The sequence below is a fragment of the Macaca mulatta genome, chromosome 9 (assembly GCF_049350105.2).
Source record: "Macaca mulatta isolate MMU2019108-1 chromosome 9, T2T-MMU8v2.0, whole genome shotgun sequence".
Classification (NCBI taxonomy): domain Eukaryota; kingdom Metazoa; phylum Chordata; class Mammalia; order Primates; family Cercopithecidae; genus Macaca; species Macaca mulatta.
In genome coordinates, this window is record NC_133414.1 from 6398236 (window position 1) to 6470324 (window position 72089).

General features: G+C 42.4%; 1 protein-coding gene across 8 annotated transcripts; it reads left to right on the forward strand.

Annotated features, from left to right (window-relative positions):
• Window positions 1–32310: 32310 nt before the first annotated feature.
• Window positions 32311–52766, forward strand: AKR1E2 (aldo-keto reductase family 1 member E2). Of its 8 annotated transcripts, none has more exons than XM_015146359.3 (10): window positions 32340–32955; window positions 36747–36914; window positions 39354–39470; window positions 41640–41774; window positions 43416–43538; window positions 45978–46075; window positions 48037–48109; window positions 48673–48756; window positions 51846–51928; window positions 52190–52766. In XM_015146359.3, the coding sequence occupies exons 1-10, from the start codon at window positions 32845–32847 to the stop codon at window positions 52230–52232; spliced, it is 1035 nt and encodes a 344-aa protein (XP_015001845.1). In that variant the 5' UTR covers window positions 32340–32844; the 3' UTR covers window positions 52233–52766.
• Window positions 52767–72089: the final 19323 nt, after the last annotated feature.

Here is a 72089-nt window from a genome sequence, read left to right on the forward strand (position 1 = left end):
TCTTTTTAAAATATACTTTAAGTTCTCAGATATATGTGCAGAATATGCAGGTTTGCTACATAGGTGTACACGTACCATGGTGGTTTGCCACACCCATTAGCCCGTCATCTACATTAGATATTTCTCCTAATGCTATACCTCCTGTAGTCCCCCAACCCCCGACAGGCACCCGTGTGTGATGTTCCACTCCTTGTGTCCATGTGGTCTCATTGTTCAACTTCCATCCACTTATGAGTGAGAACAGGTAGTGTTTGGTTTTCTGTTCCTGTGTTAGTTTGCTGAGAATGATGGTTTACAGGTTCATCCATATCCATGCAAAGGACATGAACTCATACTTTTTAATGGCTGCATAGTATTCCATGGTGTATATGTGCCACATTTTCTTTATCCAGTCTATCACTGATAGGCATTTGGGTTGGTTCCAAATCTTTGCTATTGTGGATAGTGCTGCAACAAACATAAATGTGCATGTGTCTTTATAGCAGAATGATTTATAATCCTTTGGGTATATGCCCAGTAATGGGATTGCTGGGTCAAATGGTATTTCTGGTTCGAGATCCTTGAGGAATTGCCAAACTATCTTCCACAATGGTTGAAGTAATTTACACTCCCACCAACAGTGTAAAAGACCTCTTCTTTCTCCATATCCTCTCTAGCATCTGTTGTTTCCTGACTTTTTAATGATCACCATTCTAACTGGTGTAAGATGGAATCTCATTGGGTTTTGATTTGCATTTCTCTAATGATCAGTAATGATAAGCTTTTTTTCATGTTTGTTGGCTGCATAAATGTCTTCTTTTGAGAAGTGTCTGTTCATATCCTTCACCCACTTTTCGATGGGGTTATTTTTTTCTTATGAATTTATTTAAGTTCCTTGTAGATTCTGGATATTAGCCCTTTGTCAGATGGATAGATTGCAAAAATTGTCTCCCATTCTGTTCACCCTGATGATACTTTCTTTTGCTGTGCAGAAGCTCTTTAGTTTGATTAGATCTCATTTGTCAATTTTGGCTTTTATTGCCATTGCTTTTGGTGTTTTAGTCATGAAGTCGTTGCCCATGCCTATGTCCTGAATTGTATTGCCTACATTTTCTTCTAGGGTTTTATGGTTTTAGGACTTATGTTTCAGTCTTTAATCCATCTTGAGTTAATTTTTGTATAAGGTGCAAGGAGGGGGTCCAGTTTCAGTTTTCTGCATATGGCTAGCCAGTTTTCCCAATAACAAATATTAAGTAGGGAATCCTTTCCCCATTGCTTGTTTTTGCCAGGTTTATCAAAGATCAGATGCTTGTATGTGTGATTTCTGAGGCCTCTGTTCTCTTTCATTGGTCTATATATCTATTTTGGTACTAGTACCATGCTGCTTTGGTTACTGTAGTCTTGTAGTATAGTTTGAAGTCAGGTAGCATGATGTCTCCAGCTTTGTCCTTTTTGCTTAGGATTGTCTTGGCTATACGGGCTCTTTTTTTGGTCCCATATGAACTTTAAAGTAATATTTTCTAATTCTATGAAGAAAGTCAATGGTAGCTTGATGGGGATAGCACTGAATTTATAAATTACTTGGGGCAGTATGGCTATTTTCACAATATTAATTCTTCCTATCCATGAGCATAGAATGTTTTTCCATTTGTTTATGTCCTCTCTTATTTTCTTGAGCAGTGGTTTGTAGTTCTCCTCGAAGAGGTCCTTCACATCCCTTGTAAGTTGTATTCCTAGGTATTTTATTCTCTTTGAAGCAATTGTGAATGGGAGTTAACTCATGATTTGGCTCTCCGATTGTCTATTATTGGTGTATAGGAATGCTTGTGATTTTGGACATAGATTTTGTATCCTGAGATTTTGCTGAAGTTGCTTATAAGCCTAAGGAGATTTTGGGCTGAGGCGATGGGATTTTCTAAATACACAATCATGTCATCTGCAAACAGAGACAACTTGACTTCTTTTTCTATTTGAATGCCTTTCTTTCTCTTGCCTGATTGCCCTGGCCAGAACTTCCAATACTATGTTGAATAGGAGTGGTGAGAGAGGGCATCCTTGCCTTGTGCCGGTTTTCAAATGGAATGCTTCCAGCTTTTCCCATTCAGTATGATATTGGCTGTGGGTTTGTCATAAATAGCTCTTATTATTTTGAGATATGTTCCATCAATACCCAGTTTATTGAGAGTTTTTAGCATGAAGGGGTGTTTAATTTTATCAAAGGCCTTTTCTGCATCTATTGAGATAATCACGTGGTTCTTGTCATTGGTTCTGTTTATGTGATGGATAATATTTATTGATTTGCATATTTTGAACCAACCTTGCATCCTAGAGATGAAGCCGAATTGGTCAGGGTAGACAAGCTTTTTGATATGCTGCTGGATTTGGTTTGCCAGTATTTTATTGAAGATTTTCGCATCAATGTTCATTAGGTATATTGGCCTGAAATTTTCTTTTTTTGTTGTGTCTCTGTCAGGTTTTGGTTATCAGGACGATGCTAGCTTCATAAAATGAGTTAGGGAGGAGTCCCTCTTTTTCTATTGTTTGGAATAGTTTCAGAAGGAATGGTACAAGTTCCTCTTTGTTCCTCTGGTAGAATTCAGCTGTGAATCTGTCTGGTCCTGGGCTTTTTTTGGTTGGTAGGCTATTAATTACTTCTTCAATTTCAGAACCTGTTATTGGTCTATTCAGGGATTCGACTTCCTGTATTTCAAGTTTCAAAAGAAATTTCATGCATGCTGCAGTTCTGCTCCTCTGTTTTTCCTGGTTCTGCCTGTCTTCTGTGTCTGGGCTGCACACTCAGGTTGCCTTCCCTTCTGGGAGCAAATGGCTGGCTGCAGTTCCAAGCCTGTGGTCCAGTCTCTTCCCCAATCATGAAATGAAGTCCTGGACATCACTCTGATTGGAATAAATAGAAGAAACTTTCTGTCTCTAAAACAACCTATTTGAGCAGGGCTGGAGTCAGGACAGGGGTTGCATTTGGGAGCTGTGTATATGTGTCTCAAACTTGAATCTTCTTTCTCTTATAAGAACATCAGTTATTGGATTTAGGGCCAATCCCAACCCAAAATAGTTTCATCTTGAAATTCTTCCTTTAATTGTATCTTCAAAACTCTTTAATCCAAAAAAAGGTTACATTCTGAAGTTCCCAGTCGACATATCTTTTGGAGAGGCATGAATTCAGCCCTCTACCATCTGCCTACTGTCTACTTCCAATCCATGTCTGCTCCATGAGAAGATGACATCTACCTCATCTCAACATCCCTGACAATCTTAACCCATTGGACTAAAATCTATTCTTAGTCTAAAATCTCATTAAAAAGTATTATCAGGTCAAAGATACCAAATCTAATCATCTAAATCAGATATAGGTCAAACTTTGAGAAGGATCCATCCTAGGGTGAAATTTCTCTCCTTCTCTGGACTTGTGAATCTAGCAAACAAGTTATCTGCTCCCAAGATACATTGGTGTGTTTACATCTTCTCCATTTAAAACTAAGAAGACATTTGTTATTGCTTTTTCTTTTATTCCAAAAAGGAGAAAAATGGGAGGGATAAAGGGGCCACTGGAATTAAGCAAAACCTAGCACGGCAGACCCTATTAGGTTTTACGGCTTGAGAACAATCTTTTGCAGCATGATCCTACACACCCTGGGCCCACAGCAGCTCTGTGGGTGGCCCCTGCCCCTGGGCCTTTAGCAGTGGTGTGACTGGCTTCTGGGTGCAGGTGGCAGTAGCTCAGTCAGTCTCTAAAACCACAGTTCTGTCCTTGGAGTCATTCTTCCTTTTTCTGAAAGGGTAGAGCATGTTGGCTGTCAAGTAGCTCTATTGGCCTGTTTCCTGCTTGTAAAGTTTATAAGTCCCATGACTTTCTCTCATTTTGTCTTGTCTCTGTCCCTTTTGGTCAAAGTTGGCAGTGTTTCTACTGATTTAACATTCTCAAAATCCTCATGGGTTCCTGTGTATAACAAGGGAATCTATGTCATTAGACAGAAGAGTTCTCCAGAATTCTTCCTGGGTAACCCTATCTCTTTCTCTGGGTTCTGCTCAGATTGGATCCATGATACATGTCTAATCTTTTCAGTGAAAGGTTTTCTGGGCACTCCCTTGGTGTTCATTACAGGACATCTTTTCTCTGTCCACAGTGAAGTTCCTCATCACGGTATCCTTTGCTATCCAAAAAGGCTCAGAACTTCCTAAGTCATCAGGTCCTGGTCCCTTTTTTGCTCCAATATTCTTTCCTCAAATTATCTCTCTCCTCTCATATTTTACCAAAATGATTAAGAAGAAACCAAGCCTTACTTTCTTCATGTTCCTTGAAATACCCTCAGCTAAATAGCCAACTTCATTGCTTACAAATTATCCTTTGCACTCAACCTCAGAATACAACTCAGGCAAGTTTCTGCCACTTTATAACAAGGATTTCCTTTCCTAGCATTTCCAATAACACTTTCCTCATTTCCATCCCAGATCCCTGCTGAGGTCTCCACGTCAGCAGAATCACTGAAAGCATTCATATTTCCCCCAACAGGCTTGTCCAGGCAACCTAGACGTTTTCTGTCATTTGCCTCAAAGTTCTTCCAGCCTTCAACCCCCAATTCCAAAACCACTTCCACGTTTTTAGGTATTTGTTACAGAAGCACCCTGCTTCTTAGTAGCAAAATCCGTATGGGTTTGCTAGAGCTGCAATTACTAATGACCATAAACTTGTGGCTTAAAACACCAGAAACGTATTCTTCCAGAGTTCCGAAGATTAGAAATCCCAAAGGAAAGTGTCAGCCGGGCCGGTTCTTTTTGGAGACACTGAGGGAGGATCAGTTCCATGACTGCTAAACAGAGAGACACATAGAGGTTGTGCTAAAGGATATGGAATTTCATTCATCTTTCATGTAGCCGTTCCACAGTGAGTGGTCCAGGCTAGTGGAGCAGTTTGCTGTATGGAGCCATTTACTTAGGCTCTTCTCATGGTATTATTAAACCACAATCTAGGCAAGAGATCTTACCCTTATCATATGTAGTGCTCTCTTTTGGCAGCATGTTAAAGCCTATAGACTCCTCAAAAAGAAATAATAATATAGATAGCCAGGCATGGTGGCTCTCACCTATATGCCTATAATCCCAGCACTTTGAAGGCCAAGTTGAGAAGATGGCTTGAGCCCAGGAGTTCAAGACCAGCCTGGGTAACATAGGGAGATCCCATCTCTACAAGAAATTTAAAAAGTATCCAGGTGTGGTGGCATACACTTGTGGTCCCAGCTACTTGGAGGCTGAAGTGGGAGGATTGGTTGAGCCCAGGAGTTGGAGGTTGCTGTGAGCTATGATGGCACTACTGCACTCCAACCTGAGTAACATGGCAAGAGCAAAAACAAGCAAACAAACAAACAAAAAACATACGGCTACAAAGGAAACAAAGTGAATATAGTTTTCAAAATATAAAAACAAAATATTTGAAAATTGTGATATGGTAACATAAGCTGCTTTAATACGACATTAAATAACCTAATCTAAGGGAGGAACTTTGTGCCCAGCATCACTTTGAAGTGGTGATGAGCATAAACGGTACACTTATTTTGAAGTCTCGTTCATTCCTGTGATATGATATGAAATCATCTAACGTTTCAGTTGGTGAATCAGAGGTACTGCTAATGCTATTGTTTCTTTTTTCCTCATTCCTAGTTAAAGGCAATGATAATTTTTTTAGAAGTTCTTACAAATAAGGTAACAATTATTATTTTCATAACTAGTTCATGGAAACCTAGGCTAAGATTCTCTGCTCTGGGGGCTTTTTCTACTTTGCAGATTTGAAGCCAGGCCACTGCTATCTCCATGTTGTATAGCAGATGGGAAAGGAAAGTCCAGAGCAGAGAGTTCTGTGGCTGAGGTGCACATGCGCACGCATGCACACACACACACGCACGCATGCACACACACACACGCACACACGCACACACGCACACATGCATGCACACACGCACACATGCACACACGCACACACACAGACGCACACATGCACACATTCCCTTCACTCCATTCAACTTGCCTGAACTCTGTTGTGAAGATGGAAGGGAATGGAGGAATATGGTTGGTGTGTGTGGCCACATTCCTAGCTAAAACTTAGAAGGAAGGTTCAGTTACTTTGAAAATCAACAGCGACTGGATACTGGGATCATCGACATTTTCTATCACAACATCCCACCAACCTCATATCCAGGTCTGTAGGGTCCTTGGATCACTGTCTGCCAGTGATTCTTGGTCAGAGCCACAAGCTCAGCGCCTCCACGTTCTTCTTTACCTACCTTGGAAAGAAGAGATGAGTCTTAGTCATCTCCTTGTAAGTTCCCCTGACTTTTTTTTTTCTTTTTTTTTTTTCTTTGAGACGGAGTCTCTCTCTGTAGCCCAGGCTGGAGTGCAGTGGCCAGATCTCGGCTCACTGCAAGCTCCGCCTCCCGGGTTTACGCCATTCTCCTGCCTCAGCCTCCCGAGTAGCTGGGACTATAGGTGCCCGCCACCATGCCTGGCTAGTTTTGGGTTTTTTGTATTTTTAGTAGAGACGGGGTTTCACCGTGTTAGCCAGGATGGTGTCGATCTCCTGACCTCGTGATCCGCCCGTCTCGGCCTCCCAAAGTGCTGGGATTACAGGCTTGAGCCACCGCGCCTGGCCAGTTCCCCTGACTTCTTATTCACCTTGCCCAGCCTCTTCATTAGCCGAATACCCTAGGGAAATACAGCTTTTCCCAAGACAGTCACACACACACTCACCTAGAACCAGAAGATTGTAACATTGTCTTTGCTTGGGGCCTAGGTATCTGCTAGTCTAACATTTCAATAACCAAGAGAATCATTGGAGTGACTTAGAGGATCAAGGATAACTGTGCTCTCATGTGAACATATATCTCCGCCCACCCAGAAAGGCAACCAACAGCTTCTTGATTATAGGTGTCTTATTCCACTTATTACTCCATTAAACTAAGATACGGTCCCTGGGTCAGGAGAAAGGTGGGTGGGTGGGGAGATGTTAAGGTTGGTTTTATAGGTGTTGCATTTCAGGTCCCCATGCGACTGCTGAAGGGAGATTTTTAGGAGGCAGCTGAACATTCTCTATGGATCTCTAATGAGAGGTCTGCACTGAAGATATAAATGCTGGAAACATCAGCCTAGAGCTAATCACAGAAGGGCTGAGAGAGAAAAGGATGCTCCTAGGAGCACGCGGGATAAAAAGCGGAAACTGTAGGACTGAGATCTGAGGAGCATCAACACTAAAGAGATGCTATCAGAAGAGATGTCTGCATGGGAAACTGCATGAATGTAGCCAGAGAAATATAGGTCAAGTAAGATAAGTGCTGAACATTACCAATGTGTTTAAGGTGTACATTGGCAACTTTGAAGAGACAAACTTCAGTGGGAGAAAGTGCAGGGTTTGGGAACTGAAAGGAGGGGAAGCAATGGGATTTAATGCTTGTGAAGTTCTCTTTCAGAAAGTGTATTTCTAAAAACCACGGCCCTTCATGGGCACAGTAATCTGGAATGTGTGGGGATATGTGCAAGTGTCACAAATGGGCGAGGGTGTCACTGTTATTTAGTAGAGCATGTCAGGGGATCTGACTGTCCCACAGTGAGTGGGACTTTAGCTGCCGCCATGCAGAGCCATCCTCCTCCTGCACAGCCTGCCAGGGCCCTACTGCTTACTCACAGACACCCAGATACTAATCTAGTTCTCTGAGCCTCCACAAGCTTAAATAAAGCACACATTTTTGCATAATTTTAATATTCACTAAATTTTATACAAATTCAATTAATGTTTAAATTGAGAGAAGATGGTCGTTTCAGTTCAGAAATTTACCCTAAACTCTCCATAGTTCAGGAAAATCATCACAAAGAGCATTGTTCTTGTGGCATCTAAGCATCCAATACAACTCACCTATATCAAATCCCTACGTATTTGAATGTAACTGTCATCTTCACAGTGATTTGACACACAGTGGATGTGCATCTGGGTGTGTCAAAGTATTTAAATACTAAAATCATATCATTTTATCTTAAATGATCTTCCTTTTGTTTCTCCTTTACATTACAGTTAGGACAGTATGTTGACTTTCAAACATTGTTTGTGTGGTTATATAACCTTATCAGCAGATTTTCTACCAAGATCATGAAGCGGGGGTGTTGGGCACCCTTGCATTGAAATCTCTGTTCTGATTTCACAACTCCTGGATCCACTCTCCAAGTCCAAACCCTTTCCTGAGAAACATTCTAGGTATAACTGATGAACCTGAGATGTCAGGAGAGCAGGACAGGGCCAACAGCGTGCTCTCTTCCTGGAATGTGGATTGGGATTTCAAACTCTAACCAGTGTCTGTAAGCCGTTTAACTGGTGTCCTGCAGGCAGGGCTGAGAAGAGTTTGGGTAGTTTTGACTCATGCACACCCAAAATTAGAACATGTTGGTTTGCAAGGAGAGAAAAGAACAAAGCAGAAGAGAGACACAGAGATGAGATGTTTGTCACCTTGGGTCACAGTAAGCCTGTGGTATGGTTCCCTCGGAGGCCCTGCTGCCCCTCTGCCTTCCCTTAGATGCCTCAGATAAGTACAACAGCCCTTGGTGCTGCGTTCTGCCAGCTCAGAGGGGTTTTGTTAATTGCAACCAGAAAGACTTGCTTAAGTATTTTAATTTCCACTTCCTAGTGGGTTTTAATTAATAGTTATGAGATTAATGTAAAAACAAACGAATAATGACTTTATCTGAATTTTAAAATTTTTATTAAAAACATGACTATGATTTCTTAAACTAATTATCTACATCTGTGTTTTTTATGATTTCATTCCATTTCCACCTTTTCCCCCACCAAAAAAGAGACAGTTTGTCTTTCAGACACTCTTATCTCGTCCAAAATATTTGTTTTAAATGAAAACACTTGATTTGTGGTGGGGGGTGTGTGTGTGTGTGTATGTGTAAGAGAAAGAGAAGTGAAGAGAAAGTCCTTTTCTATGTAACTCTCTGAGCAAAAAAAAAAATGCAGTCCTTTAAAAAATTGTTATCCTCTAATGTTAAAATAGCTAATTCTTATTTAAAGATTTAGTTGTAAGTCTTAAAGAAAATGTTACAATCTTTTAAAGATACAAGAAGTGCTAAGGGCTTCTCCACTGTTATGGGACTGTTGGATTGGGTATTAAAATTGAGAAATATGCCTTATAAAGTTGTTTGTAATTGTAAACAAGTCCATGCATTGTTAAATTCAATTCATGAAATATTCTTGAAATATTTCAGTTTATTGAAATATCTTGAAATATTCAATTCTTGAAATAAATAGTACATAGCCAGTTAGGTATAGTTTCATGTTTTAAATTTTGTGTACATTTATGTCACATGTCTCTAATATTTAGATGTTTACATATCTTAGCCTATGTTATCCTTGTACAAGTTTGATGGGCAAGCAATCAACACATTGATCTTTTATTCTTATTCAATTTTTCTTTCATAGCTAGATTTCTGCACCAGTTTTATTTTACCTGAATTTGATCAGATGTTTTAAATCATCCAAATTCCTAGCGCTAGAAAAAATCCAGGCTTTTGTAGTTTATGTTGCTGTTGAACAAGAACAGACAAATGGACATACGTTCACTAATCATAGGGGTGATTTCCTTTCCAGTGTTCAGCAAGGGATGGGGTATAAGGCAATGCCACACTTCAACCTGCCCATCAGGTGAAAGAGTGAAGAATGTCTAACATAGAGTTGTTCTTGAAACTAGGCCAGATGATGTCACATTCTGGCTGAATTTCTTCTATTGGATGCTCAATTATTTGAGGATTCTGCAGGAAAAGTCCAGGTTCAGTTGGCTTGTTCAATACTAAAAGTTTTTTATCCTGCTAAAGCACACACACTCGCTCACAGCAGTGTATATGGAACTTATGGATGTTTATTTTTACCTCTTTTTTTCTTTTCTCTTTCTTTCTTACTCTCACTACCTAAGTTCAAGGTCTGTGGACTGTGTACTTGTGGAGGAGGAGCCCAGGAAGGGGAAAGGAGGAATTCCTGCTGGCAGGAACCATGGAGAGCACATCCCTACCTAACCCTGCAGGAAAGTAGCCACAGCGCAGGGAGGTCTCCCATGTAGATCTACAGAGTGCAAAATAGCGTCTTTCGTCACAGAGTGACTGAGTTTTAACAAAGCAATAAAGCTAAGCCTCTTTGGTCCATCTGCCAGAAGGAGGACATTGCGTTGTTAAGAAATCACTCACTTAAAATAATATTTGTTGTTGAAATCATACTTTACCTGTAATCAAGAGCGACATTTGACACCTTAGTGCAGCTTCTCAAATATTACTTATTATGACTTGGAAGGGTAACACTAAACAAAAAACAACACAACAAATAAATACAACAAGAAGCAAATCACACGTCCCTTTGGTTTCAGAATCTACAATGACTGCTTGAGCATTTGCCTAGTTTAAGAATACATCTTTGTCTCAGGATTTTAGGGGTGCAGAAAAGAATAAGAGTGTATGGAGCCCACCTTTTCTGAACTAGCTTTCCCAGTAGCCTGGAAACAGAACGATTTTCTTGCTTGGTGGAGAGTATTGAACCCTGCCCTTCTGTGTGTCCAGGCCAATGTCTGTTGAGAGCTTGACTCTCTGTGCTGGAACTAACCTTGTCCATCTTCCCATAGTTCAGTATTGTCTTCCTCGAAATAAAGGAAATTATCTCCAACTTCTTGAAACATGCATAATTTTGAATTGATTTTCTTTATAAAAATGATAATATCCGTGTATTTTCAAAACTGCTTGTTAGAGGTATAGAGCTGTGCAGCTTAGATTCTGCTGTTGTATCAGACCTCTATGCTCCAGTCCTTCCGTGGAGTGAACCTGTGACATCAGAACACACAGAGGTGGGGACTGGAATATCTCAGAGTTTCCCCAGGGGCTCCAAAGGGCTGGAAGTGTGGGTCCCGCCTCCTTGCATGAGGGGCAGAAGAAATGCGTTGAAAACCAGTGATGGACAGATGATGCATCAGGCTCTCAAGTTTCATTTCTAGATTCCATCATCCACATCAACTTTTCATCTATTATTTTTACTCACTGTAGGCTTTTAATGAGATGTAGAGAAAAATACAAGCTGAAAAGAATCAACAACATTTTACTTCAAAAGATTAAAGACATAATTACCAGTGGTCGGTAGTACGTCTATGAGGAGCAGCTGAAGGGCATCGCTTATCTCGGGCTTTTGAGACGCGTGCCATTATCAAGCCTAACCATGCAAACCGGAGATGCAGAGCTGACTTAAAAAGCTGCTGTTTTATCCTAAGAAAATCCCTTAATACAGTATCTGTTTTCCATAGTCGTTTGGCTAAGCTTCTGACATTACCACGACTTGCTTGCCCATGTTTCTAAACCATACTGACTCAAGGAAAAGGAGTCTTTGGAGAGAGATAACATGCGATTGAAAATCTGATGACATTTTGCATAGTCAGAAAGACTTTTCCTGCTTAGAAAATGTTTTCTGTATAACACAGATGTGTTTTTCAAAGCCTTGGAATTTCCTCTTTAGAAAATATGTTGAGTCAACCGAACTTTTGAAGAAAATAATTATATCCTGAGTTTAGCTCTGCTGAAAGAGCATGCAAGAGTTGCAATCATGTCCTTTGTAAATGTGTTTTAAAGTTTTCTCAGAGTTTATCATGTGAGGATAAAATGAAGGAGCTGGGGTCTCAGGGTTAATGTAGACTTTGATTTGCAAAAGAATGAGAAAGTGTATACAGGTAAAAATAAAATACATATGTGCCAACATGTACACTATTGCTAATCCTCAGAATTTAAAAACCTCTATTTTTTATATTCAAAATCTTTATTGGTTCTTATTTGGAATATGTTTATCATTAAAAGATTCCTAGTAAAATAAAGATTGGGAGTGGGTAAATGTGTGAATACGGTAGAAAGGTCTCTTTATGGTTCCAGTTTCCAGGGAGGATTACAAACAAAGCCACTTGAAACGTTTTTTTCCAAAGTGACTATAACATTGGCATTTCTACCAGCAATAGAGGAGAGCTCTGTTTGGTCAGCATCTTTACCAACACCTTATGTGGCCAGTGCTTTTTAATTTTGATTATTCTAATAGAGGTGTAGTAGTATCGTACTGTGGTTTAATTTGAATTCCTGTAATAATTAAGAATATTGAGCATCTTTTCACGTTTATTTTCTATTAATATATCTTACTTGGTGAAATGTCTTATCAAATATTTTGCCCAATTTTTATTGCTTTCTTTCTTCACTATTGAATTTTGAAAGTTTGTTATATATTTTGAATGCTACTTATTTATTAAATATATGTTTTGCTAGTGTTTTCTCATAGTTTGGCTTGTCTTTTTATTTTCTTAACAGGGTCTTTCAAAAGGCAAGGTTTCTTAATTTCGATTAATTATATTTGACCTTTTCTTTCAAGGACAGTGTTTTTATTCTTATATCTAAGAACTCTTTGCTGAACTTATGGTCATCAAGTTGACTTCTAGAAATTTTATATGTCAAAACCACAATGAGATACCATCTCACACCAATCAGAATGAAGTTTATTAAAAAGTCAAGAAACAATAGATGCTGGCAAGGCTGTGGAGGAACAGGAAGGCTTTTACACTATTGGTGGGAATGTAAATTAGTTCAACAGTTTTGGAAAACAGTGTGGTGATTCCTCAAGGATCTAGAACCAGAAATACCATTTGATGCAGCAATCCCATTCCTGGGTATATACCCAAAGGAATATAAATCATTCTACTGTAAAGACACATGCACATGTATATTTACTGCAGCACCATTCACAATAGCAAAGACTTGGAACCAACCAAAATGCCCATCAATGATAGACTGGATAAAGAAAATGTGTTGCATATACACCATGGAATATGGAATACTATTCAGCCACAAAAAGGAATGAGATTGTGTCCTTTGTAGGGACATGGACAAACCTGGAAGCCACTAACCTCAGCAAATTAACACAAGAACAGAAAACCAAACACTGCACATTCTCACTCATAAGAAGGAGTTGAACAGTGAGAACGAATGGACACAGGAAGGGGAACAACACACACCAGGGCCTGTTGGGGGATGGGAGGTGAGGAGAGGGAACATAGAGGACAAGTCAATAGGTGCAGCAAACCACCATGGCACACATGTACCTATGTAACAAACCTGCACATTCTGCACATGTATCCTGGAACTTAAAGCAAAGTAATTTAAAAAATAAACTTTGTATGTCTTAATATTTAAGCCTATAATCTATTTTAATTTTTGTATACAGTGCAAGATATGGGTCAAAGTACAATTTTTATGCATATGAATGTCCCAGCATCAATTACTAGAAAGACTTTTCTTTCTCAATTGAATTGCCTTTGCAAAGCTTTGGAGAAAACCAATTGATAATATTTAGCAGGTCTATTTCTGGACTCTCTTTTCAGTTCCATTCATTCAGGTGTCTATCCTGAAAATGCCACACTGACTTGACTATGGCAGTTCTACAGTGATCCTTGAGCCAGGTGGCATGAGCCCTCCAATTATGTTCTCCCTTTTTCAGTGTGGTTTGGGTTATTCCTTTGAATTTTTACTAAATTTTAGAAGTATTGTGTCAATTCTTATTTTAAAAATCACATGTGATATTGATTCAAATTGCATTAATTCTATAAATTAATTTGGGGAGAAAGACAATATCACTTGAGTCTTCCAGATCATGACTAGCGAACATCTTTATGTCTTTTTAGGTGGTCTTTAATCAATGTGTCTTTCACAAGTTTTTTTTTTTTTTTATTTTTTGACATACAGGTCATTCATAGAGTTTATAACATTTATACGTCATAATTATTTTAGGTTTTTGGTGCTATTAAAATGGCAATCTTGAAATTTCAGTTTCAAATTGTTCATTGCTAGCATATTAACATGCAACTGATATTTATTTATATATTTATTTATTTATTAGAGATGGGGGGTCTCACTCCATCACCCAGGCTGGAGTGTAGTGGCACAGTCATAGCTCACTGCAGCCTCAAACTTGGAGGCTCAAGCAATGCTCCCACCTCATAGCTGGTATCACAGGCACACACCAACATGCCCAGATAATTTTTTTTTTTTTTTTGTAGAGACAGGGTCTTGCTATGTTGGGCAAGCTCATCTGGAACTCCAGGCTTCAAGGGATCCTCCTCCCTCTGCCTCCCGAACTGCTGGGATTACACATACGAGCTACCGCACCTGGCCTGATTTTTAAACATTGTTTTGCTAATATCATGTTTCAGTTCTAGTAGCCTTCTATGGATTCATTTGTATTTTCTTACACAATTACACTATCTGTGAATAGAAACAGACTTTTTTTTATTTGCAATCTATGTGCTTTCTTTTTTCTTGCTCCTTATTAAGCTACCTACATTGACCAATAAAAATAGTAACAGGGGACATCCTTGTCTTGTTCCTGATTTTAGAAAGAAAGCATTCAATCTTTCACTAACAAATGACTTCAGTTGTAGGGATTTTGTGTGTGTGTTTTTTTTAGTTGAGGGCATCTTATTATATTGAATGAATAAATATTGAATTATTTCAGGGTTTTATTTGCATCTCTAAAGATGATCATATGCTTTTCCTTCTTTAGTCTGTTAATATGGTTTATTAACATGGATGATTTTTCAAATATTAAATCAGTCTTTCATTTTCAGAATAAACCCCACATGGTCATGACATGATGCCATTTTTACATGCTGCTGGGTTTGCTTTGCAAACATTTTTAGAATAATTCACATCCCTTCTCGTCCAGTGCCATTGTCTTCTGCCTGAAATATTTGCAATGCCACATTAGTCATTTCCTCCAATCTTATCCTCACTTGAATCCACTTGAGTCCCGGCACCATCCATCCAAAGTAGAATATCAATCATGGCTCTTTCTTAGCTTTCTAAAGACCCCTTTCATCTCTAAGTGTATAAATTCCTCAGCATATTAAAAATGGATCTCTAGCAAAAGCCTGCGGCTTCATCTCTTCTTTCCTTTTCCTGAAATACCGTGGTCCACAAAAGCCATATTTCTTGTATTTCTGTGACTCTACTGTGTTGCTCACACTATTTCTTTTCCTGGATATTTTTTGTACCATATTTATTATGAAGACATCTTTTCATCATTTTTTATGTCTCCACTCAGGCAACCTCTCAGTCTCCAAGAAAAGGCTATTTTCCTCTTTTATGTATAACATAATAGGCAGCTCAGATACCTATTATATACGTGTATATATTCATATGCAAATATGTGAAAGTGAAGTTATCTATCTAAGGGTTGTCTTCCTTATAAGACTAAGCTCCTGGAGAACAATTAGGGTGGTATTACATTTATTTATTTATTCATTTTTATTTATTATTATTTTTTGAGATGGAGTCTCACTCTGTTGTCCAGGTTGCAATGCAGTGGCGTGATCTTGGCTCACTGCAACCTCTGCTTCCCAGGTTTAAGTGATTTTACTGCCTCAGCCTCCTGAGTAGTTGGGATTACAGGCAAGTATCACCATGCCTGGCTAATTTTTGTATATTTAATAGAGATGGGGTTCGCCATGTTGGCCAGGCTGGTCTTGAACTCCTAACCTCAGGTGATCCATTTGCCTCTGCCTCCCAAAGTGATATTGTATTTATATCCCTTGCTTCTAGCCCAGTGCCTGGCTCCATCACAAGTACCTGATAATGTTTGTTGAACTATTCTGGGCTAAACAGCACTGACATGGGTGGATTCTTGAGAAAGGATGTGACCATGATTTGCGTCTCATTAGCCAGTGTCCCTACAACTTTGCTGGGCACTGGCTGGAGTGAAGAGTGGGCAGAAGTGAGATAATCCTCTTCTGCAGTTCCACGTTCACGTCTGTAATGCCCTTTGGACTCACAGACCACTTCAAACTTACAATGAATGCAGAGAGTTCTTGACTACAAATAAATCTATCTATGCACAGACACAGCAAGTTTTTAATTCCAAAAGGCTCATAAAACTGTTGGTTCCATCCCTTTCCCAATGCCTGTACAGGTTTTCCATTGTGAGTTGCACAGTGGAATTACAGCAGTGTCTGACAAGACCAGGTGATCCAGGAATGGAAGACAGGATGAGCAGACAGATGAAGGAAACTGAAAGACGGAGGCTTGGAATAGACCCAGGGCGTCTTCTTTCCACCTTTGCTGGAGATCCTTGGTTAGGAGACCTTAGGACAAAAACTGCTGGGCTGTTCTCTGTCAGCACAGGGGCTTGGGAGCAACATCACGGGATATTTACTGTTCCTCCACAGATACCATTCACAAATAGCCAGAGTCTTAATGGTGTTGTTTGGAGGAGAGAATTAATAGGGGCAAAGCTCTAATTCCCTTGAGGAAGCTACAGTTTTCTGCCGAGAAGTGTGTAAGGGTTGCCCATGACAACTCTGCAGCAGAAGCAGACAACCCAGTTGTTATTTCCTGAGGACAGAGGCCAGTCCTTCCACCTCTCCTTAAGGAGCCATTTCTCTCTGCTTCTCTACCCGCTGATGACATCCAGGCTCTTCTTTGTGCCAAGTTTTCCCTCTTTTAGTGAAGCCTTCCCCTCAGCAAATAAACACAGTCCAGTGCCCGTTAACAAACAGGCAACAAAGCAAAACTAAAATAACAAGGCCAAAAGAAATCCAAACCCAAAACCAAAGAAAGTATCGTCCCTCTGACCCTACCTGGCCTTCAATCTCTCCATTCACAGCCAAGTCCTGTAGAGAAGAGGGCACGGCCTGCACATCCTGCCTCCTCACTTTTCATTCCCTCTCGAATCTTACATGATGAATCTTGCCTTCACATGGGTCACACTGAAGCCGCTTGTGTGAATGTCACCACTGAACTTGTCACTGCCTCACCTTCCCCTCCTTTAAGCCATTTTTCAGGTGTCTGTGATGCCACCGTATAAAAATCGGAATATCTTTAGCTTTAAGTTTTAAAAAATGGGTAAAAATGAAAGACTGTATAAGGAAATTTTATTATCTCAGGTAAACTAACCACACCTGACAACAAGAGGTCCCAATATCTGGAGTCTCCAAGATTAATTCATCATCAGGGCCTGCATCGTCAAGGTGCTATTGCTGCCTTTTTCAATGTGGCCACGTTCATATGATGCTGATTTGGGGGCTTGATCCACTTGAGCTTTTGTGGTGTGTGCGTGTGTGTGTGTGTGTGCGCGCGTGTGTGTGTGTGTGCATGTGTGTGTGTTTGAGAAAAGGCATAGGAAGTTGGGAGGAAGAGAAAGAGGGAAGGAGGGAGAGTAATAAGAGAGAAATGGAGAGTGCTGTGTGCACGTATGTGACATGTGACTGTGTGAGAGTACCTGTGTTTGGCAAAAACAAAACCAGACACACCACTGTCCACCAAATGCAAGGCAATTGTTTCTTCCTGGGCTTTGAGAACCTGAAAAAATTTTCTAGGAATCCTTTGGGACAAGGGACCCCTTGTCCCAGCATGAATGATTCACAGCCTTGAGGGAAAAGACTCCCCTTAGCTTAGGAGTTCCTAAGTAGAGAAAGTCCTATTTGGGCTTAGGAGCCATTCCCCCCTCTAAATGATTCAGTCCCATAGGGAAGAGGACCACAGGACAGGTTTACACTCAACAGGACTGTCCTGATTCACGAGGAAAGGGCTGGGCAGGTTCTGCCAGTGTGGATGAAGGAGTAATGCTTGTTGGGTGAACGACCAGTAATGCCTGCCCAACTCCTTCCCCTGGGTTCTTTCCTAGTTCCGTGGCACAAGTTTCATGGTCTCAGCTTCTGCCCATCCGTCAATGTCCTGGTTAATGGAGGTGTTCAGGACCCTCTCCCATCACTTCTCCCTCCCCACTTTCCACTCACAACTTTGGGCCTGTCCACCACCTGAATGCACTTGACCTGGACATCCATTTATCTAGGAGAGCTATCTCACTTGTGTTCAAATTGATATTCTCTCTGATAGATAAGACAGAAAATCTGAACTAATCACACACACTTATACACACACAAATACACTCACACTTAGACACACACACGCATACACAGACACGCACAGAAATACACACAGACACACACATACACGCACACCAACACATGCATACACACACACACAGACACCCTCAGACACACAGAAACACACACACATACAAACTCATGGACACACACACACAATGACACAGATGCACAGACTCATTCCAAATCTTTCCTCTTGCCTTGCACTTTTAATTAGTGAATCAAATCATAGCCCACACCATTACCCAAGCCAGGAACCAGTGAATGTTCCTGGCTGTTACTCCTCTTGAGCCCCACAGTTGCTGCCAGGAGTTGTGTCCTGCTGATGGCTGCTCTTCCACATGTCTCACCAGCTTCTCCTCTTCTGCACACTCTGAGGTTGTTTAGTGCAGGCCTCTACGATTGCACACAGGTGCTGCCTGTCACCCCAACAGTAGGCTTGTTCTCTCCACCTGCACCCAGAGAGAGCCTCTGCAGCTGGGGGTGCAAATGTGGCAGGATTTCCATCCTTTCCAACATACTCACACTCATTTTATGACCCAGAATGTGGTCGCTTCTCTCTTGGTGAATGTCCCAAGTACCTGTGAACAGCATGTGTGTTTGCTTCGATTGGGTATGGTCAATAATGTCCTGGGCAGGATGGAGTTGTCCGGCTCTTCTATCTTTTCACAGATGGTCTGGGCACTGATTCTAACAGTTACTGTGTTGAAATCTCCAGCTAGAATTGCAGACTATTTCCTCTTTTCAGTTCTATCAGCTTTTGATTCCTGTATTTTGAAACTCCAACATGAAACCCACACTCATTTAGGATTAATATGGAAGTCACCCTTTAAATAAGAATTTTATCTTAAAATTAACATCACTTTGTCATCTTAAGAAGACATGAGGCCTGTGAGAGCAGGTACTGTGTATTTTATGTCTGTATTCTTTCTGTTTCACACTGCAGCCATAATTGATGATGAATAAATAATGTTCCCTCTTGAAGATCTGGTCCCTGTCTCCAGGGCAGTGCTATGGAAAAAAAAGAGCAAATTCCTGCCTTCCAAGCACTCCTCCACTCCAACAAACACACTGCGTTGGGAAAACAGCAGTGATGAAGGTACTGGGCCTGCGGCAGAAAGGTAACACACATTTCCCGTCCTCAGGAGCTTGCAGCACTGGCAGGCTGGCCGTTACACAGACAGCACAGTGTGCTTCTATGCCAGGGTGGACCCGGGAGTCGGTCCTCCCTGTTACTTACAAGACTGGAATCCTGGAAAAGTTACTGAACTTCTCTGTGCGTTGGTTTATCCATCATGAAAGTCGGGTTAAAAAGAATACCCCACCCCTAGGGTGGAAGTGGGACTTGCTTGAATTAATACTTAGAACAGTTGTTGTTGTTATTGTTGTTTTTAAGTATTTCGCATAGCTGTTATTAAACTAACATCGAAAGAGTTGCCTGGTTATTTTAATACGGTCTTCACATAGGCAGTACAGCTGGCCAGATGTAGCGTTTCATTTATCACTGAGTCTCTCTTCTGCCTCCGTGAGACTTCCCAGGAGTTGCTCTGATGCTGCAGGGAGTCACACATCTCCAGATGCATCACTGGTGACTCTGCGAACACCTGACCTGGTCCATTACACACGGGGCTTACGTGCTTAACTCCTATGGGATGATGATTCTTCTCTAGCTCTTGGGGGTCGTTCCATTGCTTCTACTCTACTGGTTGTGTAAAGTTAGCACCGTATGAGTTGCATACATTAGCGCCAGATGTCATTGACTTCTTCTTTTTTTTTTTTATTATTATTTTTGAGACAGAGTCTTACTCTGTTGCCCAGGCTGGAGTGCAGTGTGTCATCTTGGCTCATCGTAACCTCTGCCTCCCGGGTTCAAGCAATTCTTGTGCTTCAGTCTCCAGAGTAGCTGGGATTACAGGTGTGAGCCAACGTGCCCAGCTAATTTTTCTTTTTTTTGTATTTTTAGTAGAGACAAGGTTTTGCCATGTTGGCCAGGCTGGTCTCAAACTCCTGGTCTCAAGTGATCGACCTGCCTTGGCCTCTCAAAGTGCTGGGATTATAGGCATGACCCCTTGAGCCCAGCATAGATGTCACTGAAATTCAAGGGGGGAAATCATTTGGAATGATCACAGCGACTGGTCCAGAGATGACTAACAGCTTAAAATGACCCCACCTGAAACAGCAGCGATCAGTGGAATGTCCAAGTGTGTGTGTGTGTGTATATATATTATATTTATATATATATATAATATAATACACATATTATATATATATTTTTAATGAAGCTATTTTGGACCAGAAACCCTAAGAATGTTTAGTCTGGAGTTCCATAATTATAAAAAAAATTCTGAAGTTAATCGTTTTTATCTGAAACTATACTCTTTAATTCAGTAACTCTTTCTCAGGGTTTACCTTCTCTTGAGCCACAAGCATCCATTTGGCCCCTACCACAGGGACCAGACTTTCATGATGGATAAAAGGACGCTAGTGCCAGGTAGGTTCTGCTTCTAAATTTTGGTTTAAAAAATGAAAAATCTCCTTTTCGATATTCTAAAAACTCACCTCCCCTAAAGTCATGAAGCCTGGTTTATAAACTTTAGAGAAGAACCTAGGTCTTTGAGGCTAACACATATTAGTGTATTAAAAAATACGGTAAACCAGCCGGGCACAGTGGCTCACGCCTGGAATCCCAACACTTTGGGAGGCCAAGGCAGATGGATCACTGGAGGTCAGGAGTTTAAGACAAGACTGGCCAACATGGTAAAACCCCGTCTCTACTAAAATTACAAAAATTAGCCAGGCTTGGTGGCATGCTCCTGTAATCCCAGCTACTCGGGAGGCTGAGGCATGAGAAATGCTTGAACCTGGGAGGCAGAGGTTGCAGCGAGCAGAGATCCCATCACTGCACTCCGGGTTGGGCAACAGAGCAGGACTCTGTCTCAAAAAAAAAAAAAAAAAAAAGGGTAAACGAACGTTGCCTTAAACAAAAAATTGTATCTTATAAGATTTTATAAGTTGCACGTTATCAACTCATTCTAGTTAAATACTTAAAAATTACTTCAAAATTAATCCTATGGATGTTGTTGTTGTTGTTGTTGTTGTTGTTTGAGACGGAGTCTCGCTCTGTCGCCCAGGCTGGAGTGCACTGGCGCGATCTCAGCTCACTGCAAGCTCCACCTCCCGGGTTCACACCATTCTCCTGCCTCAGCCTCCCGAGTAGCTGGGACTACACGCGCCGCCACCACGCCAGGCTAATTTTTTTTTTTTTTTTGTATTTTTAGTAGAGACAGGGTTTCACCGTGTTAGCCAGGATGGTCTCGATCTTCTGACCTCGTGATCCGCCCCTCTTGGCCTCCCAAAGTCCTGGGATTACAGGCGTGAGCCACCGCGCCCGGCCAACCCTATGGATTTTTAAAGGAAGGAAAGCTTAGACACAAACTCAGGAGCCAGATTGTTTTCCAACCCTTGGGCCTGCCACTTACTAAGTGTACCAGCCTCCCTCAGAGTCACTCTATTCCTCATGGAATCTGAATAATAAGTGTACACTTGACAGAACATACAGAGTGGTAATGTGGAACAAAAAATAGAATATTTAAACGACTTACCTAACAGTAGGAAAAAAAAAATAAGTACACTTAGAAGTGTTTTTATTTTCTTATTTGCAAAACACTTCTTATGTGGTAAGGTCTAACAATATACATGTAAACGTTTTACAGAAAATTATTGTAGCTTTGGATAATTTAATATATAAGTCAAATACTTGAGATGGCATAATTCGATTTTATGTCAGTAATATCAAGATATCACGATTATGTTGCAAAATTAAAATGAGGATGTTGAGAGGATTTCTCAGGCTTCCGTGAGTCACTGCCTGGGTTGTATTAATAGTTTCATTGTGCTAGGTGCAGTGGCCCACGCCTGTAATCCCAGCGCTTTGGGAGGCCGAGGCGGGCGGATCACCTGAGATCAGAAATTCAAGACCAGCCTGGTCAACGTGGTGAAACCCCGTTTCTACTAAAAATACAAAAATTAGCCGGGTATGGTGGCAGGCGCCCGTAATCCCAGCTACTTGGGAGGCTGAGGCAGGAGAATCGCTTGAACCCGGGAGGGGGAGGTTGCAGTGAGCCAAGATTGCGCCATTGCACTCCAGCCTGGGCGACAAGAAGGAAACTTCGTCTCCAAAGCAAAACAAAACAAAACAAAAACAAAAAACGTTTGGTTTCACCTCCACATAGCTCTGTCTGCATTTTGAGTAATGGCCACCAGAGGGCAGGAAGAACCAATCTATAAAGTGCACAAGGGTTTCACCAACTTTGAAGTCCTACCTTAGAAGGAGAGTTGTCCGCTAACACGTAGGAACTATTTTTAATTATACCATTATTTCTCCTCAATTTTATTTATAAATTAATGAATTCACCTTGAATTGGTTAAATCAATTGAATTAAATCAATTCACAAAATATTTCCAAAGCTCAAGTACATCCTTATCAACTTGATTTACAATTTGTGAATTTTCTCTGAATCAATCTATATACAATCAACAATAATAATTATTTAGAAAATGAGGCTGGTAAAAATATGTTGGCTTTACATTTTTTGCCTGTGCAAGTAAATATAAAAATGCCTTTCTTCACATTGCTTCCATTTATAAACTGTTTTTAAAAATCATAAATTAAGACATGTATATTGTAAAAATCTCAAAACATCCAGCATTTTAAAAATTGTCTTATGCCTTACTGCTCCCTCCCATAGGTAATCACTGCTACATTTCTCATTTACTGCAAAATTCTCTATGCATATGGAGCACATAGATGGATAGATAGATGGGGTGTGTATGTGTATATGAATGTGTATGTGTCTGTGGGGGGGGAGTGTGTATATGTGGGCGTTTGTTTGTGTGTCTATTTGTGTTTATTTATGTCTCTCTGTGTGTGTATGCATATTACATACGTGTATGCACGTGTGTATACAGCATATGTGTATGTGTCTGTGTACTTGTGTCTGTGTATTTGTGTGTGAGTACATCTGTGTGTGTGTCTATGTGCCTGTGTCTGTGTATTTGTATGTATGTGTGTATTGGCATGTGTATGTTTGTATATGTATGCATATGTGTATATGTGTGTGTATGTATGTACAGTATATTATGTGTTTGAATGTGTGTGTCATATTTGTCAAATTCCATGTTGTATTAATCTGTTCCCACACTGCTATAAATGACTATCTGACACTGGGTCATTTATGAAGAAAAGAGGTTTAATTGACTCTCAGTCCTGCATGGGTGGGGAGGCCTCAGGAAACTTACAACCTTGGCAGAAGGCAAAGGGGAAGTCAGCACATCTTAATATGGCAGATCAGAAGAGAGAGAGGGAAGTGGGTACTGCCACACACTTTTAAACCATCAGATCTCATGAGAACTCACTATCACGGGAACAGCAAGGGGGAATCTGTCCCCACGATGCAATCACCTTCCACCTGGTCCCTCTCCCAACATTGGGAATTACAAGTCAACATGAGATTTGGGTGGGGACATAGAGCCAAATCGTATCACACATCTTGCTTTGCCACACTGAGTGTGGGACCTTGGACACTTTCCCTATCAGCATGTGTGGCTGTACCACATGGATTTCAGTAGTGGCAGAATATTCCCTTCTATAGATTCTACAATTCATCCAAACAGTCTTCATTCCTTATTTAAGGCAAAACAAATTGCAGTATAAAAACTTAAGGCCGGGCATGGTGGCTCACGCCTGTAATCCCAACTCAGGAGGTTGCGGCAGGAGAATGGTGTGAACCCAGGAGCTTGCAGTGAGCCGAGATCCGAGATCGCGCCACTGCACTCCAGCCTGGGCGACAGAGCAAGACTCTGTCTCAAACAAACAAACAAACAAAATTCATATTAAAAATCATTGTTGTTTCCTTCCAGTGGTCTTAATTCCAACCAGGTTAGTGAAGAAGCCAGTTGGATTGCCAATCACTGCTGAAGGTGGCTGGCCCCTGCTCTTGTCTCCCAGTTATCAGGCTCTGGCTGCTTCTGGGTCAGAGGAACAGGGCGTCCTCATTCAGGCTGTGAGTCATCCCTCTGGGTCCCTCACACCAAGGGATGAAGCAGCAGCCATTCCGCCGGAGAGCAGTCACTCACCCACCCTTGGGTCCAGGAGAGGCATTGCAGGCTCTACCCTCAGACCCTTCTTTCCAAAGCTCCTTCTCTTCACCCTGTATCCAGGGCACTTGGCCTGAAGAGCCTGTGTCTTCCAAAAGCTTCTGCTGCCTTCCCTGCCCAGATCCCTCAGACAAGGAGCTGTAAGGCCCAGCTCCAGCAGGAAATGAAGGAAGAGGGAAGAAGGAGAAGCAGAGAGAGGAGAGATGCATAAATTAATACCTCCAGAAGCAACCTTGCTACAGACACATCATTCGTTTCTATTTTTTTCTCTGTGTCACACAGTGCTGTAATGCAGAGGAACTGCTGCTTTGAAGGGTATGTGCCTGCACAGTCTGAGATTGACAAGTTGCTGTTCCCTGTGTGTGCCCATCGATAATATGCAAGACCCTTTCCTTCCACATTCTCATGTGTACACAACGGGGCTTTAACATTTACTAATATATATACCACCTTCTTGTCATCTAGAGTTTCAATTCTTTCATTATAAAGAATGTGGTACATTGTTCATTTCTTTATATCTTTACCATTTATATTATTCTCCTAAATTCTTGCCCAAGACATTTGAAGTATCCTAAAACAAGAAGGCATAACTGGATAGTTCAAACTAAGATTTTATGAAGAGATGTAAATCATTTACAGAAAGGACAAATATATTCTAGAAATCTGAGATTGAATTATTGTAAATTCGACTATGAGCTATAAAAACTGACATATAGTATCAACAATATTATCTAATATCAGATGTCATCCCATAAATGAATGCTTTCATATTATTACAAACAAAAATTCAGAATGAAAAGCTACAGGAAATTATCTCATAGTTCTAAACTATGGGCTACCTTTCCAACTTAAAAAAAAAAACAAAAGCACAGTGGTAGTAAAGTAGAGAGGAGATGGGGAGTTTCCCATACTGAAGAATACCTGCAATGAAGTCCTGGGCACATTTTTTAAAATTACAAAACTAAAACAATAAAGGCATCTAATATATAATTCAGCGTGGGAAAATAAAAACAAATTGCTAGTTTAACTTACCAATACTATGAGCAATTTAAAATAGTTAGATTCCACCAAATAATTGTTAAATGAGATAAGCCAGGTAAATGTCCTAGTACAATACCTGAAGGGTGGTATTCTCAATAAATTTCAGTTATTGTCATTTTAATAGTTACAATTATTTTCAAAAGTTGTTTAATCTTTTTTTCTTCCAATCCATGTTAATTCTAACTGATTCAGCTTAAAAGGAATCTACTTCAAGACTGAATTTGAACAAGAAATGGGATCCCCTGTAGTGATGTTTGAGAGAGCTGGGATTACTCTCCTTAAGGCCTCTATTTAGCTAAAATTTTATTGGAAGTGGATAACATGATAACATGTGGTTGGTCGTACTCAATCACTGATAAACAAATCTGCAAGGAATTCACTTGAGGGGTAGATGAGTGTCTTCCACCCCATTCAAGGTTGTCATTTTCCACAAAGTTCAGGCATTGGAGTGAAATGACACGATAATACTATACTAAATCAACACATTGGTTATGTGATGGCAACACCTGTAGCCATTTCAGATACGGGTAGATGCTCCCATTTATTAAAGCCACATGGAGAGGATACAGCAGGAAACATGAAGCAAGAGGGAAGAAGGAGAAGTAGAGAGAGGAGAGATGCATAATTTAATACCTCCAGAAGCAACCTTGCTACAGACACATCTTTTGTTTCTATTTTTTCCTGTGTCACACAGTGCTATAATGCAGAAGAACTGCTGCTTTGAAGGGTACGTGCCTGCACAGTCTGAGATTGACAAGTTGCAGTCCCCCGTGTGTCCGCATCGATGAGAACCACATTTATGGTTCTTGTGGTTGCTTGGACAGTCTTTATTTTCATCATGAGACAAAGATAAGGCAGACATTTCAGGTGAAAGTCTAACACCAGTTAAGCTGTGGTAGAAGACAGGATAGTTGGCTTTGCTCAACTTCAGTGAAAAAGAGCTCCTTATGATATCATAATCTTGTCCTCAGAAACTTGTGGACTAATATTTGTGGCTGTCTTTTTATCCTTTACTTTAGCCACTTACTGGTTGCTTTCTGTGTATGTGGGGCCAGTTTATGTGAGATATGAAGAAGGAATTTTCCTTTATTGGGAATGTCTAATAAGCATTTACAAGCAGAATTTCCTCCTGATTTTTTTTTCTCTGCACTCTGAATAGTGGGAAGTGTTTTGAGGGTCTTCTGACACTACACCACAGTGATTTTTATTTTTCTGTCATAATCCATTTATGACTAAAAAGTGATGCCTTTTTTTTTTTTTTTTTTTTTTTTTTTTTTTGAGATGGAGTTTTGCTCTGTCACCCAGGCAGAAGTGCAGTGGCCCGATCTCAGCTCACTGCAACCTCCACCTCCCAGGTTCAAGCGATTCTCCTGCCTCAGCCTCCTAAGTAGCTGGGATTACAGGTGTGTGCCCCCATGCCTGGCTAATTTTTGTATTTTTAGTAGATACAAGGTTTCACCATTTTGGACAGGCTGGTCGCAAACTCCTGACGCTGTGATCCACCCACCTCGGCCTCCCAAAGTGCTGAGATTACAGCTATGAGCCACCACACCTGGCCACATGATGGCTTTTTTTGGTTGCTCACATGACAAGCTATTATTTTTGTGTCACTTTAAACAGAATTTAAGATAGAGACTTCATACATTCCTTCTTGAGCTCCCTTCCACTACAGCAGTTGAATTTTGTCCAGATTCTGTAAACTAGTATTGCTGCCTGAGTGGCCATGATATTTCCTTTGAGCTGAATTTGGCCGTTTTAGCTTCTTATTAGACAAAACAGTATACTTGGAGTCCTGGTGAATAACCAAACAAATGGAATTCCTTGTTCACAAAGATCTAGCACAGTGGTTCGGTGCAGAGGTCCATGCTTCCCCACTTGATCTTGTCATCACTGGCTCAGCCAAATGCTATTTCTCAAAGGTCATAAATCTCACATACTCTTTGTGGAGTCTTTCCTCTTTTTGTACATTTATAATCCCTGGCCTCTAAGTAGTCTATTCACTTCTAAAGCTCTTGACTTGGCAAGACAACAACTGCGTCATTCACACAAGCAAATCTGCTCTTGGAGGACAAAAAGAGGTTTATTTTGGCTTAGATGATTCTGATTGGTCATCTTCATTGAAACCTTGGCAGAAGATAGGTCCCTGGGCTATCAGGGAGAGAAGTCAAGTAAACCTTTAGTGCCAGGAATGGTGTTTGTAAAGATCCAGCATGAAGTGATACATTTCATCCTTGGGCTTCTTACTGGCTTCAACCCAAACAGAATCACTTAGTGCTGTTCCCTGGGTTAATGATGTTATTAGAATAAGTGACTGAAAGCAACAACTGAAAGGCTGAGTGCTTTGTTGTGAGGTGTGCAAAAATTCAATTCTATCAAAACAGGCTTGGCAGAGCCGCCACCAGTGGGACGGGGCTTAGCTTTTGTTAGCTGCTTCTTTGATGCTTCATGGGCAGCTGGCATTTCTGTTGCTGGTTTCTACTCTCTCAACCCTAGTGGACCCTGCATTTTCTCCCCTGAGTGTCCTTATCTTTCCAGATGCAAAAAAACCCGTGTGCTATTGTTTCTGCACTTCTCCCTGTCCTCATCTCTAAACATCATATGTGTGCAGAGAAATCACACTTGTTGCTCTGTTTTCTCAAAGGGTTTAGGCCTGAGTTTGCTGAGGTGATTATGAAGGTTGTGTGAAGCTGTGTCAAACATTGAGAGACATACACACAGGCTGTAGCAGATGTGTGTTATTCTCTCAATGCATGCACTGATGATGGGGATTTAGAATGAGCCACTGTGCAAAGGATGCCCCAGAGAGACTATTCCCTATACATTATTATTCCGTGTAAGATATCCAATAAAGCAACTGGATAAAGAAATGCCTATGTCTAAACCTAAAATATTCACTCCCTCCCAGAGTTAACTTCCCTCATCCCTGAGAACAGGCCATCCATGGAGTCACCAAAATGCACTTTTTAAAAAGTGTATTCACACTACACTTCATCTTCATGCTCCTTTTCCCCTTGACAATGTGTTATATGTTGAGAATCTTTAAATAAAATTCCTCAACCACCAAAGACTTATTTCTCCCTATTTCTATTCATTAGTACTTCTTATCTTGAAGGCTGATTTCAATGATCATTTATCCCTCACAACTTCATATAATTTCTTCCTTTTAGAATCCCACTGACTATCATTTATATTTATCCCATGCTGCTTTTTTATTCTAGTTTATATTATTACTTGTGAACTTTCATAATCTCCTCTCCCAAACACACAAACCCTTCAGCGACTTCCATGGGAGGCTCTCTTATCTATTACTCTTCACATCCCCAGCCATGGGATATGCAGGAGACACTAATAGATCTAGTATATCACACAGGAAGCAGATCACTAGGACAACAATTACAAACAGCAAATCCCAGTATCCACTAAAGACAGTGACAAGGATAAAAAGACAATACCTGAGAAGGAGGTAGTAAGTATTCATGAAGAAGAATTTCTTAAGCCTCAGCATCTTAGCAGCTATAGCAGAATGCCATAACAAAGACAAAAATATTTCGAGTGTGAAGTTACACCATAACATACAAATGCATCTGTCAATGAGGTCTTTCAGACCAAAGGTCCCAAACATCCACTATAACTTTCTCATTTAATAGGGCACGTGTGGGGAAACTGTACTGTTCAAAAGCACTCCTATCAGGAAAAGGCAAAAAAAGTCCCCTCACGACTCCTTCTCAACACTGTACTGGACATTCTAATATAAGACAAAAAAGGAACTAAAAGGTATACAGGTTGGGTGCAGTGGCTCACGCCTGTAATCCCAGCACTTTGGGAAAACGAGGAGGGTGGGTCACAAGGTCAGGAGTTTGAGACCAGCCTGACCAGCAAGGTGAAACCCCGTCTCTACTAAAAACCTAAAAATTAGCCAGGCATGCTGGTGCATGCCTGTAATCCCAGCTACTCAGGAAGCTGAGGCAGGAGAATCACTTGAACCCAGGAGGCAGAGGTTGCAGTGAGCCGAGATCCCACTACTGCACTCCAGTCTGGGTGACAGAATGAGACTGTCTCAAAAAAGAAAAAAGCAAAAAAGTATACAGTTTGGGAAGAAAAAAAATAAACTATCTTTGTTTACAGGTGACATTATTGCCTATCTTAATTCCCAAAGGATTGACAAATACTCTTCTGAAACCACTAAACAATTATAGCAAGGTTGCAGAAGACCAGATTAATATACAAAAGTCAACTATTTTCCTATATATCAGAATTCAACAAGTGATATTTGAAACTAGAAAGCACAGTACCATTTACATTAGCAGCCCCCAAAATGAAATACTTATGTATAAATCTAAGAAAATATTTATGAGTCCTATATAGGAAAACTACAAAACTCTGATGAAAGATGTATAAATAATAAATAAATAAATAAATAAAGTGATATTCCATGTTCATGAATACAAGGACTCAATATTGTCAAGACATCAGCTGTCTGTCCCCAAATTGATCTAAACATTCAATGTAATCCCATCAAAATTTTACTAAATTATTTTGTGGATATTTTGTGGACAAACTGCATCTACAGTTCATATGAAGAAGCAAAAGACCCAGAATAGACAACTCAAAATTGAAGGAAAAGAACAAAGTTAGAGGACTCACACTACCTGACCTCAAGACCTACAAGAAATCTGCTACAGTAATCAAGACAGTGTGGCATTTATGAAACAGGCAAATGGATCAACGCAACAAAATAGCACAGAAATAGACCACCACAAATATAGTAAGCTGATGTTTGACAAAGGAGCAAAGGCAATACACGGGAGAACATGCAGTCTTTTCAACAAATGATGTTGGACATCCACATGCAAAAAAATAAATCCAGACACATATCTCACACTTTTCATTAAAATTTACTCAACGTGGATCAAAGGCCTAAATGTAAAACACAACACTACAAAACTTATAGAAAATAAGAGAAAATCTAGATGATCTTGGGTTCAGTGATCTATTTATTTATTTTTATTTTTTATAGTGATTACTGTGTTCCAGGATATTCTAATTTACTAATTTTTATTTTAATTTTTTTTCTGTCTGGTCTCTGATTTTTTAATTTTAATTTTTATTTCAATTGTTTTGGGGTGACAAGTGGTGTTTGGTTGCATGGAAAAGTTATTTAGTGGTGATTTCTGATATTCTGGTGCACTCATCACCAGAGTAGTGCACATTGTACCCAATGTGTGTAGTCTTTTATCTCTCACTCCCCTCCCATCCTTCCCCGAGTCCCCAAAGTCCATTATATCATTCTTATGCCTTTGCAGTGACTTTTAAAATACAACATCAAAGGGATGAGCCATGAAATAAATAATTGATAAGCTGACTTCATTAAAATAAAAAAGCTTTCCTTCTGCTAAAGACAATGTCAAGGGAATGAAAAGACAAGCTACAGACTGGGAGAAAATATTTACAAAGACACATCTAATAAAAGACTCTTATCCAAAATACACAAAGAACTCTTAAAATCGAACAATAAGAAAATGAACGACCCAAATAAAAATATGGACAAAAGACCTGAAAACACGCCTTATCAAAGATATACAGATCGCAAACAAGCAGAGTAAAAGATGCTCAACGTTATAGACTTACGGAATTTCTATTAAAACAATGAAATAGCATCACACACGATCGCAGTGCAGTTGAGCTTCCCCCAGGCACACTGTTCCCAGACTTGTGCAGGGCTGGTTCCCTCACTCTTTGCCTTTCTGTTTGCAGCACAAATGCCACTTCACTGAGGTGTTGAGGACTCCCTCACTCTGTCCCTTCCGCCTCCCACCACAAGCACCTGCTTTATTTTACTATAGCACCTGCTCTTTCTTTTTCTCATGCATTTGCTTTTACGCTCTGTCCATCCATTCCTCCAAACGGTGAGCTCCTGAGGGCAGGGCCCATGCAGGTCATTTTCAGCACTGCACCCTGGTCTAACTTGCCCCTTGCACAGGTGAGTGCTCCAGGCACAGTTTCTGAATGAATAAATGAGAGTATCCAAGAGCCCCCTTCCCACCTGTGAGGAGCTCACATTGTGGGGATGGATGCTACTCACAGGAGATGCAAGTTGGGTGGGAGGCAGGGGGACCCTGGGAGTTTCTCTGGCTGCAGCTGCCCCACTGAGCAAAATGGGCACCGCCTCCCCTGATGGCCAGCACTGGCACTGCAGACCCAGGCGAGGAACCCAGAAACAAAGCCCTCACCTGGGTGTGGGTGTCCTCAAGGCAGTAAGACTCTCAGGGCTGAGGGGGGCAATGAAGGGGAGCTGTAAACTCCAGGAGAGATGAGAGGGGTGTCGGAAGGTTCTCTTGACCCCTCTTTCCCTCCACTGGCCCCGGAGGAGCACAGTCCACTCATAAGGGGGGTGTCCAGTCCACCCCATCCACTTCCAAACGGGAGCCCGAGGCTGCAAGCAAGGACACCCCACTCCACATGCAGGGTTCGGCCTCTCCTGCACCACCCAGGACCCCCGCTGTCCTGCAAGCCCAGCTGCTCTGGGCCGGGAAGGACCCCAGGGACTGGAAGGCCTTTTCCAAGGGCACGGTGGGTCCCTGACGGGGAACCAAAGCCAGGCACGCTTCTCCCAGGCTGGGGGCCTCAGGGCACCTGAGAATGGCCATCCTTGGTACAAGGGGGTGGGGCCCCACTCCCGCGCGCCCTGTGGCCCAGGGGACGCAGGACTCTGCACCCTGACCCTAGAGCTTGCCCTAGGATGGCCCGGCCATGGAGATGCCCTGGAACGGTGAGGACTCTCTCCCCATCAGCCTAGCACCTCTGCCCTACCCTCAGTCGCGTGTGCACCCTGTGTGAGGCAGAAGGCAACCAGGACGTCACGCCTGCGTGAGCGGCAATGCCAGCCAATTGGAAAACCTTCCCCGCGCCTGCGTGGCTCTGCAAGCCAATCGAAAACTCCGTCGTGCATGCCGCCAGCCAATCAGGATGTCCAGAGCGCAGCGCCTCCAGCCATTTGAAACTCCCGCTGGCTCTGCGCCTCCAGCCAGTCAGGATGCCCGTCCTTGATAAAACCAGCCAGTCAGAGTGCCGGCCGCGCAACAGCAGCAGCCAGTCAGGAAGCCCAGCGTTCACGCTTCCAACCATTGTCGGACTGTCAACCGTCTCCAGGCGCTTCCAGCCAATCGCAGCCGCCCGTCGCCAGCGCGGCGGTAACTGGCGCGGCGTCTCTGGGTAGTCGCGTGCGGGGCGGCGGGGCGGCGGGCGGCGGCCATGGGAGATATCCCCGCCGTGGGCCTCAGCTGCTGGAAGGTGACGCGGACGCGGCAGGGAGGCGCGCCGAACCTAGGGGAGCGCGGGACTTGGGGGCGCCCGACGGGGTCCAGGCCGGGGCCGGGGAGAAGTGTGGCGGCCTCCCCTCCGCCTGGCCGGCGCCCGCCCACCGCCCACACGCGGCCGGGCCTGGCCTTTCCTAAAACCGAGTCGGTGTTGCCCGCGGAGGCGCTCTCCGCGCAAGCGGGGACTGCGGCAGCCACGCGTCAGACTCGGGGGCTGCAGCCGCGGCGTTGGGCCGAGCTGCTCGGTGGAGAGGCCGAGCCCCTGTAGTCACTCAGAGCTGGAGCGGGGATGCAGAGTGGAGGCCTTGGCGGCGCTGGACTCAGCCTGAGCAGGGAACCTCGAAGCCTCCTCTCCAGTCATGAGAGAAAGAAAAGTTGGGGCCCGGCGCGGGGTGCGGGCTTGGAATCCCAGTACTTTGGGAGGCCGAGGCGGTAGGATCGCCCGAGCTCAGGAGTTCAAGACCAGCCAGGTCAACATGGCGAAACCCTGTGTCTACCAAAAATGAACAAATCAACTGGGCTTGAGGGGTGCGCGGCTGTGGTCCCAGCTACTCAGGAGGCTGAGGTGGGAGGATCACTGGAGCCCAGGAAGTCGAGGCTGCAGTGAGCTTTGATGGCGCCACTGGACTCCAGCCTGGGGCACAGAGCCAGACCTTGCTGGGGAAAAAAAAAAAAAAAAAGGAAAATTGGAATTGCTGATTAGGCTTTAAAGGAAACTTTGGGACCTCATGTTCCTCCCTGTTTAGAAGTAGCCCGTCCAGATGCCTGAGAAAAAGGACATATTATCGCTCTGTGCATTTATGGGGGGCACTGCAATGTTTTGAGACGTGTGTACAATTGCAGCGTGGTTAAATCAAACTAATTAACATATCCATCACTTCTCTCAGGTATTATTGTTTGTGGTGAGATGCTTGAAATGTCTTATTTTGAAATACACGTGTAGTAAATTATTGTTGACCTTTGGCATCCTAGTGTGCAGTAAGTCTTAAAAGCTGTGTCTCCTGTGTGTTTGAAACTTTGTACCGTTTGATGAGCAACTCTCCATTCCCTCCTTCCTCACCTCCCCCAGCCCCAGCCTCTTATAACCACCATTCTATTCTATGACCTTTCTCTACTTTGAACTCAATTCCTGCCAGTGATTTGAGACAGCACTAAAAAGCGTTTAAAATTTCATCTTTTTTTTTTAAAGCTAAACTTCATTGTTGATAAAAGCTATAAGAAGTCACATAGGAAGTTAGTTACTGAGGAGTCAGAATGCTCAAGTTCTGCTCATGAAAATATTATTTAAATTATTTCTCCTACTTGCTTACCAACTCTTAGAGGCTAGGAGTGTCATTCTGTTCATATTGGTTCTCAGCATCTAGTAAAGGACGTGCATCTGGCAGCCATTCATTCAGGAAGCACTTGATGGATTAAACTGTTGAGTCTCTTGCTTCCCTTTACTTATGCAACAATTTGGTGCAGGAGTCCAGACTTCTGTGCACACAGGATAAGGAAAAATTAGTGAAAACTCTGCTTAAGCGGTCAAAATATTCTATTTCTTTCTTGGACTACAGGTGCATCAAATTGGATTAATCACAATCACTCATCACTGGTCTATGCAAAGGCTTATTTTTACTTGGCTATTTTTAATAGTGAATGAACATCACAGATCTATCAGTTATCTGTTGCCCCAGAAATGCTGCATCAATGGCCAAACACCAGACCTTGGTGGTGTACAGCAGCAAGTGTGTACCTCCTGCATGGGAGGTCAGGAGAGCAGCTCTGTGGACCTTAGCTGGGCTCCTTCACTTGGGAGTTGGCTGGTCTCAGTTGGGATGGTTGGGGCCACTCCACTTGGCTCCACACACCTCCTGTCCTCATGCGGCTAGTTAGGGAGTGTTCTCAAGATGATGACTGAAGCACAAGAGAGCCAGGGGAGCCGTGAGATGTCTGGAGACCTCAGCCTGGGCTCTTCATTATTAGGGGCCATTTGATCCATCTGTGTGCCTGATCGGCGCTGTCTTAATTACTACAGTTCCTTGATAAGCCCTCATACCTAGTAGGGCAGGTCACCTCTCTTTGCTCTTGTAGATTTACAGTGTACAATTTGATGAGTTTTGACAGATGCGTGTACCTGGGTCCTGGCTTTTTATTTTGGCACCTTACTCTCCACTGTAAGTTTTAGAACTAGCTTACAAGTTTCCGTGGAAAACTTTATTGGGGTTTTGATTGGAACTACATTAAATCCGTCGACCAACTTGGAGATAATTGACATCTTTGTAATATTAAATCTAACTTTTCTACAAGCATGATATTCTTCTCCGTTAATAAATTGTCCTAAATATGATTCATTTCTAACATATTTTCATATGGTTGTATAGTTTTTCCTGAGGAGAATATATGTCTTTTGTTGGAATTATTCTTGGGTTCTTGATAGTGTGTTATACTACTGGAAATTATATTTCTCTGAAATTACGTTTTCTACTTGTTTCACCTGCTATATTCATTACACTTCCAGCCACTTTACTAAACTGTACTATTATTTCTGTTAATTTGCCTTACGTTTGTTTGAATTTTCTACACAAATGATCATATCATCAGCAAATAATGGCAGTTTACTTTCCTTTTTTTCCAGTCTTTAAGCTTAAAATTGCTGCTTCTTAGTTGTTTAGGTGCTTCTGGAAAGCACCTCCAGCACAGTGGCTGTTCTTGTTTTGTACCTGATTTTAAAGGATGTAGGATGGGTTTTTTTAAATATTGATACTCTATCAGATTAATTTTTTCCCCCAACTTACTGGGAATTTAGATTTTGAATCTAAACTGGTATTGAATCTTAACAAATATTGATTGAGATTACTTTTGTTTTTGTATTTTAATCTGTTAATATTGATGAATTACAGATTTTCTAATAACAAACCATCCTTAGATGTCTGAGATACACTCAACATGGGTATGGTATATTATCTTTTCATAAATATTGTTGCATCCAATTTGCTTTTATTTTACTTAAGAATTTTGCAACGGTATTCACGAATAAGATGAATGTGTAACTTTTAATATTTTTGTCTGATTTTGATTTCAAGGTTATGCTGGTTTTGTAGAATGAGTTGAGATAAGTCCGTCTTTTTCTGTCGTTTGCAAGTTTATGTTAAACTGAGATGATTTCTTGAACATTTTATGAAACTTTGGTGGTTTTCTCTTTTTTTTCAAATTACTTCCTTTCTCTAATTATGTAACTATTCAAGCTTTATTCTTGAGTTAAATTTTTCTAGGAATTTTCCCATTTTATATCATTTTTCCAAATTATTGACATATAGTTTTTGGTAATATTTTCTTTTAAGTCCATTTTATCTGCATGTTTTACTTTCTATTCATGTCAGTTTTTTGAAAAATTGGCCTCTTCATCAACCTGACCAGAAGTCTGTTTATTTTACTGAAGTTTTTCCAAGAACTGACGTCTGGTTTTGTTGATCTTCTCTGTTACATCTTTGTTTCTATTTTATTGATGTTATTCTTAATCATATTTTTATCTTTCCATTCAATTTCTTGGGTTCTTTTTCTAACTTAAGATGGATACTTGGTTCATTAGCTTTCAACCACTCTGAATCTGTTGCCCATAAAATGAAGATAATTATGCTGCTTTAACTTCTAGGATTACTGTGAAGCTCCAATGAGAAAGTGCTTTGTGAACTATAAAGCCCTTGTCAGTCTTCTGTTTAATGTGATTGCAAGCCCACCCACCCCCATGGTCTTCCCTAGTTCTAGTTCCTTCCCTTGCCTGAGCTTCATTTAGAGTGACTCTTCTCTTTTCTAAACTACCTTATGGCTTATAGCATCATACATTCATTTGGGTTTGTTATATGCTTCTTTTTGAATGGATACCTTCATGTGAGTCTACACCTCAACCTTTATTATTGGACGCTGTGGAATCTGAGTGTACAGGATGAATCTTAAGCCTCTTTGCATCTCAGTTATTATTCATTCTACACTTTTTTATTGCTTTGATCATTCAGAAAGCACACCATGTAGCTCAGTTTTCTGCAGACACTAAAAATAACCTATAGTTTTTTTCCCAAAATATGTAAAGGAATTGGAACTTAGATTATTCATAAATTACTTCATAACTCTGACATTACCTGTTTTTAGACTGATTATACTAGTACCAAATTAGTGACTTAATTTTGTATGTATTATGTGGTCCACATGCTTGGGTTAAAGGGGAGATTTGTGTTGGGTTCCTCTGACTGTGGGAAGACACTTTGTTTTGTTGGTTTTGCAGGCTTCTCCGGGGAAAGTGACTGAGGCAGTGAAAGTAGCCATTGACGCAGGGTACCGGCACTTCAACTGTGCTTACTTTTACCACAACGAGAAGGAGGTTGGAGCAGGGATCCGTTACAAGATCAAGGAAGGAGCCGTAAGACGGGAGGATCTGTTCATTGCCAGTAAGGTAAGGCTTCTCTGTGCAAGGCTGGCAGAGCTTGGGTAATGCTACATCTCGGGAGGGCTTTCTACTTTCTTTATGGGAGTTGATGACTTTGTTTCATACTTGAATCAGAATAAACAAGAATATTCACAGCTTCATGAGCATGCTGAATTATATTGTGTGCAGGTTGGTTTCATATTATTTACTTGGTCATTCAGGTAGGAGTACACAGATACCCCCAATTAACAATACATTATCAAAATTGATTTAGTAATGGACACTTTGGCTACACTGGTGAGTAGGACAAAGTCCTAGCCCTCATGAAGTCTGTTTACACAGTGATTCCTAAATTCAGAATCACTGGGGTGATTGTTAAATGCAGATTCCAAATTGTACCGCACGTCTGCTGAAGGAGAAACTCTGGGTGTGGAGGGAGCAGCTTGAGCGCAGGCATAAGGCAGGAAGCAGCATGGCAGGTGCAGGGATTTGTAAGAAGCTTGGTGCATTAGTCCATTCTCACGCTGCTGTTAGAACATACCTGGGACTGGGTAGTTTATAAAGAAAAAGAGGTTTAATGGACTTACAGTTTCACTTGGCTGGGGAGGCCTCACAATCATGACAAAAGGCGAAAGAGGAACAAAGGCACGTCTTACATGGTGGCAGACAAAAGAACGTGTACAGGGGAACTGCCCTTTATACCATCAGGTCTCATGAGACTTATTCACTATCACCAGAACAGCACAGGAAAAACCTGCCCCCATGATTCAGTTACCTCCCAGTGGGTGCCTCCTATGACAGGTAGGGATTATGGGAGCTACAATTCAAGATGAGATTTGGCTGGAGACACAGCCAAACCAAATCACTTGGTCTCTCTGGACCACATGATGTCAGGCTGCAGGAGTAACGAGAAGTGAGGCTGAGTAGTGGATGGGCTGGGCCATGGAAGTTCAGCTGTGCCCTGTCAGTAGCTGTGCTTTTTCCTAGAGACAGGAGCCCTGTTTGGTTTTTAAGTAGGGCAGCTTGTATCATATGTGAGTGCAACTTGTGTTGTGTATAGGATATTTTAGTAGGTGAAAGGAGCTTGCATTTGAGGCAGAGGCAGGAGGCCAGGTAGGAGACATTAACAGCAGTGCAGGTGGAAGATGGTGAAGGCCTGCACTGGCACAGTGGGTGAAGGAGGGAGAAGAGGAAATGGATGTGGAGGGTAATTGGGAGGCAGGCCCTGTGGAAGACGCAGAGTGGACTACGATAGTGGAGAATTCAAGAATTCCTTTGCTTTTGATTTGGAAGCGGAATGTTAAGACCATGAGTATTAGGGATTTCATGACTCAGGCTCACAGCTTCATTATTTATAAAATGAGACTTTGGATTTGAGAATTTCCTGAGTAACTTCCCAGCTAAAATTTCATACCTCAGGATTCAATGTTGTTTCTATAGTTGAATTGCCTTCTGTTTTACTTTATGGAAGTTAATGTTCTTCAGTCACCATTGCTATCTGCACTAGAGCAGAGGGTGGTAAGAGAGCAGCCTTGGTGTGTGTTTGGCCAAGCGGCGAGAATATCTTCTGAATAGTCCAGGTAGGGAAGTGAGCAACTGGAGATTTCTGAGGCTCGCCCTGCAATGTGGAGCAAGTTGCTTCTGTGTGGATCATAGTCAGCAGTGGAAATATGTTCATTATTTTGGAAATTTGGAAAAGTTACAGAAATGTAATTAGAAATAAATAAATCACACATATACACACCACATAGAGACAACTGTGATTAACAGTGGAATACATTTACTTCCAGCATTCGTTTTTTTATTTTTCTGAAGATACTGTGCTCGTTTGTTTCCATTTATTTGATTGCCCTTTCTTTTACTTTCATTTAACTTATCATTTTTGTTTTTTCCTTGCTGTGACAGAGCCTTCAGGTTAGCTTATGTCACAGTCAATAAAAGTATAATGAGGGGAAAATCACAAGTTTTTCTGCTTAATGGGAGTGTGGAAGGAAATAGCTAAAAGAAGTAAGGCAGTGTGAGTTAACTCACCTGTAGGCTAACCCACATGGTTACAGTGCCTTAGGAACAGAGAACCCTTAATGCGGAGTCTGTGTAAATGAGAAACACAAGATAGAGACTTCTGATTTTTCATCATGTCTTTTCTGCCTGCAGGAATTTCACTTTCGTTTTTGTTTTTGATCCCAAGGGATCCAAATAACCACCAAATATTTCTTGGATTCCTGAGCTTCCCTTGAGGGGGAGTCAGGCAGAAGGAGTTCAGCTTTGGAGCCTCTCCCTGCAGGTGTCCTGGAACTCTTCTGAGGATAATGTCCCTGTCCTCCCGTCAGAACCTGCCATGTTGTATTTGTGGTCATCTCAACTCGGCTATTTTCGGTCCGAGACAGTAGCTTTGTGGGGCTATAGAACGGGTGCCATGCTGGCTCTGGGTGGGCATGTGTGACACTGGTCCCCTTTCCTTTGTAGCTGTGGTGCACCTGCCACAAGAAGTCCTTAGTGAAAACAGCATGCAGAAGGAGTCTAAAGGCCTTGAAGCTGAACTATTTGGACCTCTACCTCATACACTGGCCCATGGGTTTCAAGGTACCATTGAGTAGGTAGTTCATTCCGCGGTTTGCAGGACCTTCCTCCCCGTGGTTACACCCTGTCTTGCGGTGGGGAGAGCATGTACCAGCAATCAGGGCCGGGGTTCCCAGGCCGCACCTGCCACATGCTAGCTGTGGCATTTGGGCAGTCTCTGGGCCTCAGTTAAGGCTTGACCTCTGAGGCCCCCACAGGTCTGTCTTTTAAGCCAGTCACTTTTTTTCCAAGCCAAGAGAGCAGCAGGTTTTCTTCCCTTAGGTTTTTAGGTGAAAGCAGCGATCAGATGAGGAAATACTGCTGCTCAGAGAAAGTTCCCAGTGAATTCCTAGGCCTTGTCTCTGCTTGCAGGTTCTGTTCTCTTTGGAGAGTAAATGCTGTTTTGCAATATGAGAGATAATTGCTTGTTCACCTGCAGCAGGGTCCGGTGGGTTATGATGGTAGTTGACTTTTCCACTTGGTTTTATTCTCTTAATTGCTTCACAGTGTTTCTGGAGCACGCATCTGAGCCATGGCTCTGCCACTAAGCTACCCTAGTCTAGCCGTGCGGCTTCCCTACTCTAGGCAACCTGCTTCTGTCTCACACAGGTCCTGGCCAGGATGTCCCTGCACATTTGCCCCGGGCTGTGATGACAGCCTGCCTGGGCGAGGGCCTGGTCACACAGTTGACACCTGTGAAATAGAGAAGCCCTTCCAGGGATGTTCTTCCTACAATGGAATGGGTGCCTGCTGCTCAGGAGTCTTTTACAAACCAACCTGTGAGAAGTTCTCTTTATGCTGCCACACTGTTGGCTACTGTTTTAGAGTAAAATAACAAAAAACACTTCATTCCTTGCACAGCTTTACTTAACTAAGGCTTTGTATCTAGTTTCCATAAATGATGTGGGCAGCTGTCCATTAGTCACACTGACTAAGAGTGAAAGATAGCCAGAGGGCAAAACCAGAGTGATGTCTGTGTCTTGAAATTCGCTGCATGCAGAAAATCATAATTAAAACAATGGCTATAGCTATATTACACTCAATGCCAGCCAGCATTGTTTTAATTATGTACCCAGAACTATTTTAGGTGCTTTACACATATTCATTTAATTCTCATGACAGTTCTACAGAGTTGACACTATTAACATCCCTTTTGGAGAGATGATAAAACTAAGACACAGAACGTTGAAGGTTTAAGTTAGATTATTGGAGCCCAGAAGTATATGCTCAGGTCAGACATTTGTTACACTTTGCTTGCCCTCATCCTTTAGCAGATTCCTGTCTTTGGATTTCTGGGTGGTAGAAAAGGAAGAGGTCTCAGATCACCCAGCAAATTACAGAGGAGGATAATGCAGCATCGTCAGCATGTCTTCTGGCCAGTAGGAACTGCTAGGCCTTGTGTGATGCTGGACAATTAGATCAGAGACCAACTATGAGTCCCGGGCTGCAATTTTGTGGAGGCTTGGATAAATGTCAACATGGGATGTGGCTTTAAAGCGAGACTGTTCATTACTTCAGCTCATCATGGAAAATGCCTCTTGCATGTGGACCAGGCTGGAACATGTGACATTTTTCCACTGTTGCTTAGGAGTGTGATTAGGTGTCATTAAATAATGACATTCACCATTAACACGCCATGTGGAGTGCATGAGGGAGGTAGCTGGACTGCACATCAGTGCTGCTCTGAAGGGTGACTTTAGGGTCTCGCCCTTTCAAGGTGTCTTTCTCTGCCCCTACCTGCTGTGTACCTTTGTATACTCATTCCTCACCTGTCATCATCATGGGGATTCTAAGAAAAGAAGACAAGACCCTAACAGTGGAGGTAGGAGAGGGTTGACTGGGCCCTATAAGACATGAAGAAAATGCATTCCTCACGCATTCTTTACCCGAAATTAGTAAACTGTTTTCTGGAGGCGATGGGAGAGGACAGCCTTGCATCAGTGAGAATACGGGGTCTTCCTTTCCCATCTCGTGAGAGATGGACAGGGAACATCAGGCTGGCAGAGGCTTTGCCAGCCATCCAGTCCATCAGCCATTGGTCTTTTCTTAGAAAGGTGAAGACTGGGCCTGGTCACATGGCCAGGCTGGGGTTGCTTAGTGACAGGGCCGTGGCTTGGATGCAGGTCTCCTGACACATGTTTGTTTGTTTGTTTGTTTGTGTTTTTCACACATCTCAATTGTCCTTCTTCACAGCCTCCTCATCCAGAATGGATCATGAGCTGCAGTGAACTTTCCTTTTGCCTCTCACATCCTGGAGTGCACGACTTGCCTCTGGACGAGAGCGACATGGTCATCCCTGGTGACACGGACTTCCTGGACACGTGGGAGGTGAGCTGAGCCATACCACCAGGCAGCCTCATCCTGTGTGGGTCTCCACCCAGGATGCAGTGAGCCCCGAGCTACTTGTGTTCAAAGACATCAAGGTTGTCTTCCTGAGATGTGGAGTTTGCAGAACAAACAAGGAACCAATACCCAAAGAACTCAGAGACCTCAGTGACTTTCTTGTTACCTTTGGTTTGGTGTAGTGCAGCCCTCTTGATACATTATTTAAGGGGTAGCTCATTATAGACCTCACGTTTTTTCTCAAATATTTATTTTTTGATTAAAAAACCGTATTTCTTTCAGAAAATGCAGGAGAGTTCTTTCATATCAAACTAACATCAAAAAATTTATTTTCCCGGTACCCAGCAGTTACCACTGTTAATGTTTTAAGTTTCTTTTTCTCTCAGGCATTTCAGAGTGATGAAGTTGGCAGCATGGAAGCTCAGGCTGGGGAGGCTAGACCAGTGTTGGGGAAGGTTACCAAGTGTCAGCCCATTTCCAGAGTTGAGACCAAAAACAGCCCTTTACTGCAGGGGCTTGCAGTAAAGTCTTGAGCAGGAAATTAAGGAGGTGGTGGTTCCTGGAAGTTGACCCACAGGCTGGCGTGGGTCTCAGACTTGGGCTCCAGCATGGCTGACAGAGCACGTCTGGTCTTATGGTCTTGCTAACCAGCATGTGGGATGGGACGTCACATTTGAGGCCCAAGAAGAAAGTAAGCTTAAGCTTAAGCATGCTGAGGTTAGGACAGAGCTTGCTGGGTGAAGCTCTCCAGGAAGGAGGCCAGAGGGAACCCTCGAACAGGGAGGAGTCCCAGGCTAGGCTCCCCCGATCAGTAGAAGACAAAGACTGCCCTAAGGTATCTGCAATGTCAGGACCAAGGCCCATGGGCCTCAACCCTTTCTGTCACACTGTTTTATGTCCTAAAAGATCTGGGTTAAACTCTAGGGTGCTCATGTAGCACCAGCGAGGTTCCGGTGATTGTTGCAGAGTTGAGGCAGTAACTGACTGCTGCGTGTTGGCCCATTGGTCACTCAGGACTTGCTGCTGACTACGGACCCTGGCACGAAGCCATGCTCTTCCTGAAGCTCAGGGGCAGCCTGGCTTGCTGGTCAGTAACCAGCTCAGAGCTTTAGGTTGCTCTGCCCAAAAGTTCCTTAAAATAGTAAGTGGAGAAGGTGGGATAGGAGAATGATGATGCATCTGTGTGCTTAAGAAGGTCAATGTCTCAGTGGAAAGAAAGGTGAACAAATAAAATCCGCAGCAGACATGCTGGCCAGACATCAGGAGGAATAGGAACAAGAAGAGCTCACACGTGTCGAGTGCTGGACGCCAGCCTTAGATGACGCATTCTGTGATTCCACATAACCCCTAAACATCCCCGTGGCACAGGTAGTGTCGCCCTGTCCTGAAGCTGAGAAAACTGGGGCCAAGTGAGGTCATGCAACTTGCCCAGCATCCCCTAGCCAGGAAAGATGGGACTGGAATCAGACCTTGAGTGCAGAAATGCTTTTGAAGCTTCAAGTAAAATATTATAAAAATATTGGGTGCAACCAGTTTTAGAATACCATACAGAACTGCTGAGGGACATAGATTGTCAGTGCAGTAGACAGAAGCTTCACACCCAGCGGAGTCATTGTTCTGTTATAGGCCATGGAGGACCTGGTGATCACCGGGCTGGTGAAGAACATCGGAGTGTCAAACTTCAACCATGAGCAACTTGAGAGGCTTTTGAATAAGCCTGGGTTGAGGTTCAAGCCTGTAACCAACCAGGTAAGCCGATGGAAGCATCAGAGAGTTTAACTTGTGTGGCTGGTCCACCAGCTGCCACTTCTGTAGGGCTCTTCTGGAAATGGGAGGATGGGTGAAGCACAAAACAGGCCTATTCTCCTCTGCCAGCACTCAGAATGGTGACTAAAGGCAGCAGCTAGCCAAGTGGCTTTCTTGAAGGTGCGTCTGGGTAGGTGGTACTGTTGGCAGGCAGGGCATGAGCTGGCACTTGGCCCTCCATGTGCGGTACAGGCAGGTCACCAGGTGTGCTCAGAAGTGGTTAGGGTCCTGGCAGGGGCCTCACCCTCATTCGGGAGCATGGATCTCCCCTCCGTCTCTTCCCAGCCTGCAACCTGCAGCAAGAAAGAGTGGATGACCAGATGGCTTCACGCCAGGCTCACAGGCTGCTGAAGCTGACGCAGGCACTTCGTTTTTTTTTTGTTTTTTTTTGTTTTTTTTTTTTTTTTTTTGAGACGGAGTCTCACTCTGTTGCCCAGGCTGGAGTGCAGTGGCGCGATCTCGGCTCACTGCAAGCTCCGCCTCCCGGGTTCCCGCCATTCTCCTGCCTCAGCCTCCTGAGTAGCTGGGACTACAGGCGCCCACCACCACGCCTGGCTAATTTTTTGTATTTTTAGTAGAGACGGGGTTTCACTGTGGTCTCGATCTCCTGACCTTGTGATCCGCCCGTCTCGGCCTCCCAAAGTGCTGGGATTACAGGCTTGAGCCACCGCGCCCGGCCGGCACTTCGTTTTTTAATGCAGAGAAAAGACTTGTGGGGAAAGAACTACTGTATTTTCTAGACTAGCTTTGTATGTTCAAAGATCATTTATACGGTACTTAAGCTTTTTATTGAAGAGTAGAAGTGCACATGTGAAAATGGAACTGTATACATTCTCATAAACTGAGCATAGCTCTGGGACCAGCATCCAGCTCAGTAAACAGCACATCCAGTGACCCTGTAACCCCTGCCGAGCACAGCATCGTTCCCATTCCCAGCAGCTGGGATTCACTTCAGAGCTTTACACAGATAAAATAATGATGTGGCATAAACCCCTCTGTGCTCACCGCTTTCACACAGCGCTGTGTTTGTGTGCATGGGATTGTAGATAGTGCTGTCTTATTTCTTGTGGTATTCTGTTTTGTGAATTAACCACAATTGAGTTATCCATTCTGCTGTTAATGAGTACTTGGACAGTTTCCAGTTTGGGACTATTAAGAATAGAGCATCACGTTCTATTTTTTAAAATAAATAACGCTTTTTAAAAAAGTTCTATACAGAATAGATGCACAAAAGTGTGCGAATCATAAAAGGCATACATAACTTGATGAATTTTTGCAAGTGAACAAACTCAAGTATTCAGCACCCAGAACAAGGAAAAGGCCCTCAGCCATTCAGTAGCTCCCCTGGGTCCTGTTGTGGCCGCCAACATGAAGAGCAACCTGGCTTCTGACCCAGCTTCTAATGTAGTTTAACTTTGCCTTGTATACAATCCTATGTACGTAAGTTTTTATATATGTTTATATGGATAGTAGCTTCCGTTTTGTGTCAGTTTTTGTAGTTGTTCAGCACTTTAAATACCTGGGAATGGTTATGGCATAGTCTGAGTAGACAAGGTGGAGTGGAGGGTCTGCTTTCTGATAGGATGATGGACACCCAGGAACACAGGATTCAGAAGGCTCCAGAAGGCTGGCATCTCTTGGAGGCTTTCCAAAGAGGCTGATCTTGATGAGTGTGGCATGTTCCTGAGAGCAAAAGCACTATTCATAGTTCTCTGTAATTTACACTAAATATTTATTTTAAATATCCCTATAACCTGGAATTATATATGAGAGTTTGGAGAATGTGCAAGAGACAGTGATCCTGCTCTCTAGCTGCTTAAAATGATCATTCAAGTCACCGGTAGCAGGTGTTTGTCACATGTAGTTCCTCAATTTGATTCATTTACTCAGTGGATGTATTTTTAGCATTCCTACGTGTCTACATTGTTCTTAGTGTTGGCAAGACATTATGAACAAAACAAATTCAAACAAAAATCTCTATCTTCATGAGGCTTATATCTTGGTGACCACAGAAAGACAATAAGCAAATAGTAAAAGTGATAGTGATAGGTGCTGTAGAGGAAAATAAAGGCCTGGGGAGATGGGAGCTATGGAGTGTTACAGTCTTCACTTGAGTGCTCCGGGAAGGCCCCGCAGAGCAGGTGGTATTGGAACATTCAGATGATGTAGGCGTCCCCAAGGCCATGGACTCAGAGACCATGACAGCCGCTGGCCTCTTGGAGATTGCTCTGTCCAGCCTCCTCACAACAGAAACACTTATGCCTGGAGCTGGCCCCCATGGCTACTCAGTGACAGCCAAGACTTTGACGCAGGTCTTCTCTTGTAGAGCTTTTCTTGAACACCAGTGGTCTGAATTTTATGTAAGCTGTGATTCTGTTATAGATTGAGTGCCACCCATATCTTACTCAGAAGAATCTGATCAGTTTTTGCCAATCCAGAGGTGTGTCCGTGACTGCTTACCGTCCTCTTGGTGGCTCGTGGTAAGGATACATCAATGGTGTGTTAGTCAGAGTCCGACTGGGAAGTAGGTGCCACCTTCTCATTTCCTTGGGATGATTGAGGGAGGATTTAACGGAGATTTTGACAGGGTGTGGAGGGATGGGACCACAGGGGGCTGTCCACACCTCTCAAGCCTGGGGTTGAAGACATGGCTTATTATTGGAAGCCAGGGAGTGGCTGTGAGTGGACTGCCATGGGAGGGGCAGGACCTCTTCAGGGACATAAACCAGCCTGGAGTGACCTCTTTGCTGAGTTCCCCACCAGGGCGTCAGTCCCCTTCTGACCTCCTGACAAGGATGCTCCCCAGGTCTCTCCGTGGTTGGATGAGGCACAGCCTGCTGTCATCCTTACCCAGGCCCTGCAGCTGTTCTGTGCTCCCTCGATCAGCTAAGGGACCTCCAGCCATTCAGCCACCTTAACCAGAAGCTTGGAAATCATCCGTCCCCACATCCCTAGTCCAATCCAGCACCAAAGTCTGTTGATTATTCTGCCAGGAGAAGTTGGACTTTGTGTCATGATTTCATTTCTGCCATCACTGTCACTGCCTTAGTTAAGTAGAATTCCCGAGGTCCTTAGAGGAGCCCCTCGGCTCCCTCCCTGGCCCCCTCTATTCCAACCCATTGCTCCCAGAGGAAGCTGAAAGGAGCTGTCTCTTTCCTTTCCTGTGATCGTATCACTTTCCTGGGAAAAATTACTCAGGTCTTGGTGTGGCCTGTGAGATGCAGCCAGCCTGACCTCTGCCCGCCTCTGGCCTCATTCGTCCCTATCCCTGTGAACATCCTGGGCTTCAGCCACATGAAGCTGTTATGGGGTCCTTGGATAGAACATGTTTTCTCACCTCTGTGCCTTTGCAAATACAGTTCTCTTTACCCACAAATCTTTTTTTTTTTAATCTGGCAAACTCCAGTTTCTAATTTAAGGTTCAGTCCAGTCCAGCATCATCTCCTCCAGGAAGCCCTCCTGACCCCTCATTTATGTTTCTTACACAGCCCCTGTCACATTGTCTTGTGATTTTCTTCTCAGTCTCTTCCACTAGTGAAAGCAACCAGCGTGCAGGTATCTTATTTATTCTTCTCTTCCCAGCTCCTAGCTCAGCACCTGGGAAACATTGGGAACCCCCAAAAGGCTGAAATTACTTGACTTTTATCACCTGTGTGTTTTCCTTGTGAAGTGGGGCATGTGTGTTTGAACTTGGTACCAGCTGGAAAGTCCCTAGAAGGCTGGGTCCGTTCCATAGCTGAGCTTTGGGGTAGAGGATCCTCTAATGGAGTGAGTCAGGGAGCTCTCAGACTGACTGGGGCGGGCCACTGTGCGCTCTGTTTGGTTCCTTCAGGAGACCTTGAGGATAATAATAGCACAATGCCTGAAACAGGGTGATGGCTCAGTACACACTTGTTGAAAAAATGAATCCTTAGAGTTCTCAGGGCCCACCCGAGCCTGAACAGAGGATGCATAGAGACTCTATGATCATCTTCAAAACCACTTTTAAAGGTTCCACATGCTCACAGTATTCACTTTTTAGTGGTATTTTGGGTGAACTTTTCTGAAAGTATCATCATCAACAAATACCGATTTGCAGCGCTGTGCCAGGGCGTACAGTAGAAGCTGCGAAGTCAGAGAGCCCTGAGAGTCAGGGGGCGTCAAAGCCTGAGAGCCCACTGGCTGCGTGCGCTGACATGGCCACCTGGTTCTTGAGGAAAAGCACAAAATACACATGAAAAGTGATGTTATGTAGCCCTGTTCACCGAAGTGTTAGCAGTGGTTATCTCCAGACTAGAACTGTGGGGTGATGTGCTTTTCTGCATTTAAAAATTTCCTATGGTCAGCATGTGTCATGATCAGAAAATAAATCTTTCATTTTGGACAAAGATTTCTTCTTTCTAAAGAAAGGGACATCCATGTTGGATCTCCTGGCTCACCCCCCTGTGCTGTGTCTCTCTAGTGAAGGGGTTGACCTGATAGATGACCCTGTGATCCAGAGGATTGCAAAGGAACACAGCAAGTCTCCTGCTCAGGTACTGAGGGAGGGCTGTTCCGAGCCAGGTGGGGTTCTCTGACGACTTCACATCCTTGCGGAGTCCTGGGGCTTGGCAGGTCCCAGGAAGGGATTGGCTCACCCAGGTGAGTCTATGACTCATTAGACCCTCCCAGCGTTCAGCAGAAGTTGGTCTGCAGCCCCATTCCCAGTCACTCAAGCCATGTACTCTTGTCTCCAAGCCTGTCTAGACTCAGAGGAAGAGCTTCCAGGCCTCCCTCTGCCCCACCACCTGCATGCATGGTTAGTATGAGATGGAACAGAAAAGTTATTTAGTCTAGTCTTCTTTGTTCTAACATCTAGTGGGAGGGCTGGGCGCATGTTAAGGAATTCTCATTAAGCAGATTCTGTTGACCTCCTCCTTGGGCTGATGGCTGTCATTACCAACATACTGACAGAGCTGCTCAGTAAATGCCAGTAACAGTAACTGCTGTCATTGACTCTTGGACTCTTACTGCACCATAAAACTCACGGTGTTAGCAAATAACTTAGACTACATGGGATTTCCCTTTGTGTGATAGTAGACTTTTTGTTTCCTTGCAGATCTTGATCCGATTTCAAATCCAGAGGAATGTGATAGTGATCCCCGGATCTATCACCCCAAGTCACATTAAAGAGAATATCCAGGTAGGTGTTTTCCTTCTTTCATTTAGAGGATTTCAGATCGTGTGTTAGATGGGAAGGGATGACTGCTGTGGCACACGGCCTCAGGATCGCGGGGCTCGATGCAGCAGGGTCCTCTGCCTCTGCACTGCGGGTGTTGGTGGTTGACCTTTCACTCAGCGATCCAAGGACCCAGGCTCCTTCCATCTTAGGGCCCTCTCTCCCCTAGGGTGTTGGTGTCTTCTCCATCCAGCCCAAGATGAGGAAGGAGGGAAGAGCATCTTAGTGGAAACATTTGTATGGGCAAGGCTTGAGCATGTGCATCAGTCACATGGCTGCGCTGGCCCGCAGGGGAGGCTGGGTGTCTCCTAAGCATGTGCTCAGGAGAAAGGGGAGGCAGTTGGTGGACAGGGTGCCACCTTCTGTCGCGTGGAGGTGTGCCCACATGGCCTGAGGGCACTGCTTTGAGTTGTGTGGGAAGGGTCTGGTCCTGACTCCTGTCTAGTGACTTCCGAGAGGCAGGAGTGAAGACTGGCGTGTGAAATCTATTTTTGGAGCTATGTGAAGGAACTATGTGTGGTTTCAACCCTGACGACATAGTCTATAACCCAGTCAGGGTCATGGACTTGGGATTCCCACAGGCCCACTCACAATTTAACTGCTGCATAACCTCTCTAAGCCTTCGTTTCTTCATTAGAGCACCCTCTGATAGGATCACTGTGAGGGTGAAATGTAATGATATAGTGAAGGGGTGGCATAGTGCCTGGCTTATGGAAGTACCTGATGCTCTTAGCTGCCAGTCACCCCCAGTCACGGATGTCACCCGTAACGATCTCACAGGCAATGACAGGCATTGGTGGCAGCCCACAGCCATTGATCATTTCGGCACAGGTGTGTGTGAGCCTGGGGCCAGCTGCACAGCTGCATTTCCATAGACAGCATGTGCCCAGGAGTGTCCCTCTGGGTGTCCGAACTGCCTATGAGCTCCACGAGGCACTGCTGCATCCTCAGGGCTCTGTTTGGTTGTGCCAAGCAAGCATTGCCACCGGAGTTTATTGACTGACCCATCTGTAGCAGTGCCTGTGCCCTCAGTCTCACTGTGCATGCCAAGCTGGCTGCCGGTGGGCATAGCCCTGCCATTGACAGGAGAGACAGGCCACCCACGATGGGAGGACCCGGGGATGGGCAGGCTCCTCAGGGTATCCACAGCGCTCTTCCTGCTGGGCCCTTGTCCAGCTCACCTGCTCCCCGCATGCACTTCTCTTCTTTCTCAGGCATCCTGCTCTTTGAATAGCCCAGAGCAGCTCTGGGTGACCAGCCAACCTTAAACCTGAAAAGTGTGGATTTGGCTGAGCTGTAAACTCAGTTCTCTCCAATGGCTATTGACAGGCCTCTTGGAATGAGGCTGCAGGTCTCTTGTAGTGGTTAGAATTTAGCATTGCTGACTGACTGGCATCTGCTCCACATGGGGGCCTGGTCTAAGGTGCCCTCTGTGCCCTGCAGGGCAGCTAGGATTGCCCCTGGGAGGACATAGGCTGGGGATGATTATCTGACCCTCCCATGGGAGGAGCCACTGAGTAAGCAACTCAGCAGGTGGCAGGGGGCCGCATCTGCCCCAGTTCTGCCCTCGTGGCTCTCAGTGCCTGGGATGGGATCCCCATGGCCTAGTGGCAGTGAATGTGAAACAGGGACCTCAGACCCAGCTGAGATGCTCCCATTCCTCTATTAGGTCTGCTACACACTGAGGGGAAATGCCATCCCCAGGCAGTGAGACAGGACCAGGCTGACATGAGACCTGAGGGCCAAAGCAGAAGTGACAAAGCAAAGCTAAGGGCTGAGCACAGAGAGCAGCAGCGGGTTAGGAGGGGCTGGAGGAAGTGCTCATGCTGTCAGGAGGAGGTGGGAGCCGGGGAGAAGAAAGACACCCAGTGGCACAGGCACAGGGCTCCCAGTGCAGGGTGCTGCCCCAGCCCGCCTCCTGTGGCCCCAGTGCCTCTCAGAACTGCTGCTGCAAGGCTGCCTGCCCTTTATAGGGACTCTTCTAGAACTGCTCACGATTCCCTTTAAACCCAAGAATCCCCCTACCCCAGCCCCAGCACTCCTCACTCCCTCCAGATGACACGCTGAGGCTACTTTCTCCTGGCCTCAGGAGGGGGAGGCTCTTGTGGGGGAGAGGCTGAGGTTCTCCAGGTCCTTGCACTGGAATCACTCAGTGCACCCCTCCTCCTACCGCAAGACAGCCACTCTGCCAGGCCAGGGTGGGCGCTGATGCTGTAGCCATGGGTCCTATTCCTCAGTGTGTGGGGACAACAAAAGGGGAGGGACGGGCAGAAAAGAATACTGTTTTCAAGGAAGAAAAATGGATCACTCAGAAAACTTACTCTGTGATATGGTACCGTTAGAGTTCATAGTCCCAGGGCCAAGTGGGTCCTTAGTTGGCAGGTGTATGGAACAAATGGTTTTGTTGGGTTTTTGAGGGGTAGCAGAGTCAGTGGGAAAAATTCTGTGCCTTTTTTTTTTTTTTTTTTTTGAGATAGAGTTTCACTCTGTCATCCAAGCTGGAGTACAGTGGTAGTGTGATCTCGGCTCACTGCAACCTCCACCTCCTGGGTTCAAGCGGTTCTCCTGCCGCAGCCTCCTGAGTAGCTGGGACTAGACACACATGCCACCTCATCCGGCTCATTTTTTTATTTTCAGTAAAGATGGAGTTTCACCATATTGGCCAGGCTGGTCTCCAACTCCTGACCTTGTGATCCGCCCATCTTGGCCTCCAAGTGCTGGGATTAGAGTGAGCCACCGCACCCAGCCGCCATACCTTTTAACTATTCCCACTTGTCCTTTATTCCACTAAGATGAGTGCAGTATATATTTCCATCTTTCCAAGGCTTCCTAAATGTAGCCAAGGCCAAGCCAGCACCAGTCACATGATCAAAATCAAAGGGCGTTTGGGGAATCCAGGCTGTGATTCAGGGAAGTTCCAAGTGTCTGATGAAGTGTTTGTTTCACATCTGTGTGTCCCTTGCAGGTCTAGCACACTGCTCTGTAGGCAACATGCGCTCCATGAAATGTGAATTAAAGTTGAGTTTTCTACAAACATTGTGTTTTGGTTCCAGGTGTTTGATTTTGAGTTAACACAGCACGATATGGATAACATCCTCAGCCTAGACAGGAATCTCCGACTGGCCACATTCCCCATGTAAATATGACTCCTTCTTTTAAAAATAGAGGGAAGAATGTACAGATTGGATGATTGGTGTCTGAATAGGTATTTATCATACACATTTTAAATTAATTAAACCTTCTCATTGTAATTCTTTTCCTGTTTGAAGGTGGGCCACTGAATGAAGCTAATTTCACGCACTGGGGAGTTTAAAAGTGTATAACTGTATCATTTAAAATGTTTCTCTTAAAAAATAATCACTCGTTTCTATTTTTGATTTGTTTTTCTGTTTTTCAGAACTAAAAATCACAAAGACTATCCTTTCCACATAGAATACTGAGGACAGCTTCCCATTCCTTGTTTCTGCTCAGCCCAGATGCACCAACGCCATTGGTGATGTTGACCCTTCTCTGTCATCATAGCGCCAGGGCAGCTGTGCCTGGGATGAGAGCCTCACAGTCAGGGGGGCTGCAAGAGCCGCCTTCTCTGACACATCTGGAGAATTGAGTGTGTTCTAAGTGAAGGCAATGGGGTTTCTCCAGGACAGCCTGTGTGGCCTCTACTCTGAAAAAAGACACTGATGATTCCGATCAATGAAATTTGCCTTCACATTTTAAGAAAACTTTATCTTACGGAATTATTGAAGCCATCTGCAGAGCTGAGGAAACAGTGTAATGTGTCTCTGCCCCATTGCCCAGCTCCACCAATTGTGCCCCAGGCCAGCCCGTGTCACCTTCACTTCCTTCTCTGCCCTGCCAATGACCCCCAGGTTATTCTAAAGCGGAGTCCTTCCCTTCCCCCATTGGAAAGTGAAATGGGGTAAGTCTGGGACACTGTCAGAGTTCAATAAAGAGGCTTTTTTCTTCCTTAAAAATCTGAATTTTTTTTTTTTGGAGACAGTCTCACTATGTCTCCCAGGCTGGAGTATAGTCAAGTGATCTCGGCTCACTGCAACCCCCGCCTCCTGGGCTTAAGTGATCCTCCTGCCTCAGCCTCCCAAGTAGCTGGTTAATTCCTAAATACTAGTTATTAATGTGGTCTTCTGATAAGTCAGATTATACCTGGGGAACCCCCATAGCGGATATGAAACACAGTTCACTTCCTCACATCCGCTCATTCAGCCTGTTTAGATTCATGTATCAGAAGGAGGCCCTGCAGAGCATGGTGTTCATGCCCAGGCGTTGGTAGAGGGTATGGTTTAATGGACTTCGTATGGTCCAGACGCTGTGATCCCTGTCCTTGCTGTCTGCTCAGCGAATCTGGCCTAGCTCCTGTACCCTGGGATTCACATGAATCTCCAGGGATATAACTTCTCAACTCATAGGCCCTTGGCTGCTATTCAAAATGAATTAAGCCAGAAGGAAATTGATGTCTGCTCCATGGTCTCTTCCCACTTCCTGCGTTCCCCACCTCAGCCTCCATACGAGCCTCTCATTTCCTCCTCATATCAGGGAAGATATGGAGGTGTTGCCCAGTGGCTGAAGGGGACTATTTGGGGACAGTACCCTCCACATCACTTCCCATTTTCACTTTATCACAGGCAGGCCAGCTGAGTCAGATATGTGGGTTCTGCAGATAAAAGCTGTGCCTTTCTAGCTCTGTGATTCTGAGCAGACTGCCTCACCTCCCAGCCCTCAGTGTCCTTGTCCACTCAATGGAGGAACTGCAGCACCTCCCGGTTGTGGAGACAGTGTCTGGCCCAGGATATGTCCCAGCAAGAATGCATTGTTGCTACGACCAGTATCATTGCCATTGCCTTGTTCCTCAGTTTCTCATCCACCTCCCTGCCCAGCCTTCCAGATGTTCAGGGGCATGTAGGAACCTTCTAGCTTGGCCTCAAGAGAGGACTTCGCTGCAGGCGTCCCAAAACGAAAAGACATGTGACTGGTGCAAGAGCTTCATGGGAGCCTCACCCTCGTGGGAGTAGGATTGAGGGTGAGGTATCATGGTTTGACCAAATTTCCAAGGGGCGTTTAATCGGAAGACTGTTTACAAAGGACGCAGGAAATGGGAGGGTCTTTGGACCTTCCTGTGATCAGGCCCTGCTCCACCACTATGGACCTTTAATTTTTCCATGTTCATGACTCCTTATCATTCATTAGCTGTGTGACTTTGTGCAAATTCCTTAACTTCTTAAACCTTTAAACTCTTTGTCACTGTCTGCCTAGAAGTGTTAGGATTCAGTGGCACAGTGCACATGCAGCAGGTGACAGTCATCTGCATGTAGCACTCCTGTGAACATGTGCGTGTGTAGGTGTGTGACTTGTATTTTATCTCCCACAGAGTCAAAAATCTAACTGCTGTTTTGTGAATTTTCCTTGTCACTTATACCTAAACCGTCGTTCATTGACCTTAAAAGTAGAGAGTAGAATGGTGGTTGCCAGAGGCTGGGGAGCGCAGGGGTGGATGGCTGATGAGAGGTTAGTCAGCAAGGACAAAGTTGCAGTTGGGAGGAATGAGCCCCAGCGCTCCATTGCACAGTAACACAAGTTGGTTAACAATAATAGGTCATGTGTCTCATGATAGCTGGCCAATGAGGATCCACTACGGTATTTGCATTTCATGGATTTACTTCCAACAGGCATGAAAACTGAGTGAAGCCGACCACCAGGTGGCGCTGGGAAGCACTTAATGTTCCAGTGCATCTGCGACTCTTAACAGGAGATGGCGGGCTTTTACTGTCTGATTTTAAGACGTCTTCAACTTTGCACAGTCACAGTGAGGAAGGAAGCAATGGATAGTAAAAATAAGCAAACACTGGGCAATTGCAGAGCTTAAAAAGTGTCACAGAGGTTATGCAGCCTCATTCTTGAGCAGTATTTCCCAGTTCCCTTTTCAGATGGTAATTGATAACTCGGTCCCTCTTGTCTGTTCATCCTGAGTGGAGCTGACAAGCCGTCGCCTTCCTCGGTTCCCTGCTTTTCTCTAGGAAATGTGACTTCTGTGTAAGTTCTTCCCCAGTCTGGGGCCTGGAGATCAAGGTCCATAGAGGATGTGTAAACGTGTGCCCTTAAGGGACCCTCTGCGTCAAATGATTGCGGGCATCTCTCCTGACTTTAAGACTGGGAGATACTCAGATACTCGTTTCAGTAGCTGCTTCTCCTCATTGGCACTTACTTTATTTGAATGGAAAATCCAAGGATAAGTGGCAATCAAAGGCTTAAAAAGCTGGAAACAGATTCAGGAGGTGTGGATGGGCATCAAATGGGCATCAAGGAGCAAGAGACCTTAGGGAGGATGGCAGGGGCTCACTGACTGATGGCAGGGACTCGCTGACTGATGGCAGTTTATGTTTGATTGTTCTGAGAAACTGCAAACTGTTTCCGAAAGTGCACAGGCTTACAGTCTCATCAGCAATGTGCGAAGTTCCGGTTTCTCCGCACCCTCGCCAGCATTAGTTTTGGTCTGCTCCTGTTGTTGTTACAGCTATTTTAGTGGGTGTTAAATGGTGTCTCATTGTGGATTTAATTACAATTCCTTACTGCCTAATGATCTGAGCATCTTTTCATGTGCTTATTGGCCATTTGTATGTCTTTTGTGAAATCCCCCATGGCATTCCTATGGATTCACTGTGGTGCCGCAGGGTGACTATGTGCACAGTCTTAGAACTGTGCATTTAGACACTATTTGTTAGTTCTCAACTTTAATCAATGATAAAATTTGCATTTTGGCATATTTTTATTTCTCCGTCTTTTCTCTTTCTTCCATTTCTTCGTTTCTTCACACAGACATCTAATATGCACCTTAAACTTTATGTGTCTGAAACAATGCTTCAAGCACAACCCCAGCTCTCCAACGAGCTTTCTTTATTGTTATTCCTTAGTTATAAAGATGAGGAAGACTGGGTCTTGCCCTTAAACACCCAAGTTGAAATGGGACAGGCAAGCATGTGGAGGTGATCACAGTACAGTGACATGTGACTGGCTCTGGCTGGGTTTGGACACATTTTCATTTTATATCATGAAATTGATCAAGACCCTGCGTCTTCATTGTGTTTCCTTTTTCTTGTTATGCAGCATATTTTCACAAGACTGGATTCTTTCACGTACCCATACACTGGGGCAAATCAACTATCCAGACCTAGGTTAGCAACATTAGATGAGTGACATCCACCGTGCCGTGGTCATTGTCACTCCTGGTTGGATTCTGCCCTGGGCAGAGAGGGCTAGTGGGTGTGACTCTAGGCCCAGTTTCCATGGCCTGGCAGTCCTCACTAGGAGGCCAGTGCTGGACTGGAAGCCTGTCTTCACCAACTGGTTTCTGGTGCTTTGAACACATGGAGATCAAGGAAAACTACAATTTTTAGTGTGCATTTCTGTCACATATGGCCTCTGTCACTTAGAATTATATCCGTGCTCCAACACCAATCCCTCCCTAACATTAGCTAGTTCTAACACGATGCTTTCTGTGTGCCAGGTACTATTCTATAAGTATGTTACACATTTTAACTCAGTCTTCACAGAAAGGTAGGATTTACCATGATTTCCATTTTATAGATGAAATAACCAAGGAATAGAGAAGTTAAGTAAATTACCCACAAATACCCAGATAGTAAAGTGATGTAAGTAGAATTTGACTCGGGAAATCTGGCTTCAGAGGCTGGGCTCTTAGTTACCATGTGGGAAACGGTTAACTATGCACTTTTTATGTTGAAATTAATCTTTTTAAACTATGTAAATAAGAGGGTGATTCTTGGTGTTGATCTCCTGAGAAGATAGGACATATTCCACCCCCCAGGACTGGCATGTGGCCCAGTGGCAGTGCCAGAACCTTTGAACACACAGCTCTATTCCATGTGACACCAGTGGAAAACGAAGCATTTCTTGGCAGTGTTGATGAGTATTTGGATGAAAAAAAACAGAAGAGCTCATTAAACCTGTAAAACTCTGTTCCAGAGGTGACCAGCATTACTTCCCCTGGGAAATCACTGAAAAACAATTACCCTGAGACACAGATTGGTGAGTCACATGAATTCAAGCCATTCTATGCTTAATTTACTTCCAGCCCTGATTTTAAACAGAGGAAGTATATTTAAACCCAGAAGGAGATACGGAAACAGCAGTTTCTTGGCTAGAAAAATTAGCATCTCTAGGGAGAAGTGGAAAAGTCTCAAACAGCTGAAGAGCGTGAAAAAGGCTCCTTCTCTTGTCAAGATAGATCACAGCCCTCGTTAGTGAAGAAGATTCTACAGGCAGAAAGGGCCCTGAACAAATGCCCGGCAGCAACAGAAACTGTGGTGCAATTAATTCTTGTAAAAAGTAAGATAGAAGTAGCTCCATCAATGGAAGGAGAATACAGTTAGCTAGAGACTACCTAAAACAAGAGAATCTCTGAAATTAAGTTAGATTAAGTTGGATTGAGTAGTGACAGCTGCAGGGACAGACCTTCACCACTGTGCCACCCCACCGGGTGTCTAATGAATTTATGTGAAGCAGGTTAGGAAAATTGGCAAGCAGAAAATACAACAGAGATGGATGGGCAAGGTCTGCTGGAATTGCTACTGCTTTTTTATTTTCATTTTATTTTGTTGTTCTAAAAATATTTTATTTTATTTTATTGGCTTACATGGCAGAAATTTGTTTTCTCACAGTTTTGGAGGCCAGAAGTCTAGGGTCAAGGTGTTAACAGATTTGATTTCTTCTAAGGCCTCTCTCCAGAACTTTTCCTTCTGTGTCCTCAGGTGGTCTTCCTTCTGTGTGAGTCTTGAGGGCTATTTTAAAGCCGAAGAGATAAAAGAGGTTGTGGGGCTATGTCTTAAGACAAAAGAACATTTAGGAAACCTCAGGAAATGATCAGAGGGGGATAGATGTTACTAGAAGAAACAAATAAATTGGATTCAATTAAGAGTTGGAATCATTTACAAAGCAATGGGGAAAGTAAGCCAGTAAGCCCCTAAAAACTATTGTAGCATATAATAACCACAGCCAAACTCTCATAATATATTCCCCAAGACAAAAGATAAATATGTACAAGATTGGCATTGTTTTATATGTTTGCAAACTTCTTTAATGTCTGGCTTAGTAGATCTCAAATCTGAGTCTGCATTCAATCAAAATGTCTTGGCTAAACTTCATGAACAAACCCCAGCCTCACAAATTAGTAATTGGAAAAAGGAGGCATATTTAGAGCTTTTTCAGATAATTGTATTTCTTTGATACAATAAGAAACAGTAGTTTGTTTAAGGTTAATTGCAATGAGGAACTTGTTGCCAAGAAAAAAAAAAAAAAAAGCCAAACTCTGTAAAATATCTGAAGGGATTTATTCTAAGCCAAATGTGAGAACCATGACCCATGACACAGCCTCAGGAGATTCTGAGTACATGTGCCCATTGTGGTTTGGTTACAGCTTAGTTTCATATGTTTTAGGGAGACATAAGACACCAGTCAGTATATGTGAGGTATACTTTGGTTTGGTCTGGAAACATGGAACAACTGAAAGTGGGGACAACTGTCAGAGGAATTTAAACCAGAGCAACTCCACCTTGAATAGGAGCTGAGTAAAATGAGGCTGAGACCTATTGGGCTGCATTCCCAGATATTTAAGACATTCTAAGTCACAGGATGAGGTAGGAGGTTGCACAAAATACAGATCATAAAGACCTTGCTGATAAAACACGTTGCAATAAATCCCCCAAAACCAAGATGGTGATGAGAGTGACCTCTGGTCGTCCTCAATGCTATACTCCCACCAGTGCTATGGCAGTTTACAATGCCATGGCAATGCAGGGAGTTGCCCTATATGGTCTAAAAAGGGGAGCAGAAATAATCCACTCCTTGTTTAGCGTATCATCAGGAAATAACCATAAAACTGGGCAGCCAGCAGTCCTTGAGGCTGCTGTCTATGGAGTAGCCATTCTTTTACTCCTTTACTGTTTGTTTTGTTTTGTTTTCTTGGTTTGTTTGTTTGTTTTTGAGACAGAGTCATGCTGTGTTGCCCAGGCTGGAGTACAGTTGCATGATCTCGACTCACTGCAACCTCCACCTCCTGGGTTCAAGTGATTCTTCTGCCTCAGCCTCCTGAGTGTCTGGGACTACGGGTGCATGCCACCACATCCAGCTAATTTTTGTATTTCTAGTAGAGGTGGGGTTTCAACATCTTGACCAGGCTGGTCTTTAACTCCTGACCTCATGATCCACCCACCTTGGCCTCCCAAAGTGCTGGGATTACAGGTGTGAGCCACTGCGCCTGGCCTACTCCTTTACTTTCTTAATAAACTTGCTTTCACTTTATGGCCTTGCCCTGAATTCACTCTTGTGCGAGATCCAAGAACCCTCTCTTGGGGTCTCCATCCAGACCCCTTTCCTGTAACATCTTTCGTGTGACGACTGAAGGGACTGTAGTGAGAAAACCCCCACCCCCAACTCAGAGGCTAACTTTGGGTAAGTGATGGGGTCCGGTAACATTCTTCTTATAAACCACAAAAGGGCCGATACTGAGGAGACCTCCGACCCAAAGGAAATAGACTGCAGCAGTGATCAGCCAACTTTGGGTAAGTGGGGTGTGTATACCCAGGTAAAGAATGGGATTTGGTAACAGGCCTAACTTAGGGGAGTTAGGGTCTCTCCTAAGACAGAGTAGGTTAGAGGTCCCTCTTCTTAAAAGGCAAGGACACTTGACTGACCTTGGGTTAGAGGCCCAACTAAGGAGGGTTAGAGGCCCCTCTGGGTAAAGTCTCTTTCAGCTAAGAATGGATTTGGCACTGGGATGTTAACTGCTATTCTCTTTGAATAATCTGCCTTGCCCTCTTTGCTGACGGCTGTGGGTGACAGGATTAGGCATGTACAGGATCATGGGACATGGGGAGCTTTTTCCTCCCTAAGAGGGGAAACTTGAGAGCTGATGGGACTGCTGGAAAAGATCGCTTCATGACCACAAGTTGTCGCCTGAACTTTTCAGTGTAGCTGCATTTGGATGGGTCTTTCTGTGTCCTCCCTGAGCACCTTGCCTTTCCCACCCTGCCTCAGGCAATGCTTCCACCATCCCTGCAAACCGGTTGAATGAATGGTAAAAATAACTGTTTATCTCCTCTTCTCTGTAAAGTGTTGATTAATGGAAAAAGGGATTTGTGAGGCTAGTCATAAGCTGTAGCAAATCTGATGTGCTTTGTGTGTCTTTCTGTATTGTTCTGTCATAAAGAGGAATATCTTAGAATAGAATATGGGCTTAAGACAGCTGTATACCTGCTGTTCAAGATGGCCAAGAAAACTTGTCAGTTATAAACTTTGCTGCAGGTCCCAGAAAAAAAACTGGATGAGGTTTCCCCCTTGTCTTGTATGTCCTTGGGACTTGACCTTATAACCATGTGGCAGTACTTTCTCTTGGTTTCTGCCATCACAATGTCAGCCCAGGTTCAGGGTCCAATTCCTGGCTTAGGGAATGAGTCCTTTATCTTCTCTCTGTCTGTGTTTATATGTGTTGTGTGTGTAATGTTTACATATGAAAGAGCTTTAATGGATTGGCTTAAAAAGAATAAGAGCTTAAATCAAACATTTTGTCAAAAAAATAAAAAGTGTAATGCTGTTTAGTTCATGTGACTTAATCTTTGGGATATAAAGACAGTTTCAAAGATTATTGGTAAAATAAAGACATGGGTCTAAATTAGGCAGGTCAAATATTAAGTTTGCTAAATGCTTTAAGGGCATAAACTGCTTCTTAGGCTTTTGAAAATTGTTCAATTTACCTAGCTCGGAGCATTTGATTCTAGATAAGGCCTGGGGACATGTGGAGAGCCATGCCCCCTAGCTGTGCTGGAAACAGTCAGCCCTTATCTGAACTTCTGTCTGCTGTCCTATCCTACACACCTAGTACAAAATTAAAATCCCAAACTTACCAAGATTTTTCACCAAAAGTAAAAGTCGCTAAGAGTTAACAGTATAACATATATTCGAGACTACTGGAGAAACAATTCTACACTCAAGGCATGTAAGGAAAGTAGAATGTGTTTTGGTAAAAGATTATAAGAAGTCATGGAAATGTGGATTTTTCTGCGAAAGGGTTAAATAATTGTCTTAAGTTAGAGTAAAGCTGAAGGTTTAAGCAAGTTGTGGAAGGTTTGTGAAAAATTAATCCTGTAAAAGAAATTCTGTTTTTGAACATATTGGCTAAATTTAAAGGAATATTATTCAGTTTTTTATAGACTGAATATTGGAATAAAAGCACAACAGGTTTTTCTTAGAGCAAAACCTGCTTATGACCTTCTCTTTAACAAAAATTATAAAGGGTTATAGAAGGTTTATAAGAATCTTACCTTATGGTCAAAGAGAATACGATTGGATACACTAATCTATAAGGTTTTATTAAGAATTAGGTCTGACATCAATAATGCACTAATGCAACAGTGACAGTTGGCTTATTTAGTATAAAAGTCATACAGGAAGCATTGTCAAATATGAAATGGTGTTTGATTTTCTTTCAGGTGTATTTGTATAAATGTGTTATTGGTATATATTCCAAAATTATGGGAAACTGCTATAATTCTCATATGACTTAGTGTATGTTATTAATAATTTTAATTGTTACATAAAATCATTCTATGGCACAGAGGTAACCAAATTTCTTTGTCAATTATGTTTTTGACTGTAACTGTCGTTAGACTTTTGTCATCCATGGACAATTTTTGGCTTGTTTTAGTCCCCTTTAGAAGATGGTTTATAATCAACTGTAGAACTCTAACTGGTGTTCTTAAATGCAGGCTTCTGATAAGTTTGAAGATTATGACATTAGAATAGAGAAAAACCTTCCAGGGCTCTTATTGAGAGCTGAAATGTTCATGAATATCAACCAGAGCAGGAGTTAATTAAATTGACTGAACCAATAAAAAAAGAAATAATCTTTTTTAACATTTTTTTTTTTTTTTTGCTTAAAACGTTACTAATCATTTGCTTTGTTTTTTTCAGAGTTAAGAAAACTTTTAAGCTATTTATAACTTTTAACAATAGAGTCAAGTATATTTCTGAGAACAAAATTTGGAGCATATTCGTTTCTCTCTACCTGATATCTCCAGAATTTGGAAACTATTTGTGAGTATTCTTAACTTATGGCAATATAGTTGTTTGTTTGCATAAGTGCAGTCAGAATCTGTTTTCTTTTGTAACAGGACCCAGTTGGAAAACATGGTTATTTTACCGAGGCTTTGACTGGAATAATATGCTTTCCTTTAAGGAATCAAATTTGACTTGTACAGTCAAAAGCTCCTCAGCAGGAAGGGTTGGAGATGAACCTTATCTAGTTCTCCCCTACCCAGTCTGACTCCAGAGCTCTGGAGGAGGGCTCCCATGCTTCACCCTGAGACCAGCTTCTTGCTCTTGGCATTGGTGTACATGGACTTGTTCCTCTGCCCCACACATCACAGAAAGCAACAGGAGACACACACAGACAAGTACCTACAATGGAGGGTCAAGATAGTGAACATTTCTGTTGAGGCCATCAGTGGCTTTCGCATCATCTGGGGTCAACTCAAAATTGAACACTGGTGAGAAATAAAATTATCACAGCCCCTTTCTTTTAAGCCATTGCTTTTACTTATTAGAGCATGGCTTATTAAACTTTGATACAGAAATGGACCTAACAGCAGAGGAAACTCAAGAGTTATCTCAGGGGAATCTGTAGCTGTGGTAGCCTATTGGTAGTTTCCAATATGACTCTGAAGTCTTGGATTTGACTTGGAAAATTAGTGCAAAGTATATCCAAATGTTTTTATTGTGGCAAAATATACATAAAATATACCATTTTAACCATTTGTAAGTTTGCTGTTTGGTGGTATTCAGTACATTCACATTGTTGTGCAACCATCACCATCATCCACTTCCAGAGTATTTTCATCTTTCCCAGCTGAAACTCTCTACCTATTAAACAATAACTCCCCATTTCCTCCTCCTCCAACCCCTGGCAACCACCAGCCTACTTTCTTGATCTATACATTTTACTCCTCTAGGGACCTCATATAGGTAGAATCACACAATATTTAACTTTTTATGCCTGGCTTATTTCACTTACCATATTGTTTCCAAGATTCATTCATAATTAATTAGTTCACATTGCATGCCTGTATCAAAACGTCTTATGTACCCTGGTATGATTTGGATCTTTTTCCCCACCCAAATCTCATGTTCAAATGTAATCCCCAGTATTGGGGGTAAAACCTGGTGGGAGGTGATTGGATTGTGGAATTGGAGTTTTCATGAATGGTTTAGCACCATTCCCCACTTGGTACTGTATAGTGAATGAGTTCTCATAAGATCTAGTTATCTAAAAGTGTGTAGTACCCCCCCCCACACACACACACCCCTCTCTCTTCCTCGTGCCCCAAAGATCTGAAGTGCCAGTTCCCCCTTTGCCTTCTGCCATGATTGTAAGTTTCCTGAAGCTTCCCCAGAAGCTGAGCAGATGCCAGCATCATGCTTTCTATACAGCCTGTGGAACTGTGAGCCAGTTAAACCTCTTTTCTTTGTAAATTACCCAGTCTCAGGTATTTCTTTATAGCAATGCAAGAACAGACTAATACACACCCCATAAATATATATACCTACTATATACCCACAGAAATTAAAAATAAAAATAAAAATTTTTAAAAAGATTCGTCCATGATTCAGTATTGGTAGGTTATGTGTTTCTGTGGATTTGTTCATTTTGTCTAGGTTATCTAACTTGCTGGCATACAACTTTTTACACTACTGTCTCATACTGTTTTTTATTTAAATAAGTTTTTATATTTCTGATTTCAGTTGAGTCTTATCATTTTTTAACTTTCTTAGTAAATCTAGCTAAATGTATTTCAATTTTGTTGACCTTCTTTGAAGAACGAACTCATTGTTTCATTGTTGTTTGTTTCTACCTTTGTAAATATTTTCTATTTTATATATCTCTTCTCTTGTCTTTATTATTTCCTTCCTTCTGTTAGATTTGGTTTGTTCTTTTTCTAGTTCCTTAGGATGTAAAGTTAGTTTGTTGATTTTACCATGTTTGTTTTAATATAAATATTATCTATATTGTCAGTTTCTTTCATTGACAATTCAGGAAAATGAATCATACTTATTCTTTGACTTTTGTCTGGCATAGCTCATAGTGTTAACTACTCCAGGGAAACAAATTTGAGAAGATCAATTTTAGGCCATTTGAAAATTGGAGTCAGTAAGCATATGAGTAGATCTTACATATATGAAGAGAAAAAGGAAAATTGGGTACTGTTTTTATATAGACCCACTCATTTATTTCTTCATTCATTGATTCATTCGTTCATTGAGCCTATAGCAGGCTGAACCCTATATTCACCATTAAAAATGAAAAGACGAATTGTCTTTGGTCTTTACCACAACATTAAATGGTAGAGATAGTCGTGTAACCAAATAATTTAACACAAGTTAGCACAGAACTACAGAGAGAAAGTGTGTGGAAGATCAGGCCAGGGTGGTGGAGACGTTTTAGATGAGTGCCTAAGGTTCAGTAGAAAGGCTGCCCAAGACAGGAATATTTCAGGCAGCTTCTACAAAATTCTGTATCATGTTTCAAGGTGGAAAGAAGGCATGCACTAGGGGAGCAGCAGTTCATTGGCACAACCAGAGACTAGAATGCATGGAGATGAGTGGTGGAAGATGAGGCTGAAAAGGTGGGTAGGAATCAGATCACTTTAAACACATACTAAGGAATTTGGATATATATATATATATATATATATATATATATATTTTTTTTTTTTTTTTTTTTTTTTTTTTTTTTTCTGAGATGGAGTCTCACTCTGTCACCCAGGCTGGAGTACAGTGGCGTGATCTCAACTCACTGCAACCTCCGCCTCCTGGGTTCAAGCGATTCTCCTGCCTCAGCCTCCTGAGTAGCTGGGATTACAGGCACCCATCACCACGACCAGCTAATTTTTGTATTTTTAGTAGAGACGAGGTTTCACCATGTTGGCCAGGCTGGTCTCTAACTCCTGACCTCAGGTGACATCTGCTTCAGCCTCCCAAATTGCTGGTATTACAGATATGAGCCACTGCACCCAGCCAGGAATTTGGATTTTATCAACGAGATCATGTATGGTCTTTGAAGTTTTGTCACAATTTATTCATTTATTTCACCCACATAAATTGAATCCCAATGTGTTAGTCAATGTATTGAGTTTAGGATACAAATATGAATGAAGCATCGTTTCTATTCTCAACTCTCAGTTGAAACACAACAAATATCAGACACAACAAATGAAAAATGAAATGTTGAATGTGATACGTGCTCTGACTACATTCTGTACCAGAGGCTAAGAGGCAGGAGGAGGACATGGCACAGAATATACTGGATATAAGATAAGACACTGAGTAATTATTTGATATGTGAGAGAAAGAAAAACAGTCAGAAATGCAAACAAAATCATGAGGCCTGGAAGAACACTATGGTCTTAAAAAGCAAGTTTTTCTCCTCTGGCTAGAATTAGTGTAGGAACAGGAGAGGTGAGGCTGAAGATCTAAGTGTGGGGATACATTTCTGCCTGCACTTCTCATATTTCTGCCAATTCTGGGTTTTCTGAGCAAAGGCATTTACAGCCATTGTATGAGGTGAAATTCCAGGAAAATGAAGAATAGGGTCAGATATCTCTTTAGATATCTTAAGGTAAAAAGACGAAGACTGTACTTCCTTTCTCTGAAAAAGAATGGCTTATATTACATGAGTGATCTCTTTCTGGAAAGCAGAATAGACAGGTCAGCAGTGGCTCTGCGTAAGATCAGAATTTCCTAATTTTGTGGTGTCTCCCTTAGAATGCACTCCATGCATGTGCAGGTGCTATTTGGCCCTCATGGAGTTGACTTGTAGGAATTGAGGACTGAGGCACCGGATGGGGCTCTAGCTACTGCTTTTGAAGAGTAGTGAGCCATCTTAGCTCCTGAGGCATGGGCCTTGTGTCTTCTGCCAGTGTCTGTCTATCTATTGTCAGCAAGTAGATGTGACTGTCAGGAGCTGACTATTATATTTCTACTGGGGCAAAAGCCTCAGATCCTTTCCAGTTCCTGACTTTAACAGGTGGCAAGGCCTCCACTATCCCCCCATGTTCCAGGCCAGTGAATTTAAACTTTAACTGACAGGAAATCTTTACAGAGATAAGTAACGATATTGGATTTGTGTTTTTAAAACAATGAGTTAAAGGCTGGGGGTAGAAGATGAGTCCACAGGGCACTAGGCACCTTTGAGGTCAAGAATATGTCTTCTGTCTTCACGGTGCCATTTTCAATCTTCTGACAAATAGCCCATCCAACTACTTCTTCATTTTTATAGACAGAAGCTGAATCTATGTGGCAAGAGCTGGTTTTGATATCTGTTGTGATGGACTCTTCATACTCTCTTTGAGGAACCTTTATGACCAAGGACAGCATTGTTGTCCTGTCTGATTCACACAAGGGTAACCGCACAGTGGCTGCCAACTTTTTTGATTGCACCTCTATCAGTAAAGCTTTTTGAACTTGCATAGAAATATATCCATATTTATTGATGTATTACTATAAGAATGTACTGCTTTACTAATATGATGTATACATTATAAAATACTCTTACAGCATCTGAAGATTAAATTTAAAAATTGAAAAGAGCTTTATTAATAACCCAAACTCTGTGTGCTGTCTAATATATTGTAATTAATACCAAATTCTTTTCAAAGCGATGGTATGAATATGCTTTATTGGCTTTTTGTGTTGGTCCTTCTTGATTTAATGCTTTTTGACCTAGAAATGTGAACTTTGGGATTCTACATTCAGTTTAATTTGAAGTATGGTTTTCATGGCAGTCAGCTGCAGCTAAGGATGCCTCATAGAGATGCTTCAACGCACATAGGGGAAGTCTGTCTTTGGGTGCTCTTCATAAATCATGGTATGGTTTTCTCAGTCCCCTTTACCAATTGTATAATTTTTGAAATTTGACCAGTACATTATAATCTCCTCTGATATGCTCTTGATATGTAATTGTAATTAATCAGGCTCAAAACTTACAAAACATTTTATTTGGAAGATTTTTAAACGATTAAAACACTCTATCCAAAACTTTTAAAGTTCAGGAAATTTTTGTAGGTGCCACACTTCTATCATTTTAACAACAAAATCTCACAGTGACAGAAATATTTTTGGACATCTCTTTCAACCTTAAGAAAGAAGATTTAGTGTGTTACTTAATTAAAAATATCTAAAAACTAATCATCATCCCAGAGCACATTGGCAAATATAGAACATTTTTTGGGGAGGAGAATAAAAATGTGCAATATGTCTTCTTCGTCTTTTTTTCTTGAGATGGAGTCTTGCTCCGTCATCCAGGATGGAGTGCAATGCAATGGCACGATCTTGGCTCACTGCAACCTCTGCCTCCTGGGTTCAAGCGATTCTTGTGCCTCAGCCTACCAAGCAGCTGGGATTATAGGTGCACCACCACGCCCTGCTAATTTTTGTCTTTTTATTAGCGATGGGGTTTCACCGTGTTGGCCAGGCTGGTCTCAAACTCCTGACCTCAAGTGATCCTCTCGCCTCAGTCTCCCAAAGTGCTAAGATTACAGGCATGAGCCACCGCACCTGGCCAATATGTCTTTATAGTCAAAAGTTATTTGAAATAATTTACCATAGAAAAGTGAACTTTTTGTGTGTGGCCTAAAAGATTTTCATAGTTAGTTACCCCTCGTCTCATTAAAAAGTAGCAAATATTCCACTGTATTTTAATGATCTTGTTTTAATAAAATTAACACACTCAAGACATTATCCATCCAGGATTAATGGAGTTTATGAGACATTTTTAGATGTTCTTATAAAATATGAAAAATTAATGCTGTATTGTGTATTACTTTTTAATTAAATGCCTCTTTTAAAAATATTTATAGACATGGGCAGAGGGAAGAGAAAGGGAAGAGTGAAAAGGATGACGAAGTCTATTCAATAAGTATAGCTTCCAAACTCTTCTATAAGCTGTTCACTTTAAATAAAATAGACTTCAAATTGTAAATTAGATTCTTAAAGGAAGACATTACCAAGGTTAACCATGATATAAACTATATGGCTCATATGATTTCTGTAAAACAAGGATATGAATGAAAGGATTATTAATAAGATCCCATTAACTAAAGTTGGGGAAAAAATAGGTGAATACTCTCAAATTAATTAAAGCTAGGTTAAGTAATTTAAAAAGTAAGACTTAAAATCCCTAATTATTGGCACAGAAGTGGAACACTTGTATCTGCAGAGAAAAAATGTTAAAATCTTTGACATTCTACAAATGAGATTACAAAGAAAATTAAAAATTTGTGTGAATATGTGGACATTAACAATGTATTTATAAAGAAAACAAACTAAGGAAAAAGATAGCAAGTATTTAATAGCCATACTGCAAAGAAATTATATTTAAGTTTAAATGAAAAACTTTAGGACCTCAATGGATAAATGAGAAAGTGATATAAATAACAATAATTGAAAATGAAATAGCTAATCACCAAATAATTGAAAAGTATATATTGTTACTACTAATCCAAGAATTAAAAATGAAAGCTATGGTGTAGGTATTTATAAAACTTATTTGTAGAAAAAAGTGGGTAACATATTTTTTACTAACAATGGTGTGTCAAAAGAGGTGTGACCACAAACTGCTTGTTCTTTCCTGGAAAATATCCCAAAGAATTAAAAAGTAGAAAACTGAATTAAACCCCACAGCCCACTACTTGAGAATGAGTAAGTGAATTATAGTGTGTTCATGTTGGAGTCCCTTGTGTGGGCCAGTCTTCCAACAAGGCTGTCCTTCTTGTAATAACTTCCTTTCTTTTTGCAGAGATACAATAATAAGTTCATGAGTGAAAAATGAAATACTCCTATGTATCTATGTACCAAAATCCCAATTTAAATAAAGAGTTACGTATGAGTAAAACCACAGAAGAATTAGAAAGGAATATGGATGCATATTTATTAGTTATTTGGCCTAAAAGTAAAGGAAGGAACCATAGGATGTAAAAAGGGTGAATGAAGTTACTCTCTAACAAATTAAAAATGGATATGTCCAAACTTCACATTAAACAAATTAAAAGTCTAATAACCATACTCCAAGAAAAACACATCTATCTTATTTAAAAGACAAAACAAAAATAATACATAAAACAGATTGTATAAATCATTAAGAAAATGAAAAGTTTAAAAAGATGGTATTGGAGTAATACTAGTAACTAACAATTATTGATTATAGTTAGTACCCCGTACTCTGTGTTTATTCCTCAAAATAATCCTTTGCACTGGGTATACCAATTGCAAAGTATTGCACTGTCGATACCAATATCAAATTTTAGAAGATGGGTAGAAGTCAAGTAATTTGTCAAAGATTACAATAGGTAGTAAACATTGAAGCTAGGATTTGAGCCTGGGCCGTAAAGTAAATGAACAGGTAATTTTCAGAAGAAGAAAATTCCAAAAGCTAGTAAGCAAATTAATGATAATAGAAATAAAAGTGAATCTGACAATGAATTTCCCTTTTCCCCACTCAAGCTAGCAAAAGTAAAGCATTGACAAGTGAAGAAAAAGAAAATCCCTCAATACACTTGAAGTTTGTGGGAAAATAGCCCTTTCAGTGACTTTCGGTAGGACTATAAATTTATATAGGTCTCCTAGAGACAATCAATATTAAGTTTCAAAATCTTTAAAAACGTGCATAATTATACATTGGTAGAACTTGAGCCTTTAATCATTGAAACTTAACAAAAAGGGTCCACCTCACCCCAACCATCGCCACCATATGCTCAAGTTAGAGAGTTATGTTGCTAAAGAAAAATTGTATTTATCATTATTCATTTGGAATTCTAGGGGAAAATTTAAATTTGATGTTGAAAACAATTTCTAGAAAGGATTGTTTTCCCCTAGGGTTCTTTTGGTCAATCTCCTTCTCTCTCAAACTCACAGAATTCTTACTGTTTTGTAAGTAGCAGTACCAAATCCCAGGACAGACGTGAAGTTTCTGTCATTCAGTTTCACAGAACGCCATGTATATTGGGCCATTGTTTTTCACTGTCCAGGCTAAATGGGTCTGATTATATTTCAGCAAAGTGATCCTCTTTATCATTTCCACTTCCTCCTTCCTGTGCTCTGAGACAGATTTTGTGTTGGAATTACACAATAAAAGGTAGGAGGGGTTAAGGCTAGAGCCATATCCACATTCTTTTGACAGTGGACTAGAAAAGAATCCAAAGAGAGGACATGTAGCACTGGAACCGGTTTTCTGGTTTTCTTTTAAATTACATTGCATTTTGAGATGATTATAGATACACATGAAATTGCAAAAAAATAATTCAGAGTGTACCCTTTATTCAAATTCCCCCAATGTTACCATCTTGCAAACCTATATAGTACATTATCACAACTGTAGCTGCCCAAGGGGTTCACCTTGCCTGCTGCCTAGACAGAGCCAATTCATCAAGACAGGGAAATTGCAATCGAGAATGAGTTATTCATGCAGAGTCAGCTGTGCGGGAGACTGGTGTTTTATTATTACTCAAATCAGTCTCTCAGAGCATTCGGGGAGCAGAGTTTTTAAGGATAACTTGGCGGGTTGGGGGAAGCCAGTGAGCCAGGAGTACTGAGTAGTTAGAGATGAAATCATAGGGAGTCAGAGCTGCCTTCTTGCGCTCAGTCATTTCCTGGGTGGGGGCTACAATGTCACATGAGTCAGTTTATTGATCTGAGTGGGGCCAGCTGATGCATCAAGTGCAGGGTCTGCAAAATATCCCAGGCACTGATCTTAGGAGCAGTTTATGAAGGGTCAGAATCTTGTAGCCTCCAGCTGCATGACTCCTCAACCATAATTCCTAATCTTGTGGCTAATGTTAATCCTACAAAGGCAATCTAGTCCCCAGGCAAGAAGGAGGTCTGCTGTGGGAAAGGGCTGCTACCATCTTTGTTTAAACTATAAACTAAGTTACTCCCAAAGTTAGTTCAAACTACGCTCAGGAATGAACAAGGACAGCTTGGAGGTTAGAAGCAAGATGGAGTCAGTTAAGTTAGGTCTCTTTTGCTGTCTCAGTCATAATTTTGCAAAGGTGGTTTCACAACCAGGATATTGATATTGATATAATCCACTGTCTTAGACTTCTCCAGTTTTGGTTGCATTCCTTGGTGTCTGTGTGTGTGTTCACTGTCAGACAATTTTTCACACATTCACGGTTCCATCTCCACAGTCAAGGTACAAAACATTTCTGTCACCATGAGGGCCCTCCCTGTCACCATTTTCTAATTGCACTCAGTTCTTTTCTACCTTTGCCGCCTCCTTAACCCCTGGCAACTAGTATGTTCTTCATTCCTATAATTTTGTTATTTTACAAGTTCAGTATAAGTGGAATTACACACTATGTAACTTTTTGGGACTGGCATTCCTCTGTCACCAAAATCACCTTGTGATTCAGCCAACGTGTTGGATGTGCCAATAGTCAGTTTATTTTCGTTGCTGAGTAGGATTGCATGGCAAAGATATGCCATTCATCTGTTGAAGAACTTGACTAGTTTCTTTTTAACCTACCATTCTAGCATTGCTTTCAGCACTGTGTAGCAGTGATAAGAACAGCGTTGGCCTTCCAGTGTTTTTCCTTCCTTTTCCAAGCCATGTGTTACTTGATGTGACTCATTGTCTGTGCTTTGTCAAAGCGAGAGGCAGTGTCCTCAGGGTCCCTCTTTCTTATCTTTGTAACGAAAACCTTTGAGCATTTCAAGTTTCCAGCTTTCCTATTTTGGTGACTCTTGACACCTCACTGTGATGTATATACTACCCCCAGAGCAGGCACACTCTAATAATGGCTCCAGTTTTAAGATGGTGCAGCTTAGTAGGAGACTGGATTGTTGGGGGTTTGGGAAGTAATGTGGGCTCTTTCTATGGAGTAATGCAGCTGTATAAACCCTAGGCAGCTTCCTAAACCGGGTTCAGGCCTGTAAGTCCTGTAAGATTCTCCCCTATCAAAGACTACAGTGGTCTGTGGTGGCAATGGCAGCTTCTGGGTGCCTGTTGCTTACTTTTTTCCCGCAGAGGGAAGCTCCTCCTGGTTCTGAGCTGATCCTAACTGGACGACAGAGTGGCAGTGGCAGCATGTTTTATTCCTCTCTCTATACGGCCATCCCCAGCGTCTTTGCTCCACAGAGTTTCTTTCATCCATTATCTAAAGACTCTACAGCTCTCCTTTAGTTGCTCTGGTCAAAATGTAGTTGTTTGTTCATTGCTTTGGTCT

What these genes read in the sequence shown, in the direction of transcription:
- AKR1E2 (XM_015146359.3), top strand. Translation starts at nt 32,845, where the DNA reads ATGAGAGAAAGAAAAGTTGGGGCCCGGCGCGGGGTGCGGGCTTGGAAT. An exon ending in ATCTGTTCATTGCCAGTAAG is followed by an intron (nt 36,915 to 39,353) that starts GTAAGGCTTCTC and finishes TTTCCTTTGTAG; the next exon opens with CTGTGGTGCACCTGCCACAA. An exon ending in CGACTGGCCACATTCCCCAT is followed by an intron (nt 51,929 to 52,189) that starts GTAAATATGACT and finishes TCTGTTTTTCAG; the next exon opens with AACTAAAAATCACAAAGACT.